Here is a 72,089-nt window from a genome sequence, read left to right on the forward strand (position 1 = left end):
CATTTTTAGTGACAGTTTAAAACTCTTTAGTTGGAACAACTTGTATGTAATTTTTTTTTACAGTCTAAAAAGCATAAAAAGGCGTTAAAATTAGCACACACATATTTACCATTCACATTTTTATAAGAATACTTTGCGATTAAATTAAATTGGTTATATGTGATTCTAGTTCAAATTCTAGTTGAAATTTGTTTTTTTAGGAATTCGGTAATTCTAATTCTAATCTAATTTGAAAAACTTAAAACAATCTAATTCTAATTCTAATCTAATTTAGAAAAACCAAAATGCTCTAATTTTAATTCTACTCTAGTTTTAAAAAGCTAAAATAAATCTAATTTTCCAAGTCTGTGCTGGTCTAAATAAAGAAAATGAAAAGAGAAAAACGTTCATAAACGGTACTCTTGGTAGCCTTGACAATTTTTGGGGAATTTTACGATTCTACTAGAAGAGCCACAAAAAATATGCCGGCAAGCCGCAGTTTGCCCACCCCTGATATATAGTTTACGTAATTATCACATTTCAGATAATTTGCTTATAATTTTATGTTTAAATTGATATTACGCCTTTTAAAACAACAAAGTTAAGCAGCAAGAAATTACCTGAAGGTTTCGCAGTCCTTGTCGCAATAGCAGTTAAAGTGTCCAAGGGTGACGTTTGAAAAGGATACTGGTGCATAAACGTCGTTAATACAACGGTTGACGCACGAATCATCAGGAGTACACGGTTGAGTCACTATAGACTGAAAGTTATTACGGCTTAAATCAGCCATAGACTTATTGGATGTTTTTCCATGTTTCTTGGCCCAAATAATGCCTAACATAATAATAAGCACTATATTCCGTAGTGATAAAACATGGCCAAACTTTAGTCCTAACATATTTTTGCATGAACACATAAAATGTTACTTGGTATCGAAAAACAAAATGAGTTATAACTGGTGATATCATAATTATCATGGCTACAAGGCGCGTGCATGTTTTCTTTCTGACGCTTTATATTTACCAGTAAATAGAGGAGAAAAACCAATATTGTCTAAAAAAGGTAACAGTGTTGAAAGGTTGATCTAGGAAAAAACCGAGGCTCAAGGAAAAACATACAAATACACTGTTGCGCTTCGTCCAATATTTTTAAGTCATTATAATATGAACGTGTAGAATCGAGACCACTTCTACTTATACCCCAAAAACCAGTTTTGTAAACGAGTTATTTTGAAATGTCAAGTCTTTTTAAATAATAACCAGTCAAGTCCTAGTCAAGTCATAATTAGACCAAATTAATTCCACGTAAGGTCCTTGTCATAAAAATGACGTGTTGTCCCTAAACTAAAAAAACAACGAAAACGCAATATACAGCAAGCAAAGTATTTATCCAAGAAAATGGATAATAAAAACACTTCATTTCATTTGTGCAAAACACTTAAGTCAAGTCAAGTAATTTGGCCAAAAGATCTAAGTCAAGTCAAGTAATTTTGCACAAAAAGACTTAAGTTTAAAAAATTACATTTCTGTTAAACTATGCAAAACATTTAATTTATCCCACTTTCTGTAAATATTTTAATAGACGTTTTTTATGTGTTTGTTTAAAATAAAACATCACTTACCGAAATAACCCAGTTGCATTTTAACAATAAAAAAGTTAGGGCTGGTAGGGCAATTTGTTGGAAAACCTTTTCTAAACCAGCAATTCAGCATGTTTCTTGGCTTCAGTATTTTTTTTGGAAATAAATACAACGTTTAGCCCAAAAGTCTTGTTGAAAGTATAAGCAACTTACTCGAAATGCGAAAAAAAAGACGACAATTGGGCATTTTTGAGCGTCCCGGAGGACCATTCAATTTTCTTAAAAAAGGACAAATCCTCCTAAAAGAGGACATATGGTAGGCCTACATTATCTGTGGCCTACGGAAGATGTTTTAATTTATTGACCCCTAATTTTTGTTCTGTTCCTATTCGAGTATTCGTGTACCATTGGGCGGTTTTGTTTAGTGTTTGGATTATCATTAATATGAAGGAGGGGTAATACATCCATCTGACGCACGTCAGGTCACATTTAGTTTTTAAGGCATCAGCGTGATGTCAAAACTATTTTGACATATGTAAATGACTGTGTTTATAATTGCTTTAGGGGCGTGTTCTACATATTTACTTGGGAAAATTTATTTTTGGGTAAGGGTCGTCACACTCTTAAAGTACCTTTTTTTGACTAAACTTTTATAGCCAACAACAAATAAACTTGAGCTCAAGATAAAACCGATTACCAGATTTTCGAACAACTTTGTGTGTCAATTTTATTTAAACAGTTATGTTGTAATAACAAAATAAACGTCAAAGAGAAATGTTTATTCGTCCTGCAATTCACCTGGAATAATTTAGTTTTCTTTAAGTGTATAGCAATTTATTATTATTTTGTTGTGTCCTGTAACAAGACAACAGTGGATTAAACAAATACACTCTTATCAGCCGTAGTGTCGGTGTTTGATCGTTCCAAACGTCACTCTACTTAGCGTCTAGCAAATGTCGGAATTGTGAGAAAATGTGCACGTGTGTTGTCTTTATCGTCACCACTGGTTCTTATCGCAAAACGAATTGCGACGAATTGTTTTCTACGCTTTGAGAAAAAGACTTGTCATGTGCAACTGCGTGACGAAGGCTTATAGGTTTCTCTAAAAATATTTGAAAAAAAAAATGCTAACATCACAATTAAAATCTACCAACAAATGGTAAGTAGTCCTACTAAATCAATATGTCGCACTAATAAAATGAATGTCATCACCATATAGGTTTATAATTATAATAGGGGGAAATTATATATTTTTTTAAGTTAAAGTTGAAACCTGGCCCACAAGAATGGATACACCATGTAATGTCATAATAAAATCTTCTTTAACTTCCAATAGTTAGACGAAAGCACAACGGTAACACAGCTTTTACCAAATTGCCAACGGAATGTATTATTCCTAAACAGTATGGCGTTAGTTCATATTAGTTTATTTCAACGTTCCGTTATGGGTAGGAGAAGAGGTACACCAACCCATGTCTTTATGGAAAGCTGAACTAACAAAATATCAGATGTTTTAAATGACAAAAGTACGTTTACAAAATGTGGTACCGATACCAGCGTAAAACATCTTTTAAAATTGCAAATTGCGTACGAAGATTGTATTTAGATTTATACGACAAATATGTGGATTACCGAAAAGTAGAAGCCAATTATAAACGGACGCGATCTTCGCTATAATATGTAACCTTCTTACAGTGATTTAAATGGTCCTATGTTTTCTCGCCAAGTCTACTTTTATGCTATTTAATGCTTTACATAAAAATATACTTGTGTAGTAAAGGAACTAAAAGACGTGGTACATGATTTTGCGATAAACAAGTTTTGGGGCTACTGATGTTTAAAAGTCTTTCGGTCTTTGGTCTAGTTTTTACGGCCAACTTGAGGTATGTTAGGTCGTAACAATTTGATACAGTTGACGTTGTCCACAGAGGTTTGGTCACCAAGCCTTATACCCTGTCCCCAACTATATATTTTTTCAATAATGCAATTTTTTATTGGCTACCGTATTTATCTTCTTGTCTCTTTTGTGTATTGGACTGTTTTTATTTTGATTTAGGAATAGGCTGATATTGACTGACTCGCTAATTAAATATGGATATTCTAGTTTTAGAGATTCAACTTTATTTTCAATTTCCAACTTATATTCTTTAGGTATAGGCTACATATATAATTGCTGTTGCAAACAATCTACACAATTGATACAGGTCAGTCTACATCATTTTATAAAATATTAAAAGTTAACACAGCCGTCATAAAAACCGTAACCCAGTCGCATTATGTTCTAACACAGGGGTTCTTAAACTGTTTTTACCACGGAACCCTAACATTTTTTTGGGCCTTGCATGGACCACAATAGAAAAAAAAAATTTACAAATAAACTTAATAAATCTGCTGATTTCGGTCCAAAAATGTGAAAGTGAAAGAGTCTAAATACATAGAGTGCAAATTCGTTTTATTATTAATTAAACTGTTTTCTTTGAAAAAATGAAAACTTCTTAAATATACACTAATATTTCAATTAGGCCTTCACGGACCCCCTAAAACTAGTTCACGGACCCCCAAGGGGTTCATGGACCCCAGTTTAAGAACCCCTGTTCTAACATAATACACAAAATCGGGCACATTTTTTAATTAAAGCGAATGAACAAGCAGACTTAGATAAGAAGCCAGACACATGTTTGTTGATTTGCCGCATTATAAAGCTAGAACATAAAACAAATAACAACGAAGCGTACAGTATATGCACTTTGAATATCCGTTGCACTTCCTGTAGCAGACTTGGACAACTAGATAATTCTAGTTTTCTAATTTATTGAATTGGAGCAAAATGCGGCTAATTCTAATTCTAATCTAATTTATGAATTGTCTGTGTGCTCTAATTCTAGTTCTAATCTAATTCGGATTTTTCCGAAAATGCTACTTTGTCCAACGGCATTTTTAGTGACTCAGTTAAAACACAGAATTTCAATTAAAACTCTTTGGTTGGAACGACTTGTATGTAATTTTTACAGCATAAAAAGGCCTAAAAATTAGCACACACATATTTACCATTCACATTCTTATAAGAATACTTTGCGATTAAATCAAATTGGTTGTAAATAATTAAATGGGATTCTAGTTGAAATTTGTTTTTTTAGGAATTCGGTAATTCTAATTCTAATCTAATTTGAAAAAACTTAAAAGAATCTAATTCTAATTCTAATCTAATTTAGAAAAACTAAAATGCTCTAATTTTAAAAAGCTAAAATAAATCTAGTTGTCCAAGTCTGTCCTGTAGCACATTGTTTCACGATAGGGGGGCCATAGCTTAGTATAAATAAAAATTTGAACAAATGAGAGACTTACTTGGTTTGATTGCCTGCAAACCTAATAGTGAAAAGGCTACAAACAAGCTTCAAATGTGACGCAATAAAAGTGAATGTTCTCACAAGCTCTTGAATCCTTAGTGCTGCGGAGTCGGTTAAAAAAAAAACGAGTCCGACTCCCGAGTCCGACTCCGGCCAAAAAAATAAACCCGAGTCCGACTCCCGAGTCCCGAGTCCGACTCCGGTTAAATGTGCGATTTTGTCGAGTCCCGAGTCCGGCCCGGACTCTACAGCCTGTGTTTCACCCATTTACGTAACTAAAATAACGTGGATATTTAGCAATCTATCTATAGGGGTATAATTTATTCACTCACAGTACATGGTTGGAAAATATTCCACCATATAATATTCCACCTTTACAATTTCAATTTGGCGTATCGGTTTTAAAATTTGGTATTGCGCATGCGCATGTCCGACTCGGGACTCGGGTAGTTTTAGAAGGTCTTACTCGAGTCCCGAGTCCCGAGTCCGACTCCAGCAAAATTAAACCGACTCCTCGAGTCCCGAGTCCCGAGTCCGACTCCGACTCCGCAGCCCTGCTCAGTACCATTGCAAACAGTGGTTCGTCAGGGCATGAGTCCGCAAATAGCTTTTTTTGCGATCCCAAAAATAGTAGTCCTAAAGTCGCGCGACCCAAACATTTCGCGATTTGTTTTATGCAACTTTTCTTGCAAATTTCGGGTTTTGCTTTTTTGCTACTAAAACAGTAGTTGAACATGTTTCTTTTATTATAAAGAAATCGGGTTTCGGGTTTCTTTGTTTCGACAGGCAACTGTAAATATCATTTTTTTAAAAAGACAAGCTTATAAGTAGGGCGATTAATTTTTGACCTAAAAAATTGAAATTTTGACAAATCTTGACCTGCAAAAATATGTTTTTGACAAAATTTTGACCTATTAGATATACATTGATTTAAACAACATATTGTTGTTTAAAGTACTGCATTAGTGTCTTGCCGTCGTCAACCACACGTTTTTGATGTTTTACTGACTACCGGTCGAACACTAGTCAGTTTTCGGGTTTATGCAAAACTCATGAAAAAGCTTAGTTACTAATTTTTGACATTTCAAAACGATAAACCACTACAAAGAAAAACAAGACGCTGGTTATAAAAAATGCCGCGCAAATAGTTTAAATACAATGTTAAAATAATTAATAACAAAAACCTGGTATACAATTGGAAAAGGAAATGGAATAAATAATTGCATCACAAGCGAAAAAATACAGCAACTATTTGTCAATACATTGCTCAAAATCAGAGACACTCAACTGCAAAAGCAAAAACGAAGTTCGAGCTGAACTTGATGCGATAAACCAGGCCTTCGTGGTTAATTCTGCTGGCTCGCGTATATCGTATATTACTTTAGTGAAAATTTAATACTCTTAAAATGTCATTGAATTTAATTCAAAACTTTTTTTTTCTGATGGACAATTTCAAAAAGTTCAAAATATTTTTTTTAATTTTATAAGCGATTTATATCTATTTTTAATTAATATTTATTTCAAATAATTTTGACAAATTTTGACCTAACGTGCAAATTTTGACAAAATTTTGACTTTTTTCCAAAATGTTAAGTCCAAAAATAAACGCCCTACTTATAAGCGAACAGAAGCATGTCGAGTTTATATGACTTGTAGTTAGGGTTGTGTAATAGGCTACATTTTAGCGCGACCAACAAATATCATGACGCGACTTAGAAAAAACACGAGAACTCAAAATACAGCACGATGTGTGTGTTCTGGTTTTTGTTTTGGAGACCACAGAGTGTTGAAGACACGATATGCCATGCAATCACGTCAAAACGCGATGCCATAACACAAATAACTTGAAAAAACCTGCTTCCCTCAGGCTAAGTAAAAACTCAAAAATATACAATACGTCGCTATATATAAATTTTCAAATTTTCGCGACCCAAAGTTAATTTGGTTCCGCTATCAGCGGACCCTGCGTTAGGAAACATGCAACAATATTAACCAAATACAAAGAAACAATATCTAAATCAGAATAATTTTTAATACCATAGCATTACGACCAACGACATAATAACGTCAAATATGCCGTAATAACCACAATATGGGACGGTTGGGGGACATGTAACGCGAAATTTGGTCTGGGGCCAAAACTGATCCGGTCGGATGAAATCTGGCGTTGGAACAGCCGCTGAAACAGGTCCGGCCTAACCGTAACCCTAACCCTAGCCAGACCTGTTTTAGCGGCTGTTCCAACGGCAAAATCGATCCGACCGGACCAGTTTTGGCACTTGATTACGACCAAAATCGATCCGGCCGGACCAATTTTGGCGTGACAGACACCTATCTGGCATCTGCCGTTTAGGCGCCCTAGTTTCAACGGCGCCTTTAGGGCGAATATTTAATGATACAGGATTGTTTGCCCTTTTTGAGTGTTAAGGGCGAGTAATGGGTGGGGCTAGAAATTAGGTTAGGGTTGAAATTATTAGGACAGTTAGGGTTGGGTTTAAGTAAAAGGTTGCAAAGGCCTTATTCTGGCCATTTATGTCTTATTCCGACGGGTTTAGGTCTTGTTCCGATTTACATGTTGCTGCGAGTACGACTATTTGGTATTAGTCCTATTTTGGTCTTATTCCGAATGTGTTATTCCGACGTTGATGTTGTTCTAATTTCGGTCGTATGTTTGAGCCCGTTCGTTAGTTTAAGTGCAGTTTACTTTGAAGCTAGTTTAGTTCAGCCATGGACACTGAATATTTTTAAACTGAAAGCTGTTCCTAAGCAATCCGCATATTTTTAGTATTGATTGTTTTGTAAGAGTGCAAAAGAATAGAAATATTTAAATAACTTGCGCTTTGTAGTAAACGTAAGCCAAGGCGTCAACAAACTATCGCCTGCAGTTCAGATCTAGCCTTTGGGGTTAATTCTTTCGGGCCGCAACATATTTTCAAAACCACTATAATGAATTGTTCATCAAAACAAAAATATGAGAATTTTATAAAGCTTACAACAGAACATACCGTATTTTTAGTTTTTCATTTCCTTTGTTTTATCAATAAAGAAAGTTCAATACAAAGTTCTGTATAACCAGCCAGCAATCTTTATTTCTCACATTTTTTTGGCCCACAATCGCCAAACCATTATAGGGTCCTTAAAAACATATAGATTGCTACAAGAAATAAATGGAAGGAAGCGAGAGTGCATTAAAGTTTAAGAACAACTGCTGTAGCTACTAGCACTTGAAATTCGGTTAAATTACATAATTTGTGTATCATCCTGGCATAAACTTTTTAGACCCTAAAAAGTTAAATGTGAAAACCGCAGCTCAACATCGACACCTCCTCGGCTATATATCCTAGTTCAATAGTTTTTTCTTCAATTTATTTTTACAATGATGTCAGCATTAGCTATTGCAAAAAAATCTTAAAACAGAAATATATCGATTGTATCGAATGTCATGGTTTTTTCATATTATTGAAATTACAACGAAAACCCGTTTATTGCATTCCAAAGTATTTTAATTTTACACAAAAAAGACGATAAAACAAAACAACATCATATAAGACTTCAGTTAAGAAATCACAGACATAAATGTAACAACGCTTGTTGTGTTAATAATGTGCTCAATATAATCTGATCAAGATAAATTCTGAAATCGTTTTTCCGGTTCGAATTAAATGCTAAGTCTAATCGAAAAAGTTCTTCCAAGTAAATCGGCTATTTTACAAGAAAATATTGGACGTTGATTTTGTGAACCTATACATACTTTAAATCAGCGAAACTGACAAATTGATACAACGTTTGGTAAACTAATCAAAATATCCAATATTATGTTATTTAAGTGAGTATTTACTGGGGTGCCAAGACTTAAATTGCGATAAGCGTTTTCGAAAATAACCCAAACCAGAGGTTGTAAACTGTGCGTCGCGACCCCCTATGGTGTGTCGTTTCACTTTTTCAAAGGCGCCGAAGAATAATTCCGTTTCGTATATAAACTTAATTGCGGTAACAAAATGCTTATAGATATTAATATTCCTTGGCATATGTATTCAAATTTATTGATACTAATAAAACTCCGGCGATTGGTCATGATTTTCCGAAACAAAAAATAAATATATTGGCTTTGCTGTAAAATTTATTGAAGTTCATATGGTGGGTCGCAAGTCCACCAAACTTTTGCAAAGGAGTCGCAAGAAAAAAAGTGGAAAAACCACTGATCTAAACAACACATAGTTTACATCCATAAAGTAAATTCAATGTCATTTTATCCTGATAAAAGCGGTCCATGACAAGGTTGACAATACGGTCGACATACTTTGCAAAACGACCTCAAAAGTTCTGTAATAAAAACAAAAGGTCATTTGTTGCAGAAAAGATAAGGTGTAAAACTAATTTCTCGCCAACTTATTTTTTTCACATCTTTTGTAACCTATAAGTTCTTAAGAATGAATTAACAGAAGACGATTTAAAGAAGCACCCATCCTGTACAATGCCATTCGTATAGTTTTATTTGCAGCCGTATAGTATACTGTTTTGTTAATGAAATTATTTATGACTCGGCTCCCTTTTACCCTTAACCGTAGTTAACATAGGAGTCTATACAGAAAGTACGGTACGATAAGTCAGTTGGTTCACTGTTTCAGTTATGTTTGACCAACAGATAATTCGTTTGACCAACAGATAATTTTAAACGCAACATAGTGTTTAACACAGTGACGATAAGCGTACGATGTAGCCTACATTATCTCCAAACAATAACAATATAGGCCAGTAACCAGGGTAAAAAAACAAACAAATTGCACAGCCAACAGAACGTTATGTTTGTTGATTCATGACTGGACTCTAAAAAAGGTCCCCTAAAAATAATATACCTAATACATCATATCGACTATACAATACATACATATTTATTAAAGGCTACAATTCGCAGAATGCTGAGATACACTTGATTAGTCCCATTTTACAGAATATACTACAAGAAATAAAAATGTTAGTTTGGACCAAATCGTTCAAGGTATGACGTACTCCGGTCAATAATAAAAATGACTATAACTCGCCAAAAAATTGTAATTTAGCGTAAAACATCCCGAGTGGCATGTTATGTTAGCTAAAATGGCTAAAGCACGAAACATTAATTTGTAATTTCTTAAGGCTGGTTCACACTAGACGCGTTTGACGTTAACGGAAAACGTTTTTTAAAAAACGCTTAAGGTTGCGGAAAGTTGAATTATTTTTAAGTTGAAAGTTTGAAATATTTTCGGTTAGCATTGAGAAAATTTGCCGTAAACGCTGGCAACGCGTTATGTGTGAACTGGACGACGCTAGCGTTGAACGCCAGACGCTTACGCTAGACGTTAACGCGTCTAGTGTGAACCAGCCTTTAATGCAAGATAACATGTCATTATGACGTCACAATTTTCACTATGTAAACTAAACTAATTGAAACCTTGAATTGCCGTCAATTTAAAAAATTAAAAGTAAATATTACGGGAACACTTTAATCAATAAATATGTTTGACTTAATTTAAGCAATGTGCGCTCTAACGCGACGCGATTTTCCTTGGTTGTGGCGTATTTTACAACTTATTTTTACGCTACATGACATATTAACTAAATTAATATTAATTGGAAAGAGTCTGTTTTTATACGTCACAAAACGAGTTTCCTACGTCTGTTTGCCAACGTCGTAAGTGTCCTGTATAAATACTTGGCGCCGACTACACAAAACTAGGCACCCTAGGAAAATAGCCCTTCGTCTGAAAACGCTACGGAACTCTACTTAGATCTTATATGCAGTGTGTGTTACAATTTCGCATTTGTGAAGTGTCAGTTGACTTTGTTTCCCATCGCTAATATACTATTTAATTTTGCAAATTGATCATATACTTAAAGATTATACAGAATTTTCGCTAAGCAGAACATCTAACGTTAGAATCGTGTTAATCTAATAAATATTAATAACGACAAAAGTAATAAAATAAAACGTTATATTGGTATTATGATTCAGAAGCGCGTTAAGCCTGCCCAATGGTCAAATAAAAACGGTGGTTTACTGCATTGGAGGCCGTTGAAGACGCGTCTTAAGCAAACCTACTATTCGATGGTACAACATAATAGGGGACTCCAGCCATAAGACCGAGATAAGAACAACACCAACGTCAGAATAATACACAATTCGGAATAAGGCCAAAGTCCTAAATCCGTCGGAATAAGACCTATAAAGCCAAACTCCACCCCTAAGTACATCACTAACTCCCCCAATAATTTCAACACTAACCCATTTTCTAACCCCACCCATTACCCACCAATAACCCCAAACAGGACCAAAAATCCGGTGCCAAAACAGCGGCGCCCTGACGGTGCCGGTCAGACTAGGGCGTACAAACGTAGTCACCAAAACGGCCGATGCCAGACTGCCCTCCAATCGTCCCATAACCTCTACCCATAGGTTCGAGCGTTATTTTGGCCATTTAGGATTTATACTGATGAAATAAGGCCTTATTTCGATGAATTTAGGACTAATTCCGATTAATTTAAGCTTTATTCCGACAGATTTAGGTCTTATTCAGACGATTTTATGCTGTACTGGATATTACTGCGTATTTGGCTGTATTATGTCGTTGGTCTTAATGCTATGATTTTATAGAAATTTTGCTTTAGGTATTGTTGCTTTTTAGGTTTTATTATGTGTTCCCCATAATAGGAAAGAGTGATTCAGGCAAAACCTAATGGCTTTTTACACTTAAAGTATATGTTAACCAAGAAAATTTACGTGGAGTTCGCAAAATATTGTGCCTTTTGAAAAAACAATGTTCCCTTTTTAAAGTTAATGGTAGGAAACATTCATCGTTAACCCATTTCAGACACAATGGAAGCAAACGTCATCGGGACGACCATGTCCATTTGCTGTTCTACAATGTTGGCTACATGTTTTCCGATCGACGCGAAGTGACGCACATCACATGATACGCAATTTCTATTTTCTGGACGTGAGGCAAAACGTAGTGCAGTGGTTGGCAAACTGTGAGCCGCGGCCAAGATGTGGGCCGCAGAGCCATTTTTGGTGGGCCGCGAGTACTTATTAGTATTTTACATTCATTGCACTGTATTTTAAAAGTTGGAATTTTTTTATTGTTTCAGCGTGGTTTTCGCCCGCGTGCCAAATCTGGCCATGAGAGTGCCTGTCAAACTATATTTTTTTCGAACTTGTAAACGCAAATTTTTTCGCGCTTCGCGCGTATATTCTTCGTTTTTGGGTATGTTTTACATTATGGCATGTTTTCGGCATCTTGGCGCCGTGTCATATTTCACCATTTCTTGGCGTCAAGAGCCTAACGCTGTGGGGACTTAAACACCATAAAAAAAATCGAAAACAGCAAAGATTTCACGTAATATATGCATTTGCGTTTCGTGCGAACATTTTATGTGATTGCTGGATGCTATAGTGTTAATCTTTTTAACATTATAGTCTAAGGTAAACGCTTTGCTAACTGAAAACAAATAGACGCAATTTTTTTTGTGTTTTGCGCGATAAACTTGGTTTAGTAATTAGTTGCATAAAACCACTTCGTGAACAATACGTTTCCTAAATTACTTAAACTATGGCGTTACTTGTGACGTCAAAAGTAAGCATTTTTATGTACTTTTATCAGGTTTTCTATTGAGCCCAAAGGCGATATTCTGTGGTTTCTTGCGTCGTGTGACTCACAAATTTACAGTCAAATTTGTGTCAAATTATACTATAAATGCCGTTATTTTCAAAATTTGAATCATTTTACGTGCTATATGCGCCATGTATTCTTTTAATTGAAGCTTCATCAATTTAAATCAAATAAATTGCGATATGCACTATTAAACTGCATTTCGGGTTCATATGTGCGTACGAGTTAATTCGTGAACTGTTTTATTACGTAACTTTGTGACGTCATTTCAATGCCAACTTAAAACCAATATACTGTAGCCGCCCCATTTTTACGTAGGGGGCCGTTAATATCTTTGAAAAGAATACTTTGGGCCGCCACAAAAAAGTTTGCCGACCACTGACGTATTGCAACGTTTAGGCATAAGTAAAACCGTTATGCCATTTGAAAAACATTTTCACGTTATTTAGCCCTCTGTAGATGTTATGGTATCCGTAACATTCCTTTTTGGTTACGTTAATTGTTAATTTTTTTATAATCAACGGCTATTACACGATGATAGCAAATTTACAGGGACATTTTACAACGCAATATGCAATAGTGATAAATATATAGCATTATGGTTCTTACGTTTCGTTTATCAACGCAAAACTCAGACTTCACAAATTATCGCCCTTATTGCAGCGGAAATTACCTTACATCCCGGTACAACACCATTAGTACTTTTTATCAGTGATAATTAAACGGGTAAATACTTTATTTGACCAGTGTAACGTTAGGCTAAAATTAAACTGGTAAAAACTCTTTTAACCTGGGCAACTTTGGGTTTCAATTAGACTCTAAATAATCTACTTAACCTGCGGGCAACGCAGGATATTTGGTCTATTTTATGAATATGTATTTGTGCAATTTAAATTATCGTCCAACGCAGAGGTTCTTAACGCAGAGGTGCGTCGCGATGACCCGGTAATTTTCAAAAGATGACTCACAATTGAAATTTTTGATTTTCTTTATACGCCCCTGTGTAAATAGTAAATTGGCAAAACTTTTTTCGAGGTATGGTATTGTACAAATCCTCTTTAACAACACTATACAGTGTGTATAGTTAGTATTCTGCCATACTTAGGTCACTAGAACTGAATACAAGAAATGAAAAATTGTCTATGAGGGGGATAGATTAAGTGATTGGAATAAAATAATGTATGTTCGTCGCGACTAAAAAGTATAGTTAAAAAGAGATACTCGTGTTAGCAAACCTTAATATTAAATAAATGAAAACATAGCGCTCCTGCCTTGTAAACACATTTAGGGGGCGTGTCCCCCCAATTTAAGAACCACTGAGTTAGACGATTCAATAAAAAACAAAGCCTTAAATAATTTCTTAAAATAAAAACAAATAGCACGTGACAATAATAAACTTTAGAACTTAACATATCCGGCTGGTATGTTGAAAAAAGATAAAATTTGTACTAGCGAGTATAGGCTATACAATTACGATCAAACCATATTTAAAAATACTGTATCGGAAACGATATTTGGGAAATTGTTGCCGATATATTAAACATCTCTGTCTTTTAAACACATTTTAGCACCTGACATCGAGGGAAAATCCGACCTATGGCAAAACTGTCTAGGTTGATATATACAATGTTCTAAAGTACCACTTTACTCTAAACTGAAATTTCTTATTATTAACAGTAAATGTCAATTGGTTCATTGAGTCTATCAGAAACTGAGACGCTATATATTTAATGGTGAAACTATGTTTCAATTTGACTAATCTAACTTTGTGCAACATTTTTCAGTTGACATACTGGTACACAGTGGATAAGTCATTTTGGGAGTCTCAACTAATTTTATGTCATGACCAGTGGTTTTTAAAAGTGGACCGAAACTGTCTTTTAAAAATTGTGAACCGGAAGAGTCTCTCAAATTTATCGCAGGTCTCTAGAAATATAGCCTACTTTGAGATTCGACTTCTGCGCTTTATTTGACGTGTTCGACTAGGCATAGTTCTGTAGATTGATTTAAGTTAGGCCTACTTGTTTTAAAATGACTTGTAATTACACAATTTTAAGAAATCATGCCCAAAATTTTTTGATGTTCCACCCTTAACCAAATATATTCGTCCAAAAAAACTTGGACTTTTTGTCAGGTTATTTAATAATTTGCAGCACAAGAAATCCCTGGGAAATATGTGCCAATATTTTTCCATGACAGACAGCAAGATACTTACTAAAAATTGCAATCAGCCATTCGCAGCATTTTAAAAATTTTGCAAAAAACCTATTAAACCTAATTGATTTCAGTACGTAACGTTTTTGTAAAGGCCCGATATTAAGCGCAAAACAAATCAACTAACACAAGTAATACAAAGAGTTAATTTGTAATTCATTAGAGGTTTAGCTTGATAACTAGAAAAGCTGAGTATTTGGGAAAACGCTAGGTTATAAAAATATAGAGTAAAACGCTTGGTTTAGGTCAGGAGTCACCACACAAAGGCCCACGATGAGCCAGATCCGCCAGCAGAGTTAGTTCTACCGGCCTGAGGCATATTTCTTTATTCAAGATAAAGTACAGTTGAAATGCTGTCAAATATAATTACATACTAAGTTTGATGAAATTTCAAAACAAACAGCAATTTATAAACTTAAAAGTTTTTGTTGCATGGATATAACTATTTTCTTTGGGTTTGTTGACCCTGGTGTACAGGAATGCGAAGTCGGAGTCCGACTCGGGACTCGAGAAGTTGTTTCGTAGTCGGACTCTGGACTCGGGTCTCGAGTAAGTCCACGTAATACTACTCGAGTCCCGAGTCCGACATGCGCAGTACCACATTTTAAAACTGATATAGCCGCCAACCGGAAGTTGTAAAGGTGTAATAGAATATGGTGGAATATTTTTCAACTATGGATTATGAGTGAATGAATTATACGACATCCCTATATTTAGATTGCTGAATATCCACGTTATTTTAGTTCTGTAAATTGGCGGAATAATACAGGCTGCAGAGTCAGGGCCGGGCTCGGGACTTGACGAAATCGCATATTTGACCGGAGTCGGAGTCGGGTTATTTTTTTGGCCAGAGTCGGACTCGAGTTATTTTTAACCGACTCCGCAGCCCTGCTGGTATAGATTAAGAATACGAAAGTGAACGAAAAAAAAATGCTTTGTTGTAAATCTTACGTTTTCCCCATTGACGACATAAAGGCTTTTGGCAGCAAAGCGCTTTTAGCATTCGGGGTTCACTTCTGCAAACACATTTTGTAACACCTCTTGGTTGAATCATGTCATTTTCAACATCAAAGTCGTCTTTGAAGCCATATTTTTTTTCAAAAAACAATGTCATACATTTTGTTACCTCTGGTCCACTTGGAATTGTTATATCTGTCTAAATAGAATGTATTGAATGACTTTTTTATATATTTTATTTTATAAATTATATAAAACCTAGATCAAATATCAGCTACACAAAACATTTAAAAGTCCAGTAAACGTAAATCCAAACTATACTCATATACAACATTCTTTATAAAACTATACATCAGGGATGGATCCATGTTGTGAAGGAGAGGGGTTTAAGAAAATTTGCAACACGTAGAAAGCGATGTTATAGCGTAGGGGTGGCCAACACGCGGCTCTTCACGCAGTTATGTGCGGCTCTTACTTCTCATGAAAGTTTCGATTTCGTTTTGTTCAGTTATGGATTATTGCCGGTTCCGACTCAGACTGTTTGCCTTAAGGCCAATGTATTTTTAGTAATACTTTTGAAATAAGATAAACGCAAAATATATGCCTAAATGATATTGATAAATGACATTATATCGAGAAATGTGTATTTTTTCATCCAACGCGTCGCGTCTCCATCTAAATTAAAATTTTGTCTATATTTAACGAAATAAAGGCATTTTTTTTCATGCTTCGTGCGATCGCTTTGATGGAGTGAGTAAGAAATGGAGATACGCTATTTTCGTTCCATGTATGTTAGATGTGGCTCTTAGCGGTTAACCAAGTAACAAATGCGGCTCTTGGTATCTGCTTGATTGGCCACCCCTGTTATAGCGTAACGTCATAACTGAAGTATCTTACAACGTGTCATTTTCTCGAACGAGCTCGTGTGCAAATACGCAACTGACTCAAAGATTGCCGCGAAGCGAAAATATTTGCGTTCATTTGGTTTCAGTTGACAATCATAGAAGAAGACTCGCATTTGGGCATCTAAAATTAAAACAGCACACATTGATTTTATTTTGGATTTTTGTTGGGAAGTACATCGGCAAGGCTAAACCAGATGGATTTTATTGCTAAGTTGCTTGATGTGAGCTGTTGATTCCCTAACATTAGGTTGTACGACCGGAGAGGATTTAGCGAGCAATGGTGCTATGGTTGTTTGTCGATCAGGTAACGATAAGTCTACGGCTACGTCCTACGTACTAGCTCAGTCGGTAGAACGACGGTCCCAGAGTGGAGGAAGATCCTAACTTCACCGCAGGCTAGATTTTTCTTGGCTTGCATTTCTTGCACTGATTAGGCCAACTAATTACAGTTATAGCCTTTCCGAAAGCACCCCATATACTATAGCCGCAATCGTTGGCCAGTACTAAGTAGCCCGCAGCGTAACTATTTGAATCTCATCACGTTGAGATTTTTTTGCTTTAAAAGTCTCCCCCCCTAGATCTCACCCAGCCATACACATTGACTACCAGATTACGCAATGACAACTTACAATAATCGAACAGCAACGCTTAATTTGAGGAGAAGCCTTTTCTTTCGATATCTCAGAGCAAATTGTTTGCTCTTCTGTAATCTTTGATTGCTGAAAGGTTTGTGAATTGGTATAATACATAGTGTGTTTAGAGTCTTCCTGATTGTAAACCACAGATTCAGGTAGGTTGTAGTTTTGTTCGTCGTAGTAAGGGACATCGTATTGCAGAGGAGAAATGGAATCTATAAATACAAATATATATATATTGCTTCGAAAAGTCAAATACATCTAACACAGTCATGTACACATCTCGAGAGGCTGCGCGCAGGAACAATAAAAAAACTAACTGAAGCGAAACAAAAGTACCTATTCGTTTACTGTCGATATTTATTTGTTTTGCTTTTGATTGTGATTCTTTAAAATTAAGTATGTATTTTGCAGTGATTTTAATATGGGAACGTTAGTCTTTTTTGTAAGATATGCTCATGCGCCAAATTGCTATTCCAAATAACATGCTAATAGCCCTACTAATTTACTAATAGCCCTAACAACAATGGTCAACAAAGTTTGTATTTTTACACGGAAATGTGAGTAATTTATTTCAGATGTACAATTCCCGCTGATTCCGCATTTAAAACAATATATATATTTTTCCTCTCCAAAGTCCTTCAATCAATTTTTCACATCTCCTTTTAAAATAGTGATTCTCAAACTGAGGGGCACGACCCCTAAGGGGCGTGAAGGACGAGAAAAAACTTTATTTTTATATATTTAATATAAAGTTCGGTAACACAAATATAACTCTTTTAATTACTTTTTAGTTCCTAATTGTTTATGTTAATTACTTAATCTATTCCTCTCGTGCAGTGATTTATTCATTTTTTTATTTCATGTATTTAGGCCCAGTGACCTGAATATGCCAGAAACTGTATACTAGTTTTGTCAAGGAGGACTGCAGGCTATTATTTAAAACTTTGGGGAGGGGGGCAAAAAACAAAAGTGGCGCTTTATTGGCGTCGTTAACGAGTCTTTTTTAAAGAAGAAAAATGCATTATGAGGTGACGCCATAAACACAATTAATACACCGAAGGAAATGCCCTAAACAACTTTTAGACATCTTGCTTTTTTACTGCTGAATGTTTAGTTATATTTTTTTTTTCATTTTTTCTTTTACGAATAATAATACACGGCGAACCCCCAGGCGAGCCTTAGCGAACTCCAGGTTGAGAATCATTGCTAAAGGAAGCATTGCTTCCGTATTAATTACGCCAGGCTGAAGCGGGTTTCCAATCATAGAAAACGTTGGCAGTCCCATTTTGTTTTTTTACGATTGCTACTTCGACTTTTAAAATTAGTTGAACAACATGTTAAAAGTGAGATTTTACTTTTAAAGCACAGTTAGAGCACGTGGCGCTTTTTGCAGAATGTGTGACTAAATCTACACTTTACAATGTTCTACTAAATGTGCGCACATTTTACTGATGCGTGCCCGACGTCTGACTTGAGTCGGTTGAAACACCGCCAATGTAACCATGGTGCGTCGCATCCAGATCCCATTGCCTTGGCCATGACTTCCGTGCCATGCAAATTGCGCCTAAGTTGCATCCGTATTACTCCAGTGGATCGACTAGACCATGAAAATTTTACGGGATTTTAATCTGCTACGTGATGGCCTTTTGCCAAATAGGGAGTGCCTTTTGACGCTTGTCGAAGCCTTTTTCGTCTTCCTGTAACTGATCTCCATATTTACTATTTAATCCAGTCATCAACTAGAAGCCCAGGCAAGTTTAACCGTCTAGAATTAAAGAAACCATAACTTCTGACGAACGAAATATTACATCTTTGTACTTTCTGCTAAATCCTAAATCTTGTGCTTTTTGTTATTTGTTAAGGCAGGGGTCGGCAACCTTTTTCGTACTGCGGACCGGTTTAAAACTAAAATTTTGTCGCGGACCGGCCTTAAAAAAACAACAAATGTTCAGGAAAGGAAATTTATTACAACTTTCAATGTGAACTTTATGCTTGTTTTGCCGCAAAGAGATGCTCTCATCTAAGAATTATTGAACTTACTGAAACCCGCGAACGGCATCCGGCCAGCCAAACAATTCAGTTTAACCCATCCCGCGGCTCATTTCAATAAAACTTTTAGGCCTTTACGTTTTTTTCTTAATTTACACTGGTATAACATAATTACCAATTCCTATATTCTTACTAGCTTCTCAAAATAAGGATATTTAAGTTCGTTTTTCAACAAAATTTTAATCTTACAACCCTGCTACGGACCGGTAACCAACTCCTCGCGGACCGGTGGTTGCCGACCACTGTGTGAAGGCATTACTGGCAGACCCAGGCAAAATCATTTGTTAAGGTAAGTTGTTTGTTACTTTCTTTTCTCCATCTTTAAAACCACGACAATGTAGCACCAATGATTATACATATTATGTGGTAGCTAGAAAACCTCCACACCAGTGTCCAATTTCAGAAAACTCTATCGCATTACAACTTGTCAGGAATGGAATGTCCAATGGCGACCGCAAGTCTGCCTGACTTGTCGCGAAAGAAGTGTCCGACCTCTGGAAGTTAAATGAGGTAGACTGCGGGAGCACGTCTGGTCCCCCCCGCTCTCGGGCGTTTGAAATCCGGAAAGGCGCCAGGTCCCGATTCAATTTTTGCAGAGATGGTACATCACGCCGGGACCGCTATGAAAACATGGCTGCGCAATTTTCTGTCATCGTGTCTACGCCGCCTCAGAATACCAAAAATCTTGAGAAGGTCCCTAGTGGTTGCGATTCCTAAACCACCAGAAAACCCCAAAAGCTACCGTCCCATTTCCTTGCTTTGCATTCCCTTTAAGATCCTCGAAAGGCCTATATACGCGCGTATTGAACCAACTATTGACCCAATTCTTCCACGGGGGCAAGCGGGTTTCCGGCGCACAGGACATCGAGGACAGTTTTGCAGATAAAAAGAAAGCCGGGGCTTTCTTTACTGACCTCATAGCCGCCCTTCTTCGTCTAATCCCGACAGACACATGGTCCGCATGATTTTGGAGCTTATCCAGAACCGGAGTTACACCCTGACAACAAGAAACGGCAAGCTGAGTAGACTGTGGCGCCTCACGAACGGCGTACCACAAGGCTCAGTCCTGGCACCTCTGTATCCACACTTACGACTTGTCCAAAATGACTTCCAAAAAGTATGCTTATGCTGATGACTTAGCCATTTTGAATTACTCTGGGGATTGGCAATCGTTGGAGGCTCTCACGCAAGATATGACAGCCTTCGTCGACTACCTTAAAAAATGGAGACTGACTCTCAGCCAAAGTAAAACTGTTACGGCAGCCTTCTACCTAAACAACAAGGAAGAACATTTCTCGCTACAGTTAATCGGAACTTTACCTCTATTTTAGGCCAACCTTATGATTATGAGCGAATAGATAGTTTTGTGCAAGTCAATATGTTCACTTCTTCTAGCCCGTTGACTATTCGTTAATCATTTTTCCCATGTCTTTTCCAGAAGTTTGTGTTTATTTATACTATTTGGCTTCAGTTTGCTTTAACATGTTCAGGAAAGGAAATTTATTACAACTTTCAATGTGAACTTTATGCTTGTTTTGCCGCAAAGAGATGCTCTCATCTAAGAATTATTGAACTTACTGAAACCCGCGAACGGCATCCGGCCAGCCAAACAATTCAGTTTAACCCATCCCGCGGCTCATTTCAATAAAACTTTTAGGCCTTTACGTTTTTTTCTTAATTTACACTGGTATAACATAATTACCAATTCCTATATTCTTACTAGCTTCTCAAAATAAGGATATTTAAGTTCGTTTTTCAACAAAATTTTAATCTTACAACCCTGCTACGGACCGGTAACCAACTCCTCGCGGACCGGTGGTTGCCGACCACTGTGTGAAGGCATTACTGGCAGACCCAGGCAAAATTCATTTGTTAAAGTAAGTTGTTTGTTACTTTCTTTTCTCCATCTTTAAAACCACGACAATGTAGCACCAATGATTATACATATTATGTGGTAGCTAGAAAACCTCCACACCAGTGTCCAATTTCAGAAAACTCTATCGCATTACAACTTGTCAGGAATGGAATGTCCAATGGCGACCGCAAGTCTGCCTGACTTGTCGCGAAAGAAGTGTCCGACCTCTGGAAGTTAAATGAGGTAGACTGCGGGAGCACGTCTGGTCCCCCCCGCTCTCGGGCGTTTGAAATCCGGAAAGGCGCCAGGTCCCGATTCAATTTTTGCAGAGATGGTACATCACGCCGGGACCGCTATGAAAACATGGCTGCGCAATTTTCTGTCATCGTGTCTACGCCGCCTCAGAATACCAAAAATCTTAAGAAGGTCCCTAGTGGTTGCGATTCCTAAACCACCAGAAAACCCCAAAAGCTACCGTCCCATTTCCTTGCTTTGCATTCCCTTTAAGATCCTCGAAAGGCCTATATACGCGCGTATTGAACCAACTATTGACCCACTTCTTCCACGGGGGCAAGCGGGTTTCCGGCGCACAGGACATCGAGGACAGTTTTGCAGATAAAAAGAAAGCCGGGGCTTTCTTTACTGACCTCATAGCCGCCCTTCTTCGTCTAATCCCGACAGACACATGGTCCGCATGATTTTGGAGCTTATCCAGAACCGGAGTTACACCCTGACAACAAGAAACGGCAAGCTGAGTAGACTGTGGCGCCTCACGAACGGCGTACCACAAGGCTCAGTCCTGGCACCTCTGTATCCATACTTACGACTTGTCCAAAATGACTTCCAAAAAGTATGCTTATGCTGATGACTTAGCCATTTTGAATTACTCTGGGGATTGGCAATCGTTGGAGGCTCTCACGCAAGATATGACAGCCTTCGTCGACTACCTTAAAAAATGGAGACTGACTCTCAGCGAAAGTAAAACTGTTACGGCAGCCTTCTACCTAAACAACAAGGAAGAACATTTCTCGCTACAGTTAATCGGAACTTTACCTCTATTTTAGGCCAACCTTATGATTATGAGCGAATAGATAGTTTTGTGCAAGTCAATATGCTCACTTCTTCTAGCCCGTTGACTATTCGTTAATCATTTTTCCCATGTCTTTTCCAGAAGTTTGTGTTTATTTATACTATTTGGCTTCAGTTTGCTTTAACACTGCAGTGAATAATACTATTTTTAACCTGAATATGCACAAACAACTGAAAATCAGAAATCAGCAACTGGAACAAACGAGGTCGTGAGCTGGAAACTCACCGCATCTACTCTATGATGACAGGTTGGTTCGGTTCACACAAGGAAACCTGGTGTTCAATAATTAATATTATTCATATTATTATTAGTTAACAAAAAATAAACTTAACCTTTGTCAACAACATAACCAAAAAAACTAAACTTACCTCCTGAACCAGATTTAGAACTTTTTGCATTTTTTTCCACGAAATTCTTCTCCATCTTGTATTCGGGTAATTTCAATAGGTGTGTTTCATTTTCAAACGACATGTTTGTCTTAAAAAAGTTTTTTTTTTCGTTGAATATATTTTTTGGATCTTCCTTTGTACGAACTTTGTTGGGATCAAGGTAAAAGGCAACATCGTTGTATATAACTTCATCGCTTCCTGAATTCGAAGTGTCGAACATTAAGTATATATGATCTTGCGCGACCGCTTTTGTGGTTTCTGCTACACTTTCATGTTCTTTCGTGATTATAGGATTTATCGATTGCAAATTTTTTTCTTGTATCGCTTTGATAGCCGTCGGGATTTGTTTCGTTTGATTGTAACGAGAAACAGCAGGCAAATGTTCATTCAAATTCTTAACAACATTATACTTGCTGTAGCTTTTTTGCTTTCTTGCAAGTTCTTTGTTTTTTGTCGATTTCTTTTTGTTAATTGAGTTAAATTCTTCTTCTAAAACTATAACGCTTGACTTTAATGTGTCAGATCGAGGCTTTAAAGAATTAAAAATTGTGTTTCGGTTTAATATTTGTGTAGGCACAGTTGTAATTGCGTTTTTATCATTTTGGTTTTGTTCATAAAAAGTTTTTACATCGCTAAATGGCAAATTTGCAATTTGGTGTTCATTATTCATAGTTCCCGAACTAATAGTTTGATTCCTTACTTCATGACTTGAATACGTTGATTTGTTTGGAATAAAAGTTTTATGACTAGCTTTTAAACTATGCTGATGCGGAGTATTTGTCATTGCAGGCTCGTTAAGACATAATTTAATTGTCTTTGTCGATTCGTCTTTGGCAAAGTAAACTTCTGGAAACGTTTCACTGTATTGAACATTGTCTCCCTTTACTAATAAACTGAAATTAGTAAGCATATTAGACCCTTTAATACGACCAGGGTAACCGTGCGAAATATCCAATACAGTTTGGTCGGTTGATACTGGTATGGCGTAGGTTTGGATAGTGACCTGAGTTAAATAAACCATTTTATGCTTACTTGTCATTGCACTTAAATTTGTGGTTTTCTTTTGTCCCAAAACGCTTGGTGAAAAATCGTTCAGTATACTTTGCGTTTTCGTACCTTCCAGAATTTTTTCAGCAGTAGATGGTAACGTCGGTTTTGCGAAAGGGACTTCTGAAAGTATGTGACTCTTTTTATCGTTACGAGTTATACTTTGTGGAGCATGGTTGGTATCCGACACCCGAAGATACGACTTACTACGAAAAAGCTGATTGACAGATGTTTTACTATTACTTACGTTTACTTTCACGCGTCTTGTAAATCCGTGACTATTTTTGTTTTCTTTTGTCGTTTCATCTGGCACAGTTTGGGTTTTAAAAGAAGACGATAAAATGTCTATTTTTTTCATTGGTAATATTGTCGTTATTAGACGTTCTTCAGAATGGCTTTCTGCATTATATGGTGTCGATAACTGGCTAGTAACAGTCGTCCATTTGTTTGTTGGGTCGTACTTTGTATGATGAACAAAACCGTTTTTAATTGCACTAGATGAACCATTTGTTTCTAAACTGCTTTTTTCACTCAATAATGTTACATCAGTAATACTCCGTTTTGTTGACAAAAGTTTGTCCTTGTGTTTTTCTTTTTTTTGCAGAGGCATAATTGAAGTAACCGATATTGGCGGGACAACAACAGTTTTAAACTGACTTGTAAGACTCTGTATAACATATCTGTCAGACTGTGAAAAATGTCGAACTTTATAAGATTCTTTAGTATTGTATGGTATTGTGGAGCTGATATTAGTGAAGTAGATATTTCTTTTGTTTAACAGAAAATTCTGATCATTTTGACTGGAAGTAGAAGTACGGTTCAAATCAGTTACGTTAGCGTTTTGAGGTAGTTGAGTTTGACGCACATTTGTAGCTTGCGTATAGTTATATTTTTTAGCCCAGGAATAATTAAAAAAGAATGGAGATTTTGAAAAATAGAGATCCACTGAAATATTCTTGGACGCAATTCCAGTGAAGTCCTCTGAGTTGTTTCGTTTAATTTTTGATGAAGAGGTTAACATTACTGTGGGACGTAAATTTACTTTGCTATTAGTATCCTGCTTTTCCAGTAACTTGAGTGACAAATTTCTAAAACCTGGTTTTCTATCACCCATAAGCCGAAAAACATTTTTAGAAGTATTTATGCTAACGTTTTGAAGAATTTGAAACTTCGTGATAATGTGGGTACCGGCAGTGGTTTGCGTTTCTTTTTGTTGTGCGCCTGTACTAAAACGAATATAGGGCAAATCAGTCGATCTTTGCATTGGTTTGCCTTTTGTTGTTGTTGGAACTGTGTTTTTAAGAGCACTAGGGGGTGCGATTTGAGTTCTGCCTTTGCGCTCGAAATAATAATAAACGTCAGAGACCGATTTTGTACTGGGATCACTTGTTTTTTCGTTTAATTGTAACAGCAGAATATTTTTGGGTGTACGTGTTCTCTGGATTTCGTGAGATGAAGAAACATGAATACCACTGGCGTTATTTGAATAATCAAGTCTTTGGAAACCGGTATTGTTTTTTTTACATGTTTCGTTCCCTTTAACACAAAGTGATAAGTAACATGAAATATTTTCTTTCAAGGTTTGTTCGTTGCAAATTATTTTTGCTTCTCCAAGAATTATCTAAAATAACAAAAAGCTAAAGTTATAACTTATTGGTATGGTTTCTTTATAAATAAAACATCGTTTTGTCCAAAAGAAAAAAGCAAACAAAAATACATTATCAATTTGCGCAAAAATGCATTTACTACATTTATTAACAAAAAAGTAAGTTTTGAAAAGGTAGGGCCGTTATTCTCTTGGTGATTTTTGTTTATACTTCGAGCGATAAAACACATTTATATCAATTAGGTTGGCAAAACAGTCATTTTAGAACATGGACACGATGTGACTTTAACTTAAGAGCTCTTTCAAAACAGGCTTAAATACTTTTTGTTTAGTAGACTAAATTTCTAACTAATCGATAAAAAATAAATTTTGTAGTTAAATTATGTAGAGAAAGTGTTGTAAACAGGTCATTTTAAAACAGTAAGTCAAACCGAACCAGAAGGAATAAAATCGATCTAGTAAATTATAAGCTCTTTCTTACATCCACGTTCCCATCTGTGAGATTTTGGAATGGCGTGTGACAAGATCGCGTCCTTGTTTTAAATCCACATACTCCACAAGTTTTAGAGCAGCTAGACCAGCTGTTCCAGGCACCAATAACACCTTCAACTGTGGTTAATAGTATTTTTATCGTAGCTTAAAATCAGTAACAAGTTAAGTTTAGCATACCAGGACAGCCATGCATTTTCAGGCAATGGCGTCGTTGATAAAACGTTCCTATGCAATGTTGGCGACTTTGTGTGGGAGATTGATTGCAAAGACGCATTCTGGTTTGCGAACCCTTTTCACTTGAGCAAAGTTGTGCCGTACAAGGACTCCATGACATCCAGTTGCCCCAAACGCTTTCAACTTGACACTTCTCTGTCAATATGATAAGTTTTGTTCAGCTTAACTATTTTCTATTTTGCCGAAAAAAAAGTTTGAAAATATTTCTTTCCTCCCGAAAAATGAACAGACCAAGCGTGGTTATACTGTTGATTTTTGTTAAATTAGAGCGGGTAAAGTTAACTTTAAAACACAGCGCAGCGAACTGTGGAGCGGTGCCCCTACATTACAACGTTCTACCTTCTAAATTTTCTTTTTACGGTTATTTTAAAATCTTGTTTAACTTGACTCGGTTCCCTTAACGACAGCGAATAAGAGGACCTTACGGGCTTCTAAATATGTTTCAGAAACTAAAGCTCGAAAATTGTATTTTGTGATTATGCTTGAATTGGCTTTTGGAAGGCCAACCAAGACAAATTTGTACAGTGTAAATAGGTTATAAAACAAGGACAACAATGCCCATATTTTTATAATTGTGTTGCATTGATATCGAGCAAATTGGTAATGCCATCACAAGCAAAAAAATACAGAAAATACTGTTATAAACATTTGTCCAGTTTAGAGATTGAGGCAAGCGGATTTAATTACAAGTCTCATTAAACTAATTAGCCTCGGCGAAATAATAAAGGGGCGCATGTTTTTGTTATTCGTTAATTACTTAAAACGATTAATTAAACATGTAAAAATGGCCACTGCCACCACAAGATAAACAACTATATAATGCAAAAACAAAGTTCGAGCTGAACCAAATTCCATAAACTAGGCCTAGTTGGTTAATTCTGCCGGCTCGCGTACAATGCGTATAATATAAAGCAGTGCTTGTCAACCTTTTTCGGAATGTTACACCCTTTTTACGTTTACTCAAAACTTGTACACCCCAGTCCACGCAATACAACGAATCTGTAGTAATCCTAATCGGATAAGGATAAGCAGGGCTGCAAGTATAAAAAATCCGTAGTATATCTTTATACAAATACAAAATTTCATCAGTCATTTAATGCGAGCGTTGCTGTTGTCATTTGTGCGAACCGAGGCAGTAGCCGTGTTTCGAGTGCTCCTATCATAAGCAGATATCCTTGATAAAATTTCTTTTTTGGTTTTAATTTCAACAAGAGCAGAAAATCTTTGTTCGCAAAGGTATGTCGTTGACATGCTAACAAGGATGGAAATCGCTTTTTTACTGAGATTTCGGTATTTAGGAATGTTGAGAATTCCACCCGAACCCGATCAGTTAGAAATTAGTGCAGTTCTAAGCAAAAGAGTCTACGACAATTTGGGCATCAAAGGGCAGAAAAGTCCGACGTTTAGACCTTAAGGTCGTGGCAATGTACTAATTGAATCTTTATGTAAACTCCCGGCATAGATAAATTAAAAATATTCATTGAAAGTTCACAAAAGATAAGAATAACGCTAGCCCGAATCCTAACCGAAATAATGTGTGTTAATTAAATAATTATTTAAACGCTGGGGAAAAAGCCCAAACTCTGGTGGGCATAAGATAATTTCTCGTCCATGTTATATATATATAGGATTGTTACGTAACACATTGATGTATTGGAAGTGTTTATGTAATAATTAAATAAACGCACAATATTTGAGTTAGGGTGCTGGTTATCGTTTGGGTTCGAGTGGGTCAAGTATTATTAAACTTGATCTTCTTATGCAGATTCGTTAAGTCAAATTAGTGCATTGTTTAAGACCTTAAAGCCTAAAAGTCAGACTTTTTGATCCCTTGGATACCCGAATTGTCCTAGACCTTTTTGCTTAGAACTGCGCTAATTTCACGGATCGGGTGAAAATTAAGTATAGTTTTTAAACTGTTTAAACTCTGCCTTTTAAACCAAATATGATCGTATACAATAAGTTCACTGGTTAAGTAGCCCAAGTTACTCTTCTAAATTTTACGCGCAGAACCAAAATATGTGGCCCGCGGTGCTTTGGTGTTTGACCCGCACCACAAACATTCAGTTGTAGGTTTTTGAAATTGCCTCAGGGCATCGTTGCAACCATATTTTGCTCTAACTAGTGTGTCACAAACTTTTAATTCAGATATTCTTAAGTTACTATTTTGTGCTGACAAACCTTAAACGTGTACAGCAAAAACTGCAGATGCTTACTTCAACATCGTTTACGTCGTTTATGTCGAATAGCCACAAAGACATTTCAAAACACAAGTTACTACAGGTACAAAGTTACTACAGAAGTGGTTGCACTATAATATAAGATAATAGGAACAATATCTCACAATGGCCAGTGAGAGGCGGCAAAGTAACGCAACTCCTATCAGATAGCTAGTCATCGACCTATTGTCATGCGTTATATTACACCCCTGTACACCCCATCAAAGAGGTACACCCTTAGAAAATTATGGTACACCCTAGGGTGTATGATACACTCGGTTGAAAAGCACTGCTATAAAGATATAGTTAAATGTCGTTAAATATAGCTCATAACTACATTTATTGACAGAATTTTAACTGACAGACAATTTCAAAAAGCTTATTGGATTTTTTTTTTAATTTTGTAAACAATTTATGTGAATTTTTAATGGATTATGACTTAAATAAATTTTGAGCTATGTAAAAATAGTTTGTTTTTTTTTATATATTTTTTTTTTTAATTTTGACTTTTTTGACAAAGTCAAAAATAATAACCCTAATCATGACCTATTCCTATTCTACCAGCTTGTTAAAAATAAGGATATTTGAAGCATTCTTTTAAAAGAAGTCACACTATGTATTATACATAATAATATATTTCAGATCCCCTTTGACCAGGTCCGTCACGACACTTTCCATAGTTACGTAATACAAAAACTTTTAAAAAAGCATATGATTGCAATATAAAAAATTAGGACTACGAACCACCGACCGACACCTGAAAAGTATAGAATAAACACGCCTACAAGGCTTGCCAGATAAAGCAAAAAAATAAAAAACTATAGAGACTAAAACTTGCTAAAACTAAGTAAAATGTATACGTTTTTTTCAAAACCTTTCCTGCTCAAATATCAAAATTATATATCATGTTTTTATGGGACATTGTTTATAAACATTGTTTGCATGATTTATTCCATTGCACTTTATAGGGTTAGCACGCTTGAACGTCGTGATATTTTATCCCATTTTTTTGATAGATTGTAAGTTCTAGGAGTTAGATTTTGCAATGGAAATATGTATTTGTGAACGTGCTACACAATGTTGTGAACGTGCTATACACTGTAACTCATATGGCGAGAGCACACTAGTTGTTTTAAACCTCACGAGAGCTTAATAGTATAGCTGGGATTTTTTGTCATACCAATCAACCATGGAGTATATTTAAACGTCAGTTAATGTGTTTTGAAAATAAAATTACTTAAATTGTGACTCTTTTCCAGGTTTTTTACGTACAGTTCGGGTTTAAATCAAAAATTTATTCTTGAAACTTTGCTACAGACCTACAGGTAACAAACCCCTGGCGTACAGTACGTACGGCTTAGATCTAAAAGTTTTGCTCACTTTTAAGTTTTTTTTCCCATGGTGCGGACCCTAATAATAAAGTAGACGAACAATATGAAATTGGATTATTTTGGTTTTTTTTTCGTAGAAAAAATTAGCAGGAATTCGAAAGGTTTGAATTTTGAGATTCTGAAAACGTTCGTAGGTTTTCTTTCGTGACCTAGGGGGCTTGCGCAATGCTCTGTATCGTTATGAGGGCGAATATTTTTTGACCTGAAGAAAAGAAATTTTGACCTGAAAAATTAATATTTGGACCTATAAATATAATACTTTTGGACAAAATTTTGACCTATGAAGAATAGATTAATTTAAATCAGTGGTTCCCAAAGTGGGCGGCAGCGCAACACGACGCAATCCAAAACGAAATCGCACACAAAGATACCACGCAGAGCTAAGAAAACAGAGCTTCACACAATGAAATTCACACAATGTCCTATTCCCTTCGGAAAACCAAGTCGGGGGGTAGCCGATCTTAACCATCAGGGTTGGTAGCCGATGTCGCATATACGGGCGTTCGCATAATGTCGCATATACAGGCGAATTTCTCTACCGAACATACTTTGTGGTGTAAAGCGTCGGAATGGCGTTCTATCAGATTTCAGTTGGCCATTATGAAGTGTTTGTGTTGCCTGATAATTATGACGTCATATCATGTCTTCATCATGACGTCACACTTATCAAGTGCTGTAGTAAATAGCTCATATTTGGCTAGGTCGCATATACGGGCGTTCGCATAATGTCGCATATACGGGCGAATTTCTCTACCGAACATACTGTGTGGTGTAAGGCGTCGGAATGGCGTTCTATCAGATTTCAGTTGGCCATTATGAAGTGTTTGTGTTGCCTGATAGTTATGACGTCACATCATGTCTTCATCATGACGTCACACCCATCAAGTGCTGTAGTAAATAGCTCATATTTGGCTAGGTCGCATATACGGGCGAATTTCTCTACCGAACATACTGTGTGGTGTAAGGCGTCGCAAAGACCCCTGGCGTACCAGGACCAGCGGTTGCTGACCACTGGTGTACAGTACGGCTTAGATCTAAAATTTTTGTTCACTTTTAAGTTTTTTTTCCCATGGTGCGGACCCTAATAATAAAGTAGACGAACAATATGAAATTGGATTATTTTGTTTTTTTTTCGTAGAAAAAATTAGCAGGAATTCGAAAGGTTTGATTTTTGAGATTCTGAAAACGTTCGTAAGTTTTCTTTCGTGACCTAGGGGGCTTGCGCAATGCTCTGTATCGTTATGAGGGCGAATATTTTTTGACCTGAAGAAAATAAATTTTGACCTGAAAAATTAATATTTGGACCAATTTGGACCTACAAATATAATACTTTTGGACAAAATTTTGACCTATGAGGAATAGATTAATTTAAATCAGTGGTTCCCAAAGTGGGCGCCAGCGCAACACGGCGCAATCCAAAACGAAATCGCACACAAAGATACCACACAGAGCTGAGAAAACAGAGCTTCACACAATGAAATTCACACAATGTCCTATTCCCTTCGGGAAACCAAGTCGGCGGGTAGCCGATCTTAACCATTAGGTTTGGTTGCCGATGTCGCATATACGGGCGTTTATGTCGCATATACGGGCGGCTGTAGGTCGCATATACAGGCGGTGATGTCGCATATACGGGCGTTCGCATAATGTCGCATATACGGGCGAAATTCTCTACCGAACATACTTTGTGGTGTAAGGCGTCGGAATGGCGTTCTATCAGATTTCAGTTGGCCATTATGAAGTGTTTGTGTTGCCTGATAGTTATGACGTCATATCATGTCTTCATCATGACGTCACACTCATCAAGTGCTGTAGTAAATAGCTCATATTTGGCTAGGTCGCATATACTGGCGTTCGCATAATGTCGCATATACGGGCGAATTTTTCTACCGAACATGCGTCGGAAAGACGTTCGAACAGATTTTAGTTGGCCATTATGAAGTGTTTGTGTTGCCTGATATTTATGACGTCATATCATGTCTTCATGGTGACGACACACTAATCAAGCGGTGTATCAAATTACTCATATTTGGATAGGTCGCGTAATAATTTGTGTTAGCAAAAACTTAAAATTAAATAATTTTTTTTCCTAATCCTTCATGTCACTTCAGTCTCGGTCCTCAATTTAAGAACCACTGTGTTTAATCAATAAATCCAGTTTGATATATAAGCATGACATTTATATTTCATTTACTTATCTGTTGTTTCAATAGCCTACTGCAAGGGTCTCAAACTCAAATTGCTCTGAGGGCCAAATGAGTGCGTGTAAAATGCCCAAGGGCCGCAATTCATAATGAAATGTCAACCAACAATAACGCATAATAAGAACACAATTAAAGATAAACACAAGGCGGCTGATGATCTAGGCCGGTCATGTTCAAATGGCGGATCGCGATCCGGTTCCGGATCTTTTCAGCGTTTTGTGCGGATCTTTTAATGTAGTCTTAAAAATAATGTTTTCATGTAAATACAAATTGTCAGTGTTAATGAATTTTGTAAAAAATCAATCATAGAACGAGACTCCCAAATGCTAATTTTTGTGAGCGTTTGAGGATATCAGTCAGCGACAGAAAGCCCCAATTCGATGGTATTGTAAGACCTAAAGTCTAAAACAGGGGTCGGCAACCTACGGCCCGCGGGCCGGATGCGCCCAGCCAATGTAATTTATTCGGCCCGCTGCCTCTTTGACAAACTAGATACGAGTCCATTTCAAATACTTTTTGACTATTTTAACTCGTAAGTGCGAAAAATTTTCCCGCTTCGAGGGAATCATCTTTCTGCGTCCGGCTTGTTTACGTTTTGATGCGGTCGTTTGAACTAGATCAGCGCTTCGTTACCGTTAATGGAAAACGCATTCAAAAATATTAAAGCCCATACAGAAGTAGGTATCATTTTGAACGTTTCGAATAGCTCTTTATTCATTTTCAACATGTCTCTATGTTGAAAATAAATAAAGAGTTATTCGAAACGTTCAAAATGATACCTACTTCTGTATGGGGTTTGATATTCTTATTACGTCTTACTACAACCTCCAACCATTATGCTCCAAAGCATTCAAAAATGTTGGATATATATTTTTTAACATTGTGTAATTTCGGTAATGTAATAAAAAACTTGCAAGAAATTTAAAAGAAATGCCGGTATACCTAAAAAAATCGCGCTCGCTTCGCTCGCTACGTGCGCCCTGACTTACAAAGGTTAACAAACACTAAACAAGATTAACTATTAAACTTATCGCGTTTACATAAATAAAGCACCATGAAAATTAAAGCGTGTCCAATATGTTTACTATTCGTATTTGGTGGATCATCATGTTGTCAGGTTTGGCTGTGGTGGATCATGGCAGAAATCATTTGAACACCCCTGATCTAGGCTATAGTTGTTTTTTCTTCTGGCTACGTAACCAGCAGCGTTTTTCATGGACAATGAACTCCTCGATGTTGGCTTTAACTTGTCAGCAGAAACCAATCTCAGAATTGCCCACAGATATGGGCTGCTTAATGTTGTCAAAAAAATTCTTGGTTTGCAAAATGCGGGTTTTAGTTCTTTTGCCCTGGTAAGCATCATATTTATCGCGGTGCATTGTTTCAAAGTACCGATACGCATGCTATCCTATATTCCTTTTTAACAGCTATTATTTGCTGGCAAATAAGGCAATGACTTGTATCTCTGGTCGCGGTGACAAAAATAACCCAACGTTATTGTGACAACTGTACAGAAGTGAATAGGCAATGTGACGTAATAGCAGATCTGTCACCGCGTAAATGGTAGCGTTTGATATGTGATAGTGAAGTTTAGGGCTACTTTATTTTTAGCACCCAAAAAGAGGACATTTTCTTGCCTGCAAGTAAAAAGGAAGATAGAATTGTTACGTTTGAGAAATACGTGCCATATCCACAAATTTTCCTCTGCCTTGCACACCCCCTACGAAAAGCAATTCGAAATTTTTAACTTACTGTTAACTGCTGCAATAAAGCTTTTTTCGCGAACTCTCCTGTATTGCGTGGGTATAAAACTTAAGTCTTTACTTGGAACGTTGCACACGTTTGTTAAAATAGTTTATAACAGTGGTTCTCAACCGGGGGTCCACAAAAACTTCTAAATATACCTATATTAAATTAACTAACGCTGGGGCTTGGGATACCTGCTTAAACACAATCTTGGTAACATTGTACCATGTTGTAAATCGCATTGAGTGTGACGTAACATTTCCATTGTGATGTAACACAAACATATTGTAAAACGACTGGGCGAACATCTTGCCACACACACACACACACACACATCTCACAAACTTTCTCTTTTATTATGTAGATATGGATAAAAAATTTATAAAATTATGGATAAAAAATTCAAACGGTGGATTACTTTTATCGTTTATCTATAAGTTAGCAAAATTATAATTAAATAGGGCCGTTATACCTTCGATGATATAAAAACATGCAATGGCACTCAAAGCGACTTTGTGCTCTTTTTTATTATTCCAATATAAATGTATTTTGTGTGTGTTAATTGGCAGCTGCTGTATTTTTTTAGCAAGAATCACTAAAAGCGTCAGCATAATAAAACATCTATTCACGACCCTGTATCATCCGATGTGCAAAAGGGTGCTCAAAAGTACAAAGGAGCCTGTGCTACAATCGGCCCAAACAATTGAACACGTAGGATATATCCATGCATTGCTGTTCGCCTTCAGGAAAGTCCCTCAAGATCCTACGGGATTTTCGCCTTGAATTGCACTTAATGTTGCTTTCAACGGAAACCAACAAGCTACTTCTACAATTGAAACGGCCATTCCGGGTGAATGACCAGATTGACATAAACTACTACGTTTTCGGACGATAGAATCAAACATTCCATGCCAACATGTTAAATAAATAGCGTCTCTGGTCGTTGAAGCCTCGGCGGGATACGATGAGTCGACAGAGGGTATGGGACGATCGGAGGCCATCAGTCTGGCATCGGCCGTTTTGGTGACTACGTTTGGACGCCCTAGTCTGGCCGGTGCCCTGACGGCACCAGATTTTTAGTCCTGTTCGAAGTTATTGGTGGGTAATGGGTGGAGTTAAAAAAATGGGTTAGTGTTGTACTTTGGGATGGGGTTGCTTAGTTAAAGTGTTGTTTAGACCTGATTCTGACCTTTTAGGTTTTACTCCGACGGATTTATGACTTATTCCGATTTACACGGTACTGATACCATTAGGTATTGGTCCTATTTTGGCCTTATTTCGAATTGCATTTTATTCTGACGTTGGTGCTGTTCTTATCTCGATCTTAAGGCTGGAGTCCGCCATACACCTCTTCGTGTACTAGTTACACAAATTCTCCCGTATATGCAGCATCATGCGACTGCAACGTATATGCGACCTTTAGTGGTTAACAAGTCAGTCCAATAAGTGTAATTTACTACAGCACTTGATTAGTGTGACGTCACGATGAAGACATGATATGACGTCATAACTACCAGGCAACACAAACATTTATAATGGCCACCTAAGATATGATAGAACACCATTTCGACGCCTTGCACCACATAGTATGCTCGGTAGATAAATTCGCCCGTATATTCGACATTATGCGAACGCCCGTATATGCGACCTAGCCAAATATGAGCTATTTACTACAGCACTTGAGTAGTGTGACGTCGCCATGGAGACATGATATGACGCCATAACTCTCAGGGAACACAAACACTTCATAATGGCCAACTAAAATATGACAGAACGCCATTCCGACGACTTACACCACACAGTATGTTCGGTAGAGAAATTCGCCCGTATATGCGACATTATGCGAACGCCCGTATATGCGATCTAGCCAAATATAAGCTATTTACTACAGCACTTGAGTAGTGTGACGTCATGAAGAAAACATGATATGACGTCATAACTGTCAGGTAACACAACCACTTCATAATGGCCAACTAAAATCTGTTCGAACGTCTTTCCGACGCCTTACACCACACAGTATTTTCGGTAGAGAAATTCGTCCGTATATGCGACATTATGCCAACGCCCGTATATGCGACCTAGCCAAATATGAGCTATTTACTACAGCACTTTGATTAGCGTGACGTCACGATGAAGACATGACATGACGTCATAACTATCAGGCAACACAAACACTTCATAATGGCCTACTAAAATCTGATAGAACGCCATTCCGACGCCTTACACCACATAGTATGTTCGGTAGAGAATTTCGCCCGTATATGCGACATCACCGCCCGTATATGCGACCTACAGCCGCCCGTATATGCGACATCGGCTACCAACCCCTCTCATCTTAACGGCGATTCCCGCGACCGATCGCATTAGTTCGGCAAAAAAGGTCTAAAATAATTAAATTTGTGACACGCTTTAACACCGGGGTGAGACAATATTTCAAAAAGTTTAAACATATTTAAAAAAAAAAATTCCACTTACCAATTTCATAGCGTGTGCAACTGACAATGCCCCATCTATGATGGGCCGTTAACCGTGGCTTAATAGCATTTCTAAAAGCAGCGAATCCAAACGTGCTTACAATTATATAGACTGAAAATTTATTTTCGGTACATATCTTGTTTTTGCCCTCAAATGTTTCAGACCAATTTTTGTCCGAAGCTTTATAGAAGAAGAATACATTGTAGAATTCTCAAATTTTCAGACAAGGCATATAGTGCTATGTAGATGTGCAACAAGTTTATGAGTCTATTCCCCTAGGTACCTTCGATTGGGGGACAAACAACCTAAGATATTGTGACGTCATCGTTTTAGCTCTCTGTAGCTATCAATTCCCATCTAGCGGTAGAAAAACTCAATACAGAATTCGGTTATAGTGGCTTGCTTTGTTTAGCTCGCGAAGCGACGAAGTGACTGAACGCCTGCTGCGCTTTATTGTCCCGCAGTGCGTCGTTAATTGTGCGCAGTGGCTCGTCTTAGTAATTCATTGGCAAGTATGATTATATTAAGAGAATGATTATATTTTCTTTTTAAACATGTCAGCTGTCCAAAATTTAATAGTATGGCCGTACGCATTACCTACAAAAGTCTATTTATCAAATATATTTTTCGAATATCCCCCAATACCTCGTCGAATTTGAATTTATTTGTCGTAGTATATATTGAAGAGATGAGGCCATGTATTAATGTTTTACCCATCGTAGAACACAGGGAAGCATTACGAGAAGCTACATTTATATGGCGTTCGTGAACTGTGTCGCCAGATTGAACCATAAGGAAAAAACTCGAAAGTTTTCACAAAGGTAAAGTTTTGACGCGGAAAGTGCCTATTTGTCACTGTCTCTGGGAATGGGATTTTTGTTTTGAAGTGGCAAAATGAAATTAAATATAAAGTTAATATTTTGATAAAGTAAAATTTGCATATAGTCTTTGCCAAACTTACGTAAATGAAACTATCCCTTTCGCATATAAGTCATAAGTTAAGGCGGGATTTTTTTTCGTGCGCTTTGCCTTTCAGAAAGAGGCTTTTCTTAGTAAATCATATTTAAAAGTTACTCTGGTAAATAACGCTATTTATAACAACCCATAAAATAAAATAAAGTAAACACTAGGCCAAGGGTCTCAAACTCAAAAAGCTCTGAGGGCCAAATGGGAACGTGTAAAATGCCCAAGGGCCGCAATTCACGATGAAATGTCACAATAAAACGATAACACAAATATAAACACAATAAAAGATAAACACAAGTAGGTTGATGAGTTAGGCTAGTTGTTTTTTGTTCTGGCTACTTAACTGGCAGCGTTTTTCATGAACAAGGACCTCGATATTGGGCTTCAACTTGTCAGCAGAAACCAATCGCAGAGTTGCTTGCAGGTGTTCATCAGTGATACGTGACCTTAGCACAGTCTTGTTGATCTTCATCGATGAAAAAAATTGCTCACATACATATGTGCCTCCAAACATTGCAATAATTCTTGCTGCAGCAGAGAGTAACTTCGGAAACCTTTCTCGTGAAAGAAATCTATAAGAATCGTAAATTTCTACCTCTGCATATTTTTGCTTCAGGATAGTATCACATTGAAGTTCCACCAACTCCATTTGCAACTCCTCGGCTACATTGTCAATTTCTATAGCAAATGGCGTTCAAAAAAGTCGAAACTGCGGCTCTAATACTTCAAATTCTGCAAAGCGCACGTCAAATTGCTGAATTAAATTAGACAACAAATCTGTATATTTTCTCATGCATTCAGCCTTAACTTTTCCTAAAGACTTCAGAGTTGAGAAATGAGCCAAATTCTCCTCACCCAACTGCTTCAACCATAAACGTAGTTTGACTTTGAACGATTTCACATGGTCATACATCTGTGCAATAATTTGTTTTTTACCTTGAAGCTTCAAGTTTAATTCATTCAAATGATGTGTAATCTGTTAGGAAAGCAAGATTGCATTGAAAAGTAGCATCAGCCAACAAAGGAACTGCCCTGTTTTTCATTTTCATAAATTTCTGAGTGCAAAGAAACGCTTCAAAACATTTCCACGACTCAGCCACCTGATTTAAACTGCCTGTGGTTCAACCCCCGAGATCGTATAAAGTTGACTGTTTTAACAACAACATCCATGACCTCCTTCATTTGTAGACTTTTACTACAAAGGGCTTATTGGTGTAAAATGCAGTGTACACTAGCGAAGCTGATTCTTTCGGTTTCAAGACTGTTTAGTTTGTTTTTCACAAATCCAACTACACCCACATTGCTAGAACGCATTGCCGGTGCACCGTCTGTGGCCAAACATACAAGCCTATCCCATGGCAAGCCATGTTTCTCGAAGCACTTTTCCAAGGCTTGAAATATATCTCGTCCAGTTGTAGTACCCTTCAATGGTATTAATTCCAGAAACTCTTCCATCAGATTTAGAATGCAGTCTACACCCCTGATAAACACAGCACATTGTGCGGTGTCTGACACATCTGTGCTCTCATCAAGGGCAATCGAAAATGCTTCGAAGTCCTTTGCGGTCGCAACTAATTGTTTCTCCACATTTGCAGCTAAATCTGTGACCCTACTTGCAACTGTATTTGGGGATAAGCATATACCTTCAAACAGTTTTTTTTTACCAGGACATAAAATGTCACTTGTTTTCACAAGGCATTCTTTTATGAACAAACCCTCCGTAAAGGGCCGTGATGACTTTGCTATCATTTCACTGATAACAAAACTCGCTTTTACAGAGTCTTCGTTGGACTGATTAATATTTGCAAAGAAACTTCTTTGTTTGCAAAATGCTGACTTCAGATCGTGTCCAAAACTGCCTTTACTGATGACAAGATCAATTCTTGTCCTATCGTATGCGACATGCCTTTTCTCGCAATTATCAAAGACAAATTGTAAGACGCACATAATCCATCATTACTTGTATGGGAAAGGTTAAAATATCGTGCCAACAGTTTTCCGTCTTTTTAAATTGTCCCAGAACATTTGAAAAAATGTTGCACTCCTGCCTACTTTATCTGGGTGAATTTTGCTAAATGCTCAGCAATTCTGGACGGCTTCATCGTTTCATTAGAAAACACTATAGAGCGCAGCAAACACATCGGCTGTGATTCGGAATTTGGGGCTAGAATAAATCCATACTGGAGATAACTTGAATTGTATTGCCTGCATTTTCGTTTGGTTGAACTCATTATTTAGCACTTTAAGGACGGAATAAAATAACTATACCAGGTACCGGCTCACTAAGTAAAATCTAAAAATATTGCTATTAACAATCACAGTAACTTCCTCGAGGCTTAAATACCCTTGAAAAAGAATATTTTGACACAATAGTGTTCTAATGGTCTACTAACGTAACCATAAGAATAGTAAGTCAAACAAATGTATTTAATTTTGAGTTTAATCGAAATTTCTTAGACTATGCAACCGAAAACAGGATAGGCCTAGTAAAATAAGTAAATCGAAACATAAAACTATTATACAAACAGTGCGAATGTGTACTTTGGCACTGTTCTCTTACTGCCCAATTTATTATGAGCGCCCCCCAATCGCCCATTTATTTGCCAGCGCCCCCTTGAGAGGCGCCAACGACCCAAAGGGGGCGCTGGCGCCCTCTTTGGGAACAACTGCTTTAAATTAATCTATTCCTCATAGGTCAAAATTTTTATCCAAAAGTATGATATTTAGGTTCAAATTGGTCAAAATATTAATTTTTCAGGTGAAAATTTATTTTCTTCAGGTCAAAAAATATTCTCCCTCATAATGATACAGTGCATTGCGCAAGCAAATGCTAAAGCATTAAATTGAAGTTTTGAAAACCACTTTTTCAAAATGCCGTCGGGAAGCTAAACCGAGGTAAGTCCAGACTTCTAGGGGCGTTTCAGGATGACCGTAAAACTAACAATTTAAAAGATAAATGATTGAAAAGCAATTTTTCTCGAGACATTCGGAATTCGACAATGTAGCGTTTCATCACTTTGTAGGTGTGGCGCCGTATTGATTTCAATTTGTTAGTGCAACATACTTATTATGTGGAGCAATTGTTATGGCTATGGCCATTTAGCACCAAACTCCCAAACCATTATTTTGGAATACTAACCAATATTATTGAATGCAAAAATGCTGACTACAATTAAATGAGTTAAATTAGGAATTTAAAATCTGATATATCTATAGAGCTTTTACCCTGATATTGATAGAAATTAGCTATTGGGACATACAATAATTTGCCGCAAAACAAATATACGGCTATATTAATAATAATGGGAAGTTGTACTTGTCGTGTAACAAGGAGCAGATTCTTGCGCCTTTCCTTGACACAAGTGAGTTGGTGAGGACGTTGGCGGACATGCACACAAACGAGTTCGTTTCCTTGATCCAAAACTACGTCCACATGTTTTGCTACAGTTGGTCCATTGACTCCAAGGACACCACATCACTTAATCCGAAGCAAAAAAAGCTTATTAATTAATTACACGGTGCTGCAAAAATGTTAAATAAGGTCTATTTAAATGGAATTTTAAATTTTAAGTTTGCAATATGTGGTATTATTAAAACCATTTACAATTGAATTAACATGAAAATAGAGCGAATTTGTGAACAAGAAATATGGTACTAATCTCTTAATTCTTTTCGATACCACAATACCCGATTTTTTTGGCAAAAACTCAACCGGTCGAACTGATAACAATCCATGACTTCGTTAGTATGATAGAATATTCAAAGGACTCATTACGACAGGTATATGTCTTGTGGGCCTTTTAGTTGGTCACCAGCTATTTTTTAATAGTTCATTGTACTGCATTTTAAATTTTTTTCACAAATTCATTGTACTGCATTTTAAATTTGGTTTAGCTAAGAGATTAATCTTGGCTCATCGTTGCATCATAGGGCCTCTAAGCCATGCCCCCACTAAACTATACTTCTAGCTTTTGAGAAGGTAAATGCATTTTTTTTGAGCTTCGTGTCAACTTTTATCCGTCTTTTATTTACCCAAAACTATTAAGCCCAAAGGCGATATGCATTCTATGGAATCTTGCGTAGTATGGCCCATAAGCTCTACAAAGTACAATTTCTCTTTTCTGTTAAAACAGCTCCTCTGGTTATTATATTTGTTCTCCAACGTATAGGGTACCAATTCAAGTCGCCTTCTTCAGGGTAAAAGACGTCGAATCTTCGTAGTACAATGGTAAACAACAAAGAAAAAAAGGAAAGAAAAAACGTAAGCAGCAACACCATAAAAAAACAATTTGCAAAAACGAATGACTGTATAGCTCCTAGTCCTTGAGGAGGTGTCAGTATAGCACGCTTTGAGCATAACGTCTGTTCTAATGTTCATAGTGGTTCCATTCTGGTGAATATTTCACGATATCAAAGATAATATTTTCCTTTGGTCAAACTCTCGCGGTACCTAAATCAATTTGGTGGTCCGGGATACTGCATAGTTTAGACCCTCTTGTGTCGTTGTTGGTGACATCCCTTTGGCGGTGTTTTCGGCCAGTCTTAAATGATCTTCCAGTCTCCAACTGACAATTCGCAAATACATAACGCCTCGTTGGTCAAATAAACTGATAGGATCAAATAAACTAATCTTTAGGGTGACTCAGAAGGTTGTGCAGAGTTGGCAGGTTGCACACCAACCCAATATCGAGGACATAGTTTAAAAAATCCAGGGTGTTTTTTGAATCAGTACAAAATGCTTACTCGTCAGTAATCACCAACACTAGGTGACAGTACTTGGGAAACTGATTTAGCGCTTCTGTATTTTATCATAGAAACAATGCTTGTGTCTCTCGTCTCTCGTACAAAGGAATGATTTAAGCTGATCTCTGTCAGTGAACAATACAATACGTCCACGACACACGTTAATTTATTCACAATACTGAATGGAAAAGCATTAACTTATACTTGCTGACAAAGTCGTAACATACCAAGTTTAAAATACGCCTTGATAAGATTTACATTTTACGCGTTAATTCGACTGATTGTTAAAAAGAATCCGTAAAAAAGTAACACACCTCCGGGAATTTCGCGGCCCACCTGGCATGGTCTCGCGGCACACTGAGGAACATTGCTCTAAAGCAGTGGTCGGCAATTTTTAGTTGTCGCGGCCCAAAATACTCGTTTAAAAGCTATAAAAAGTCCACTACGTAAATCAACAGAAAAACAGGGGAGGATCTAGGTATTTTGTTACGGGTATGGGCATGCAATATTTATGAATGACGTCACAAAGTCACGATTTTGTACAATAATTAAAAAAAATATTATTCTCGGGTGAACTAGTGCAAATATGCAGCTAATAATCAAGTCTATATTCGGGCGTCGTGCGAAAAAAATGTTTTTTTAAACAAAACTGTAAAATTGGATACAGAACGTATGAAGCACACAAAAAACATTCGAATATTGTTCCAAATAACGGCATTTACAGTCTAACTTATAAGAAGTTCACACGACACAAGATGCAATAGAATAAATGCATATTGCCGTTGGGCTGAATAGTTTGAAGGGAAATAAAAAACAGAGGAAAGTTCACACGAAGCTCGAAAAAAATTGCATTTACATATAGTCAAACTTGTCTAAAAGTATAGTTTAGTAGGGGCATGTCCTACAGGCTCTGTGGTGAAACAATGAGCCAAAATAAATCTCTTAGTCACACCAAATTAAAAATACAGTCCAATTAATGCACGGCTATCGCGGCCCACAACTACCGGATAAAACTAAACTATAAAAAATAGCTGGTCGCCCACTTAAAATGGCTTAGAGGCCCACATATGGGCCGCGACCCACAGTTTGCCGACCACTGCTCTGAAGTAACAATATTTAGCGAAATTATCTATAAAACCATAGTATTAGGACCAACGACATAATAAAACCTAAACACGCAGTATTTAGTACGACAGAATGGGACATGACAGCTTTAGAACAAGACCTAAACGTGTCGTAATGCACATCTGGAAAAGGTCTAGACTAGATGGCTTAAATTAAATGACAATTAACGCAACAAAAATGAAGGTATGGGACAAAAGAGAGTCGCAGTCGGTCGTTCCGGGATCGACGTGTTGACGTCATTATTCGAATGGACGTTTGAGCGCCGCTGTTTGTGCATCGGTCAGTTTGTCCTTATTTTGGGTTAGGAGTGGGCAAAGTGCCCGAGCAATGATTGGCGTTAAAGGTGATTTCGTTACACTGGTGAAAATCGAATGGCATCATGTCACGTCCTTGCTCTGTTAACTACATCGAAGCAAATAAATGGAACAGCATAGGGGCTTTTCTTTATAGAAACGTTCAACATTTCGTCGAGAAAAAAAAACAGCCATTATGTCCAGTTTCACAATAAAGAGTTTGTAAAAAAAACTTTGATGGCCGCTATTGGTCGTTGTTTAGTTAATACTCGGAATGGACTCCAGCAATAAGAGTCGAATTGGAATATCACCAACGCAAAAGACCAAAATTACGACAAATTAAAATAACAACTAAAAGTCGGAATAAAACCTACACAACCACTATTCTTTCTCTTTCTGTAACTATTCTGTAATTCTTCTTCCACCTCTTGTTCCAACTGTTTTATCAACCTTTTTTAACTTCTCCTCCAACTCTTCCTTTAACTCTTCCTTCAACAATTTTTTTTTAATCTTCATCCAACTCTTCATCCCACTCTTTGACAACTCTTCCTATACTTCTTCTTTAACCTCTTTCTACTTCCAAAATCTTTTTCTCGCTCCTTCTCCGACTCTCGATTGAAATATTTCTAACTTTTCCTAACAATAATCAGTAAAAATGTGCACATTCTGAAAGACTAGTGCGCGCATGTTTAAAGGCACTTTAAAATATGCGCATATTCTAAAAAAATGTGCGCACTTTCCGCGTGCACACTCTTGCGCACGTTGTGCGAAATAAACGCCATGTCCGCTGTTTCCCAATTTCGTCACAAACTCTTCATATAGTTCACCCTTATTTCTACAGTATCAATTAGGAATAATCACACAAAGTATACATTTAGACATGAATTATAGACTTACTGCTACATGGTTTGTTTTTACATGGAATGTAATCTTGAGATGGTCCTGAGCAAAAGTCGCCGTGAGGTCGTTGACATTCCCTATATCGCAAAATTTTTCCTTCACCACATGTTGTGCTACATAGCCCCTGCTCAAACCACTCTCCCCACTGGGCTTCTATAATAAAAGTAGGAATATTTCTGTGTGAAGGATCGTAACATTACGATTGCAATGTAATAGCAAAAATACAATGACATAGTTTCACAGAGTTCATACAGTACGTTCGGAAATGCAACATAGGCTACTTTACGACTAAAACATAAATTACTTTAAAAGTAAGCATATGAAATATGGGAAATTTGACTTCCATATATAAGTCAGTATTAGTGTATACCACCACTGTGACAAATTACTTTTTTTTTTTTCTAACATATGTGGCATTTTTTAAGCTAATGAACTTGGTGAATTTGCTTAATTTTTGAGTCCAGGCAGCAAAAACAATCAGTTTACTAAACAACTATAGTGTTTTTACTTCTTGTACAATCCGGGTAACTGGGGCACGTGGCCATTTCCGGCAAACTTCTCTGCTTCTTCAGCAATAAGGTAAATTTTAGTTTTAACAAATCTTTGTGCAATAAAACATGCAGCGGCGTATCGAATTAAGATCGAAACTCGATAGAGCGGATTTTAAGCTGCTGTGTGATATAAGTTTTTATTATAATCGACAACACAATCCTATTTATGTTTAAGCGCGTCTTAAACAAAACGAAAAAGAAAACAAAAAAACAGGGTAGTGGACCCTTTTCATACTCTTGCATGTTCAAGTCGCGCAGCTGACCCAGCCAGAATGTCTTTAACATGACTAAATGCCAATTCATGGTCTTGCGAAGAATATTCATTTCGTTGGGATTGCAAAAACATCGGATTGGTATCTATGCAAGTATTACAACAAACTCTTCATTGTGATGTTTCTACCTCACTTTGAAGTTCATACAGCCGAAAATGGCACTTGCCTCTCGACAGCCAGTGGACTTCGGTATAAAAAAAGCCTCTTATGTTGTCCCATTTTTTTCTCAACATGCGGTTATTTTTTACTCTCAAACGAACGAACGAACGAGTTAATCATCTTGGCCGCAACGTCTGTAACTTCCAATAAAAATCGAAGTAGAGTCTTTAGAGGAAGACTGCATCGGTGTAGTTAACAGTTCGAGGACGAAGAAGACGTGACATGATGCCGGTCGATTTTCACCAGTGTAACGAAACCCTATTTAACGCCAAACATTGCTCGGGCACCATCCATATAAATATTCTTGAAATTCTGCCAGCTTAATTGGTTGACAATAAAAAGGAATCCACAATATCTTTCACATCAGCAGTAGTCTGTACATCGTTCTCGTATCAGGCAAAGGCGACCAAGTGACTTTGAAGAGCGTTATCGTTTGACTCGTCTAGTTGGGTGCTGGCCTGAAGCGTGCTTTGTCTAAATTCCGAGCAAACTTGCTGGCACACATAAATTCTTAGCCTTGTAGTCGGCGAAAAGTGTCATTAGAGATAAAAGTTTGTCTACTTGGATTCCACGTATTAAAAATAACTAGACGCAAAGGAATTAATTTATTGCAAACTATACGTTTTTACTTACTGATACATTTGGTTCCAACACAATCCTTGTACTGCCTATGATCTCCTTGACAATTTGTTCCACCACAACTTGGCGGTGGAGAATTACAGAGTCGCGACCGAAACTCAAATCCCATTCCGCAACTTACTGTACATCCAGTGGTTTCAGACCAGTTCGACCAATGGCCATTAACTGCATGAATAAATACATTTTAATGTACCTCTCCGCGCTAAGATAAACAACCGTATACCAATTTAACTAATTAGGTGTATATTGTTTATATAAAACTTGACTATGTTCTCGTTCAAACAATAAGTTATTATTAGCGATGTCCCACAAAGTCGGATCTAAGCCGAATGCAAATAATACTATCGCACCTTTTCTACAGTAGCATCGGTCCGATACAAAATTGATAAAGGAATTTCAGCCCTAATTTGCGATCCAACGGGAAGTTCTTCTCAAAAAAGTAAATCTATTAAAAAGGCCGATTAACAACTGACAACCTGAAAAAAAAACCTAAGAATTTCAATTTTATCTATGTTGCTTATTCAAGCAAAGTAATGGCGTTATGAGGATAATTGCTCCAAAGAAACGACTGAAACTTGAAGTATAAAAGCAGATAAGCGAATTCAAAAGAATAAAAACTATTCACAATCTTGAATGTGGGAACAACTTCACAAGAAAAGGAAGCATAAAAATTTGGTCGCACCGGGACGATTTAAACCCGCCGCAAAACCTGTTTTTCATCTCAACGCTGCGTGCCAACATCTTGGCATTTTTACTACCCTTTCGTCCCCTTTAAGGAATTCATTTACCTTAAAGGCCTTAAATTCTGCAAATGCAAATTCCGTTAAACCACTAGACGATATTTTATACAATATGCGAATCCCTGTTAACTGCGCCAAAAGTCAGTGGAGTAATGTCATTGAACTTAAAAACTTAAGTAAGTTTCGTTTCGTAACTACGCTTCTTTGCGAAGCTGGGTTTTCTGATCTGGCGTGCATCTTTATATATATGAAAGAGAAGATTTGTGAGATGTAGCAACATGTTCGCCCGGTCGGTCGGTGGCAGAGCAACGTCGTCTTCGACTAACAAAAGGACCGGCGACTCCCCGTCGTGTGCTCGCCTCTCCCCGGGCGCGGGCGCGACATTTCGTAAAACCTCTTAACTAACCGCGCAAAACCTTTTTTTCAAGCGCAATTACCTGCGTTGACATAAAAAATCAAATTCGGCATATTGCCCTAATAAAAAATAAATTTTAATGTTTTCAACGTAAAGATGTTTGACGTGCTTAGCCGATGGTTATTTAGTCCTTGCAGCGGTTTTATAACAACCGGCTAATTCGGAAAACTATTTATTTACCTATATTCGGAAAACTATTTATTACCGATACACGTCTTCGGTAATAACGGGACCGCTACTTCACCAATTGGACCAAGTTGAGAATCAGTAATTTAAAGCTATTAACTGTTCGACTGGCTAAATATGTTTAATTTAAACGACAAAAATGTACCTGGACAACATGCGCTCCACGAACACCTCCGTTGTTCCAAATCATGTTTTCCACGTATGACACCAGCACAAACAGAGGTGCTGCATGAACGTCTGCGCATTTGATTGCCCAATCCGCAGGTTCGTGTGCACTCACTCCACTGCGTCCATGGTGAGACACGGCCACGAAGTGAGGAACAAGACTACATGTAAAGAAATAAGTGCATAATACACACGATATGTAAAGCTCATCGGTTAATGTTCGTTGTTTAGCATGCTATATTGATTTATATAGTTTTGGGTAAAAAACAAACAGCCTTAACGGATTAGCTACTTTATTTAAGTGAAGCAATCACGAACAGTTTTAATACAGTGACCGTCAGTGACGTGCGGTGAGGTTCCTAGATGGTGAGGCACAAATTTTTTCGAGTTACGTTTTTCTTTAACAACCACAAAAACGGTATCGTGACAATAAAATAATAAATAAACTCAAAAACCATTCAGAGATCAAAAACAAAACGACTAAAAAGTAGTAAAACTCATAGTTGCCATTTTTTTCCTTACGGTAAACATCTAGAATTACAAAAAATTAATCTAGAAACATCTAGATTTTTTGTAGAGAAATCTAAAAAATAATCTAAAAGGGATTTTTTTAAATATTCAATACTTTTGGACAAAAACATCAACATTTAAAGCTTAATGTCGTATAAAGTGCATGAAGGGTCTTGCACGAAGCTTTAGAACTAAGATTTTCTGTTTTATAAAACAGTTTACTGAACATGACCAGTTACTGAAATTTTTGATTTTATACCTCATTATTTATTTTTCAATCGCAAAAATTTTAAACTTTTAAAATTACTGAAATATTTATCGTCGATAGCGAATCTGTCACTAATTTAGATTACAGAATATTTTTTTTATAATAATCTAAAAAAACATCTAACATCTAGATTGCATTATCCTACATCTAGATTCAAATCAAAACATCTAAATCTAGATTAAAATAATCTAGAATGGCAACTATGGTCAAACTACATTAATATAGAAAACGTATTAATGACTACATCGTTTATGACGTAACAGTGCATGACAATTGAAGGTGTGGCATGCCTGTGATCGACTGTTGTGGTAGGTTACTGCTCATAAAAGCTACAAAACAAATTATTATTAAGAGTACAATATTTATAAATTTTTGGGTGGCCATGGCCCTCCTGGCTACGCCTATGTCAGCTACACATATACTCCTTTTTAACCGCTCTCTTTGAAAGTTGCGTGTTATTTTTTTGTCCAGTCGTCTGATGCAAAAGTTTTAAATTTGCAACAGGTCTGCCTTTATTTATGACTTCAACTTTAGAGCTTTACACTACAAGAAGTACAAGTACTATGCGGGTATTCAAGCTGGACGAAAAAAGGTTTCATAGCTGGAACGTCACAATTGAGGCATGTCTCAAATCTTAGCTAAATCGTTCATCATGTTTTCCGAGAGAATTAGCCAAAGAAAAGGGCACGCATAATACAGTGCATAGCACTTCTGTGATCTGAAGAGAGGCACGGCTTGGCGCTGCCTCACTTTGCGTAATTCAATGATTTTGACCGCGTAAACGCTTGATATGAATAACACAACAGAAATAGAAGAACAAATAAAGCACGCTTTAGGTATAGAAACGTAAAATTTGCGGTAGAGATATAACTGATATAACTTTTGCTTGATAGTGAGGCAGTGCCTCCCCTGACTGCACGTCCCTGGTGACCGTGCATCCCACAGTGGCAGCGCAGAAAGCGGTGAAAACATAATTCTCGTAACACAACGCAAATCACTATGACGTCACAATACACAATTCAAATCACCAAAAAGTGGAAGAAATGTAAGGTTACGAAACAATAGTAACTGTCTGTTCAACAATAGTTCAGGCTGTAAATAAATCACGAATTCAGTTTAACTAAGTCACCTAAATGGTAGCCAAGAATTAATATAAAAGCAACATATCTTACTGAGTGAGCGACCGCTTTCAGGCACCAACAGTTCAATGCATTTACAATTACAACCTCGAATTACATACCGTACATGTGCAATATACAATAAGGGTGTTATAATAAACGGTATCTTGATGGTTTAATTTTGCTTAAGCATGTATTAGTTCACCAGTCACGACGAACAAATTAACTTAACGAATTTAACTGTAACAGCTTACAAAATTATGGAACAAATTGATTTAAGGTTATAATTACGATGCGCAGACATGCGTCAAATATAATAATTTATCAATATGGTAGCGGTGGAAAAATTTTTACACTAAATTGACAAGGCGCTCGGGTCAACTTTTAATTTTCAACCGCCAAATTTTTGCTTGCTCATCAAATACGCCTATCAACGCGTTTGCTCGTTTGCCTGCGGTGCAAATGCTACTGGGCCATCAGTCGTCCCGGTGTCAGCGGGAACGACGAGACACAACTTATGAATTGGCCTCCGTAATTCGTTCCCCTTCGATCGAACTATAGGACGTTTCGTACAACTCCATGCTCGTCAGGATGGACGGCGACGACTCTTCCAAGCGACCACGACCATAGCGGATTCAGGGGGACGGGGGCCTGAGGGGCCATGGCCCCCCCAAAAATGTATAAATATTTTACTCTTAATAATAGTTTTTTTAGCATTTGTTAGCAGTATCACAAAAGTCGATCACAGGCATGCCACACCTTCAATTGTCATGCACTGTTACGTCACAAACGATGTAGTTAATATTACGTTTGCTATGCAGTAATGTAATTTTACTACTTTTAGACAGGTTTTGCTCTTTCCATATTTTTTTAGTATTGCGTTAACATTCAGTCAGCTGCTGCTCGGTTTGTTAACATTGTTATAGTGTTCGTTACGGCGGTTAATGACAAAGGCTAAACAAAAAAGTTTAAACTTTTTGGCCCCCAAAAAAATTTTCGGTTGGCTACGCCACTGACCACGACGATCTCGGAGTAGTGTTGTCGACCAAGAGGACGATATCGTCAACTCTTATGTTGTTCTATCCAAGATGGCATGTTTGACGGAAAATAATGGTGCGCAAATATTCGAGCGTCCAACGCTTCAAGACCTGATCGGAAAGGTATTGGACGACTCGACGAGAATAGCAGTAAAGGACTTTATGGCGGTGGGTGGTAAGCCATCATGCGAGCTCACCCTCAGTGTAACGCGGCCTGTTATGGAATTGGCCAGCTTCCTAGCCACGTCACACGCTGCCTCTGCTTTAAAGGTGTGACACCGATAGTGGTCGAAGTATCCACAGAAAATCTAAAACCTCTAACGAATTACTTTATTTTGATTGAAGCAATCACGAACAATTTTAAAACCGTGACCGTATAGCCCACACTGGCAGCGCGGCAAGCTGTGAAAACATAATTCTCATTAGCACAACGCAACACTAAGAAGTCACAATGTACAATTCAACTCACCAAAAACGTAGAAGAAAAACAACGAAACAGTGCAAAGGGTTTGGTCAACAATACTTCAAACTGGAAATAAATCACGAGTTCAGTTTAACTAAGTTACTTATGTGGTAACCAAGCATTAGTAAAAATGCAACGTATCTTACCGAGTTATCGACACTTTCAGGCATTAACAGTTCACTGCATTTACAGCCACAATTTACATACTGTACATCTGCAGTATACAAATACAGTTACTTTAATAAACTTATCTTGATGGTTTAATATTACCTAAACACCTTTAAGTACATTCACCAGTCAACAACAAGCAAAATAACTTTTAACGAATTTAACTGAAACAACTTACAAAATGACAGAACAAAATGATAAAGATTATCACGATGCACCTCCATGCATCAAATGTAATATTTTAACAGCGTGGACAAATTATAACACTCCCCCAAAATTTACAAGTCACTTTAAATACACAAATTTTGACGCGCTCGCCAAATGCGCCGGTCGACGCGAAGTTCAGTTTTGCTCGTTTGCCACTGGGTCATCAGGCGCCCCGGTGTCAGCGGGAACGACGAGTCACAATTTAAGAATTGACCTCCGTAATTCATTCCCCTTCGATCGAACTAGGACGTTTCGTACAACTCCATGCTCATCAGGATGCAACTTCGACGACATCGGAGTTGTCTGTTCGACCAAGAGGACGATATCGTCAACACTTATGTTCCTCTTCTTATGATGCCCTTTTTGAATGATGGTGCGCAAATATTCAACGCTTCCAGAACTGATCTGAAAGGTATTGGACGTGTCGCCAACCTCGACGTGCATAGCAGTCACGGTCGTTTGTGGCGGTGGGTGGCAAACCAGCATCCAGGCTCACTCTCAGCAAATGATTCGGAGTTAGTCATCGACATCCAGTCATCACCGACATCCAGTGTGACTGGCGTAGATGGACAAGAATTCAAAAGCGACTCCACTTCCACAAGCATCGTCTAAAGTTGATTATCGGTAAGGATCCGTTCATTAGTCAGGGAGGAGAGAATGCACCTGGCAGAACTGATTCCACTCGCAAATGCCTTGTCGGAGTTATCGCTCAGCTCCCACCAAGTTGGTTCCGTTGTCCGTGTACATGTGCAACACAGCACCTCGCCGAGCAACGAAGCGGCGAAACACATTTATAAAGGCGTTAGTACTCAAATCAAATGCAACCTCGAGGCGAACGCTTGAGGTTAGGCATGTAAACAAGCATACCTTTTTACTTCGCTGTGTCTTCTTTTTACAAGCAGCGGTCCAAAATAGTTCACTAGAATGTATGCGAAAGGGTGTAAATTCATCTGTAGACGAGCAGGAGGCAAGTTAGACATCAACTGCCTTGCAGGCTTAGCATGACGGCGCCGACACTTCAAACATTTATTTAGGACGCGACGAATCGCGACAGTGCCCTTCACAATCCAGAAACGCTGATTTAGCAAGTTGAGCGTGTGATTCAATCCGGAGTGACCTGATCTCTCGTGGAAGTGAACGATGATCATATCAGTCAGTAACGAATTATGAGGTAGTATGGCCGGATGACGTGCTTCATATGCAATTGGTGCCTTCTCTAGACGGCCCCCGACTCGGAGAACCCCATCCGCCATAAATGGATCCAGTCGTAACATTGGTGACGACTTTGGTATCCTTCCAATCATCCATTAGGCGAAATGACTCCGTTGCTCATACGTAAACAACTTCATTTCCGCATTTTTTAAGTCCGTCAATGCGTTACAAGCAATTTTGGGGAACTTTGCCAGTAGATACGACTTGTAACGTAGCATCCACCACCCTTCACAACTTATACAGGGACGAAAATCTTTCCAACAGCAGATTTGTTAGTCCACCACGACAGTAAATACTCCAGTAGGTTTCTTTTACGACTACGTCGACACTTGTAAGGCTGGTATCAAACAATTTCGGCCATTTATCGGGCCCTTCTTTTAGAAATGCTGGTGCAGGGAACCACAAATCAGAATGAGCGAGTACGTCGGCGGTTGCGCTTCGCGACGCCAACTCAGCGGGATTTAGTTTGGTTGGTACATGCTTCCAATTGTTTTTCGATGAAGGGGCGACACAAATAGTGGAAATCGGCGCTTGTCGTTTTGTATACTTTGTAAAATCACAGATGAATCGGTCCAAAATATTGATGGACCAGATCTAAAGGCAAGTTCCTTTCTTACGGTCTGGTCCAATTTTACCACTGCTACGGCAGCCATCAGTTACAATCTGGGTATAGAAATCTCTTCCTTTTGGACCAATCTCGATTTGCTCATCTCCAGGCTGCACGTTACTTGGTTATCCTCACTGACCGAACGCAAGTGACACACAGCACGGTTGCGTCCTTTGATGCGACGAACACGTGAAAGCTGGCTCCTCTGTATGTTGTCGTAAGCATTCAAGTGAAAAGAACGAGGAATGGAAACGTCAGGTAAGTTTATCCGACCAACTAACCACTTTTCCCATTTCCGTAGATCCTTTGCGGGCATCTCCTCGTCCCATTCAACTTCTTGCCGACACAGATTTCTGTAAATCAAGCGTGCTTCCAACTCAACTGGACTAACAAATCCGAGTGGGTCGAACAGTGAGTTCATCGTCGAGAGCATTCCGCTGCGTGTGCGTGGTTTCATCGGTAGAGAGACCGTGAACTTAAACTCGTCAGTGTTTACGTTCCAATGTACTCCTAAAATCCGCTCTTGCATTTTATCAAGAGTGTGTGTTTCTTTTTAAAAAATTACGCCACGGTTCCCTTAAAATATATGCTTATAAACACAAAATAACACGTTGTTTTTAATGGTGTCAATAGGCTTGGTAATACCGTATTTAGTATTGCAACGCTCACTAAATCACTTTATTTAAGAAGCATAGTCACGAACAGTTTTAAAACCGTGGCACAGTGGCAGCACAGCAAGCTGTAAAAACGTAATTCTCATTAGCACAACGCAATACTATGACGTCACAATGCACAAACTCAAAGCATGTAATCACATGAATGAACAACTATTCGGAGCTAGTGATGACGAGCGCAAACACGTTGGAATTACGTTATTCATATTGTAATGTCATTTTGCACGTATAGGTCGAACCTGAGTTTGCTTTCCTTATTTTGTCCCACATTTAGGCCTATGCACGGCATAGCTATTATTATTGTGTGGCTTGGTTTAGATTTTAGAAAAAGAAGTTGCCTGAAAATTTTATTGCACAAAATTTGTTTGGTGCTTCGCGGGCCAGAAAATTGTCTCGCGGACCCCGAAAGGACCGCAGACCCTAGTTTGAGAACCACTGTCTTAGAGGCTTGGACAGTTCAACCTCTGGCAGACTGTCAAATATTTCCTTGTTATTGGATAACCATTTAGTTAAACGAAATCCGGCTTTAGCTAGCAAGGACCGCAATCCTGCCACAAGAGACATTCCGGCGCCAACATCAGAAACGGATGTAAGGCAATCATCCACGTAAAAAAAATTTTCAACAGTTGATGTAACGATTGTCTCGAATTCGCCACCAAAGTCACTAGCAACTTCCTCTAAACAAAACGCAGCACAACCGGGAGAAGAAGTTGCACCAAAGAGGTGTACCTTCATTCGGCGTTGGTTCAAGGGGCGATTCCCCTTCGGGTCACCATAAAAAACGTAAGCAGTTGCGATCGCGCGGAGCAACAACAACTTAGTAAAACATAGCCTTAACATCAGCCACTAGGGCAATTGGTTCCTTACGAAAGCGGAACAACACGTCGATTAGGCTATTCACTAGATCGCGACCCTGCATCAACGATTGATTAGCGACACACCGCGATACTGAGAAGCTTAATCAAAAACGATACGAAATTTACCCTAACTTGACCGGATTCTGCCAAGATGCAGAATGTGCCTGGAGCGACCCTTTGTAGGCGATTCTTCATATGGTACCTCTTCAGCATAACTTTTCGAGTTGATGTTGCTTTTCATTCGCGTTTCGACAAGCTTTTTATTGGCGTTTTTGTTCTGCAGCCCATTGAGATTTCGCAGATGATTCTTCTGCCGCGCTGTAAAATTTTCTTTAAAATGTCGTGTTTTTTCAAGCTGAATCACGACGCAACCATCACTTTTTTCTTAGTTTGGCGCAAATTTGCTGTCTCTTTAGCTGTGATTATTACCAACCTTGCACTCGACTATACGACGTATTTCACATTTCAACGAGCTCGACGTGGACATTCGATTGGAGTAAACAGAGATCTGATCTTTGGGAACAGTAAATATTTTACCCAATCACGTCAAGTCCTATGTCCGGCACCGACTTCATAGCGTTTTATTCGCACCAAGGTAACAAAAATAAGATGGATATAAAGCAATTTACTTAGAAAAAAGTGCCATTTTAAATCACCACCTAGTTAAAGTGAGTGTAAAACATTCCACCCTAGGATATTCCCCCTTACTATTTACAGTGTGCGGCCTGGTCGGCTTTGAACTTGAGTAGTCTAACCCGAGTCCGAGTCCAACCAAATTTATGGAGTCTGGCTTTGACTCCACAGCCCTGGTATAGTGGTCTTAATGGTAACTTCACAACACAGAAATAAATAGGTTGCATTTACAATACCAAGTTGATGATTGAAAGAAACACTTCCAGACAAATTATTTAAATAGTTTAAGCGAGATTAAAAATAAAAATATCATGTTATACCTTAAACGTGGGTTTATACTATTTTAAGTTAAATTAATTTTTGTACAATCAAAGCTATGAAAACAAGAAATGAGTAAATTGACAAATAAAACACCTGCGGTTTGAGCTACTTCTTATGCCAGGGGTCGGGAACCTATGGCTCGCGAGCCATGTATGGCTCTTTTTGGGACGCCATATGGCTCTTTTGATAAAAGAATCTTACTTGCAGATAAATCTAAGCTATCATTTCTTTTCCCCATGATTTAAATGAAACTGCAGGCGGTCACGGCTACTTTCCTAACTTTATTTTTCCTATTTAACACACATAAAAAAGTACATTTTTCGGCGATTCGCGCGAATCCTACTTGTATTTTCGGGACTGTTATCCCGTTTGATGAAATCTCTTTATATCCAAAAGGCCCTACTCTTCCGACGGAGCTTCGTAATGAAAGTACGAATATTTTTTCCAACCTATAACTAGATGTTAGAAAGTATTATATGGCTCTCATGGAAATTCAACCAAGACTATTTTATGGCTCCCTTAGCTATAAATGTTCCCGACCCCTGTCTTATGCGATAGCCAAATTAGACTTGAAGAGATCTATTATGCCAGATTATTCCCTTTACGATGCGCAATTTGTCGCCTAACCGGTTTGGTATATTGCACACCAGGGATGTCCGATAATAACACAGTATCGTATTGGAGCCATATCCGATGCAAGTGGTAGTGCTATCTGCGCCGATCCGATTCGATAACAAATTATTATGGAAATATTTCTACCTTGAAAGTTAAATTTTATAAAAAATATTTCGTTAATAGTTGTGATTAAACTTCTGGATAACAAAAGCAAAGGTTTGCCTAATTAACTCCCAAAAAAACTACAAAAGTTTATATTTCACCTATTTTGTTTTCTTTAAGCAATAATGACGTTATTTAGTATCGGAAAGGGTCGCGATACTTTTTTTGCAACTTTCGGGTATCGCTATCGGAAAATACGTATCAGACATCCCTGCTGCGCACGCACACATGAGACTCTGGTAGTCTTACCAAGTCAAACTCGAGTCCGGTGTCCGACTCCAAGCAAAAAACAACTCCAATTTTCTCACTGTGACCTTCGATTCATCGTCGTTCTTACCCAACAACAATGAGTTTGGTCCCGATTTTAATTATCAGCGACGGCAATGGATTACGTAGTGTTGTTTTTTTGTTGGGGAGTTTATTGTTTAATGGAATTGTATCTAAGTAAGTCACTTACCCTACAGGAGTTTGGAAGACCCCATCCTTGAGCAAATATTCTTCGACAGCATGACCGAAAGGATTTTACAAGCACCCCCCTTTCGTGCCGCTGACCCCCGATTGGATATGCACAATAACCTTGAAATACACCTCCATGTGAATTCCGTCGAAAAACTCCAAAGCAGACATTTCCGTCTGAACAATTATAAGTTTAATCCATCAATTTTAGCAAGTTCTGATCTAAACTACAGTTGCGAATATATATATTGATTATACAAGTAGCCTACCTATTTATGGCACTTATGATAGTGGTTTTATCACAGTTAAAAGATAACAGCTGTATAGTAGCCTACCTAGGATTTTTCGTTTACTGTTGAATATGTTTAGTTATGAGGACGTTAAAAAGATAATAGCTTTAATATCAAATTAGTATATTTATAGAAGATACATTTTACTAAATGTGTTCAATAGGATATTGATAAATTCAACCTTCGCAAAATCATTTTGCACCAATTACTTACAATAATACAGCCATATTGTAAAGGCGCGAGGATGGCACGCAAAATTGTGAAGCGTTCCAAACTAAAAGTAAAAATTGCGCAGGAAAAACAAATGAACTTGATCATAGGCTTACTTAACGGCCTGCTTTAGCCAGGACAGTTGCGTAATTTAGGTTTTGTCACGGCGCCTCGACTCTCGACCACACAAACAAAGGGCCAGTTTAGGTATTTAGTCAGCTAACGTATGCTTAACAAGTGTTGTGGCTGTTTTCATTGAAAGTGCAACCCGACTGAAATGCAAACTGTCCCGGTGAACCAGTATAACAATAACCCCTAGAATAGGGTTGCCACACGTCAGGATTTCCCCTGACATTCCAGTGAATTAAGTGTTGAAATCTGTCTCAGGGAAAAATAACAAGATCTGCTCATATGTCCGGGATTAACCGTTCTGTGTAAAACATATATCGCCAATACATTTACAATGTTGAAACTGATAATTGTATTTGTAATTAAAGTTGGTTTAAAATCTTTTTCTGTTTAGTGAACAGCCTTATTCACAGGAAGTAACTTGTGCGTATAATGCTATTCGTTATTACGTCACATACGACGAAATTTAAAACCTTTTAACTATTTTGTTTTACTTTATAAAAAAGGGTTTTGTGTATTGCGATCTATTTCAGTGAATTTTAGTTTACCCAGTAGTATGTTTATTTATTTTTATGCTGCAAGCAAAACCGAAACAAGCAAGATTATATTGTGTTTTTACCAAATATGAAACTGCAGATAAAACCGATTGGACTGAAACCTACTTGCTTTGAGTAAGATATCTGTCTGAAACTAAATATTTTGGCAAAACACACAATTTTTTACCTGGCCAAAGCGATGTTTATTAGACTAATTGCTATTTGCTAAAATAAACATTATATCTTTTAAAGGTTTAAGTAGAGTTTGTTAATATCTAAATCTAAAATTTATGTTATTGTTTTACTGCAGAAAATGGCAAAGAAAAATCGTAAATTCACGAGTGAAATGCGAGCAAATTATTCGTGCTATAAAAATGGTAGAAAAGAATTCTAGAAATCGTAAATTCACGAGTTAAATGGTAGAAATGAATTGTCATCTTAGCTGAAGAAACATTTCCCGATTCTGTGTAGCCATGGTCCCCACTAACTAAAATTTCGGCCAATTTTACAATCGAAATGCAATTCTTTTTCACGCCTCGCGTAAATCTAATTTATGTTTTTTATTATTTCTTAGCCTGTTTTATTGAAATCGATTAGCCAAATTGCGCCGTGTGTCTCATCGCACTCTCGAAAATTAAATTTTGGCCAACTATACAAAGCCACTTTTGCACGCTAGACGCGAGTGTTTTTCGTCTTTTTAATATAAAATACGTCACGTTTTGTAACTTTATGACATAACTTGTCACGTCCCCTGATTTGGAGATGGTCAATACAACCGTAGTAAATATTCTAGGGACTTCGCGTTTTAAATTGCGACAACCCTACCCTAGAAACCATAAGCTGTTTTCTCCTTTAAAAGCATTAGTAATACAGGGATATAGTCCGTCGATAGATTAAACATCTTTGAATTCGTGGTTATACTATAAAGCTTTGAGTTTAGCCATATTTAAATTAAATTTTTAACAATAATAAAAACGATTACCTGCTCGTGAAGACCAACTTAGCAGTAAAACTACTATAAACTGTGGTAAGTCCATGCCTCCCCGTCTTGCAGTTGACTGATTTACGTCTGAGAAAGGTCTTGAATTGTATGCAACTTTTGCGGTTTCTGAATTGATTAATAGCTTCCGATTGGGAATGGTTCCTGAATTGAATCTTTGTCAGTGACGTCAATTTTGAAAGCATATTTGTATCGTTACCCACCAGTCAAATCAAAATACACGTATAACAAGCATCTAAGACAGGTTTGCAAACCACATTCATTTATAAAACTTGGCGGCGGATTTTCATCAAAATTACATATTTTTCTTGCTTTAAAAACTTTAATGTATATTCTGATTTTTTATTAAACAATTATTTTTTTGTTAACCAATACCCTACGGTGGATCAAAGAGGGAAAACAGACACAAAATACATTTTTTAAACAGATTTGGGTTCAAAACATCCCGCATGTGACGCCACATATCAAAAGATGGTCCAGTTTGCCTTTGTTTATACCCTATACCAGTGATTCCTAAACTGTGTGCCGCGGCACACTAGTGTGCCTCGAGAGATTGTCAAGTGTGCCGCGAAACTTTTTTTGTAATTTTGGAAAAGAGAGTGTTTGTATTCTCAATAGGCATACATTCATTACGAATTTTCGATTTAGAGACATTCAAATATAGTTTGTCGGGTGTTAAGGGCGACTGTAAAATTTCTCTATTGTTGTTCTGTTAAAAGTGTGCCGCGAAAAGTTAAAATTTTTTTAGCGTGCCGCGCGACCAAAAAGTTTGGGAACCACTGCCCTATACTGTGCACAATTTACAAAGAGAAACTCCTTGTACTTATCCGATCCGTCAGAAATAATTGCAGTTCGAAGTAAAATGGTCTACGACAATTAGGGCTTCCAAAGGATCAAAAAGTCTGACTTTTAGACTTTAAAGTCTTGGACAATGCACTAATTTGACCTAACAAATCCGCATAAGAAGATTAAGTTTAGCAATACTTGACCCACCCGCACCCTAACACTAACTATAGCACTTTAACTCAAATATTGTGCGTTGAATTACATAAACCAGTGGTTCTTAAACTTTTTGAGACACGCCCCCCTTTTACAATTTTAACCAAATTCGCGCCCCACCTTGTTTCAAAAAACAAAAACAGAAGCATAACAGCAATAGATTTCCAGGTAAATTGCATCAATGCGAAGGACGTAACTGTTTTTAACCTAGCCTAACCTAGGGTTGACATATTTTGAAACGCGGAATTTATGACAAATTTACCGCGGTTGCAGTGGCCAACTCCAGATCAGGTACCTTAAAAAAACTCGGAAACCACGTTGAAAAGATTTGTCAAAACAGGACGTATATTTTATATTAAAAGATTGGAAACGATGGTGTGCTGCGTGAAAAATGCCTTTGTATATAGTTTAAGTTGCCCCAATTTTTATTTTCGATGTTGCGATGAGACGCACGGCGCACTCTGGCTGATCTGATTTCAACAAAATGGGCTGGACATAGAATCGCGCTTTTCATTTACATAATTTTACAAAGTTTATCAGAACTGATGTGCGATTTCAAATTCGCGCTGCCTTTGTATGAAACTGAGATATATGTGGCTGGGTTGTAAACTAAACATTCTGCTTCCCATTCAAATTCTACCATTTCTGAAGCATGGATATTTGGATATTCGGCTTGTATTTCACTCGTGGATTTACATTTTCTCGAAGTAAACTTAAGATCTTAACAAACTCAGCTCGAATTTTTAAAAGAGATTATGTTTTTTATAGCAATTCGGCTAATAAACAGCAGTTTGGCCAGATAAAAATGTTGTGTGTAGCTAAAATTAGACTTTGAACAACTCTAAACAAGTGAGTTTCCACAGTAGGTTTAGCGGTAGGCAAATGATGTTTACCTGCAACTCCATATTTACTCAAAAGAAAAATATATAATCTTGTTGTTAGGCTTGTTTGTTTTGCCAACATATTTAACTTGCAGCACAAACATAAAAAAACATGCTAGGTAAAAGTTTCTAACTGAGCCTAATAAAACAGAACGCAATACGTAAAAATTCTTCAAAAGCGAAAACAGAATGATTAGATAGCCATAAGCTTGGTAGAGTGACGTAACAATCAACAGTATTTTTAAACAATGAGCAGTATTAACACTTCTAAAGTTACCCTCTGTGAATATATGAGCTATTTATTAAACACTACAAAAAATTAAAAAAGTCTTGGTATTAACAAATATCGTTTTTAATTGTACAATAGGGTGTATCTTTATAGAATCCAAAACCATCGGTGCAGGTTATAGCCACTCGATCACTGCTCCGCTGACGCGTATATTAACAAGTAAAACTCATAGTTAAAAACATGAGTAAAAACAGGATCAGACGTTTTGTTTTAAAGGAAAATATATTTCGCCAAGTGGCATCAGTTCCTGTAAGAGTACAAATAAATAAAATCAGAGTGCAGCCATCAACAAACCAATAAAAGTAAACAATAAAATATTAAAACATGATAATAGACTAAAAACGCAATGAAAAGTACTACAGCCTCGCAGGCAACACGGCTAGGACAAATGAGTAGGCGACGCAAATAAGTGAAGGAAGGGGAAAAAATACATATGCGCAGTGCGAGATGCTAGACGGTAAAATGCGGCTGGAATGGGTAGCGATAAGATAGCGGTTTATCTTATTCGCGGTAGAACCATTTTTTGGATGTTAATTGTTGCGTTGACTACCTTTAGCCACTTAGCTTCACATATGTCCAACTTTTTCAAAGGTGTTTTTTATAAAAATGTTATGCTGAAACACTCTGCAATGGTAGGCCTCTGCCTCAGCATGGACATGTGTTTGTCAGCGTAGTGGCGCAGAAGTGCTGCTTTGTCGTTATTTTCTTTGTACTTGAAAGTTTTCCATACTGCTCTATGGCCTCTCCACCTTGTTGCAAATGAATTTTTTGTTTGCCCGACCTACCGTTCGCCACATTGCCGACAGGAGGCCATGTAAATACCGCGGTCGGTGCAGCAAAGTGATTGTTTCAGGGCTATGTTCCCATTGCGAGTGGGAACTGTGAAAACCTTCGAGACCATGCTCTCCGCCTGTTTATAATGACCGCATAAACAGCAGTTGACGCACGGTGTTGACTTTCCAGTGAAAGGGATGGTACTTGCCGGTTGACTAATTGCGCGGTAGTTGGTAAGTACGCTTCAGCCTTGTTTCGTCTGAGGTAATTTTAAGCAGCTTTGGAAAGGCTGTGGGCCAAACTACAAGGTCCTTTCTGTTTTTCTCTATCTGCCTTTGGCGCACTTTAGCTTCAAACTGTGCTGCAGTTTTTAACGTGGCTTTAACCATCCTTGGAGGAAACTGCGACCGCAGACATTTCTTGCCTAGGTTTTGAAGGCTCAGTGAGTAGTCTTCCTCCATCTCGTTTAGTCGTCTAAGGCGTGTCGCCTCTCCAGTTATGATTGATTTAAAAACGGAAATGGGGTGGTGGGAAGTTCCGTGTAAGAACTGCCGATGTTTTGCAGTTTCTTTTTTGAAATCCTTTAGTTTGAAGCCAAAGGGTTTCTGCACATGGGACATGGAGTACGTCAAGAAACTCGACCTGTCCACATACGTCGGTTGTACATAAGGAACGAAATAGGAGACGGAGTCCTGTAGGCAATGTGGCAAACGATACGTCGGGCAAACAAAAAAATCATTTGCAACAAGGTGGAGAGGCCATAGAGCAGTATGGAAAACTTTCAAGTACAAAGAAAATAACGACAAAGCAGCACTTCTGCGCCACTACGCTGACAAACACATGTCCATGCTGAGGCAGAGGCCTACCATTGCAGAGTGTTTCAGCATAACATTTTTATAAAAACCACCTTTGAAAAAGTTGGACATATGTGAAGCTAAGTGGCTAAAGGTAGTCAACGCAACAATTAACATCCAAAAAATGGTTCTACCGCGAATAAGATAAACCGCTATCATATCGCTACCCATTCCAGCCGCATTTTACCGTCTAGCATCTCGCACTGCGCATTTGTATTTTTCCCCCTTCCTTCACTTATTTGCGTCGCCTACTCATTTGTCCTAGCCGTGTTGCCTGCGAGGCTGTAGTACTTTTCATTGCGTTTTTAGTCTATTATCATGTTTTAATATTTTATTGTTTACTTTTATTGGTTTGTTGATGGCTGCACTCTGATTTTATTTATTTGTACTCTTACAGGAACTGATGATGCCACTTGGCGAAATATATTTTCCTTTAAAACAAAACGTCTGATCCTGTTTTTACTCGTTTTTAATTGCATGCGTGCGTGCGGCACACACCAAGTTTTCCTCGAATGGCCGATCCGAGCGGGTAACTTAATCACGTTTTTATTGAGTTATCATTAGGGCGAATATTTTTTGACTAGTCAAAAAAAGTCAAACTTTTGTCAAAATTTACACGTTAGGTCAAAATTTGTCAAAAATTTGTAAAGTTAAAATCAAATAAAAATTCACATAAATCGTTTACAAAATTAAAAAAATATATAGTCAGCTTTTTTAAATTCGTCGTTCAGTGGTTTTGAAATTTATCGTTCAATTTTATCAAAAAAAATTAGTTTTGATTTGTGTTAAAAGTCATTTTAACCGTATTATACCTTTATTAGAGCAATATACGGTATAAAAAAACGCGTGATTAATGTCACCTAGCTCATTTAAATCAATGAATTTCTAACAGATCAAAATTTTGTCAAAATAAATTATAGGTTAAAATTTGTCAAAATTTTAATTTTTCAGGTCAAAATTTCCTATTTTTTAGGTCAAAAAATATTTGCCCTAGTTATCATAAAGTTTTTGTGGAATCATCTTCTCACAAAACGAAAATACTAACCTTAAAATCAACAGGAATATTCTACATAACAGAAAAAAACTAATGTGTGATAACTCGATGTTGTCCATTCTAATATCATTTCACCTTAAAGTTTAGTCATAATTCATACAGAGTTTGTTAATTTTTCGCGCCCCCCTTGCGAACCTTACACGCCCCCCAAGGGGGGCGCGCCCCCCAGTTTAAGAACCACTGACATAAACGCTTTAGGCCCCAAATACATCAATGAGTGACGTAACAATCCTATAAACGCTGGACTAGAATGATCTTATGACCACCCGAGTCTGGGCTTTTTTTCCAGCGTCGAAATAAATGTTAAATTAACGCACATTATTTGAGTGCGGGTTAGCGTTTGGGTTCACGTGGGCCAAGTATTATTGATTCTATCTTGTAGTGACGACACGCCTACGTTTGTGAAAAACGCCTTTTTAAAATTAAAAAAAAAATGTTTTTTTTATGCCATCACTTATAGATTCCAATATAATTTTTCACCAGGATTTATTGAATAGAAACGGCGAGTATCTACAATATGACACATTAGTAAATAAATTTAACTTTACACCTAACAACACAGATTTTGTCCAATTCATAAAATTAATATCGAGTCTCCCAGAAGAATGGGATTCGGGTAGCGCAACAACGTCCCATTCGTATAGAACCCCAACATTAAAATTATTTATCCAGCAGTATAACTCCACCAAATCGGTTTACGAAAAAATACAAACAACAATTCTCTTTCCTCCAAAAGCTCAATTAAAATGGCACTGGACCTTAAATTGCGGGAGTGCACGTCTGCCATGGGAGAAAATTTACCGCAACCTCTACAATTCAACAATCGAAAACAAACTGAGCAGCTTTCAGATAAAGTTTAACTTGGGCGCAGTTGTTACAAATGACTCCCTTTATTCGTTTGTGAAAACCGAATCTAACCAATGTACTTTTTGCAAAAAGGCCACGGAAACCCTGTACCACTTGTTTTATTTGTGTCCTGTTACGTGTCTATACTGGGAAAACGTGAGTGCGTGGTTAAGTACAAAACTACGAATATCGTGTGTTTTTTCCCGCGAGCAATTACTCTTTGGAGTGCACAAAAACGAACCGTGCAAAACATTTGTGAATTGTGTCCTTTTATGCGCGCGATATGTTATTTATCAATGTAAATATGCCGACACTGTCCCGACTATGTTACGCTTTTTACTGTTGCTATCTTCTGTGCGAACTTCCGAGCGATATTCGTCTTTAAAAAGAGGAAGTATGACAAAACACAAAAGTAAATGGTCGTTAGCTGCTTGAGAGCTTCACTATTTTGATTTGTTTTAGAAACGCCTTTTTTCCTGTTTTGCCTTTTTCCTTGTGTCTCGTCTACGTGTCTCGTTTTGGCGTGTCGCAGATTATTCCAACTGGACACGATGAATAAAAACAACTTCGCTACACATTGGCGACCGCCGACTACAAGATACGTTTTATCTTGCTTCAAAGATGACAACTCAATTAACTGCCCATATTTTGGGCAGAACAGCCAAGGATATGGTTTCAACAAACCGAAGCGCAATTTGCTCTAAAGAAAATTACCTGCGACCAAACCAAGTACTATTATGTGGTTGCGTTACTGGATCAACAAACAGCAAGTAGGTTAATTGACCTACTAGAAGAACCACCAGAAGAAGAAAAATACGCCACAATCAAGCAGTGTCTTTTGAGTGTTTTTAGTCTTTCCGAATACGAAAGAGCCGCAAAATTATTCCGCATAAACGATCTAGGAGATAAGAAGCCTTCGCAACTTATGGACGAGATGCTGCTTCTGATGTGTGGTCATGTAAACTGTTTTTTGTTTCGATATATATTCTTGCAAGCTCTACCAGAAGATATACGTTTGATTTTAGCCAAAGAAAACTTCGATGACCCAAAGAAACTTGCCCTGCGAGCTGATGTGCTTTGGCACGCGAAAGGGCACGAATTGCAAATATCAAAAGTCAACAAACGGGATGTGGAAGTGCCTAGAAACTACACGTTCCGGCCCCAAAAGCAGTCTGGACTATGCTTTTATCACGAGCGCTTTGGTGAAAAAGCTTTTAAATGTCAGAAACCTTGCAGCTGGCAGGGAAACTGGCCAGCCGGTCGCTTCTAACATCTTCAGCGACCAGCTAAATCAACAACTTGTTTTATGTGTGGGACAAAAACACCTGTCAACACTTTTTAGTTGACACCGGCGCTGAAATTAGTGTTTACCCTGCTGCGCAGGAATTAAAAACCGCCCCTCAGCTTAACAACATTGCCTTAAACCCAGACGCGTACACGAAACTTCTTTCTAAATTTCCGGTGATTACAGCACCTACTCTACCTTCTACGCCACCAAAGCACAACGTCAAGCATCACATCGTTACAACAGGACCACCGGTGCATTCAAGGGCTCGTCGCTTATCTCCGGAAAAACTTGCAATAGCCAAACAAGAATTTGAGAAAATGCTAAACATGGGAATAATTCGAAGGTCAGCGAGTCCCTGGGCTTCACCCCTACACATGGTTCCTAAAGATGACACAGGTTGGCGCCCTTGTGGAGATTACCGCCGATTAAATGCGATAACAGAACCAGACCGATACACACTACCACACATTCAAGATTTTTCGACGGAGCTAAACCTCTGACAAGCAAGGTAGCAGCTATTCGCCGCTTTCAACGCCCACAAACGATTAAAGGTTTGCAGCAATTTGCAGGTATGGTAAATTTCTACCATCGATTTGTTCCTTCGGCCGCAAGCATTATGCTACCTATTTATCTAATAAACCCAAGCAGTTGGTTTGGACTAAAGAACTGCAGTCTAGTTTTGATGAGGCGAAAGCTGCTTTGGCTAAAGCAGTGACACTTGTTCACCCACAACCACAAGCACCTGTATCATTAACAACGGACGCATCAGATAATGCTGTAGGCGGTGTCCTAGAACAAAGGGTTAATGGATCCTGGACACGATGAATAAAAACAACTTCGCTACAATCTCACATTTTTTTTGTGAATTTATAGCGAATATTTTCAATTTATCTAAACTGGGAGTTTACCTAAAGGTCCAATTAGTGCATTGCCACTACCTCAAGGTCTTAAAGTCAGACTGTTCTGCCAGTTTTTTCTGACTAGGTATATATTCAACAGAAAAGTCCGCTTTTCGAAAAAAGCCAGTCCAGAATTCCTTTTTTAACATCTTCAGCGTGATATTAAACACTTTTGTTTCATCCCGAGTTTTATTTAAAATGGCTGGCAAAGGGATTTTTGTTTGTGATGGTCCAGCAAGAGTATCAATTGAAACATAAAATCCCATAATGCTTATAACAGCTGTGAACGTTGCCCAATAACAGAAGAATATGATGCATATTCTCATCATGTTTGTTAAACTGGAAATGTTGGATGTTTGAGAGCCAACGAAAATGTTGTTTATCAAGTTTAAAAAATCACCACACTGGCATTTCTGTGCTGGCTGACTTAGGTGTGGATATGATACAAGGATTTGCTCTGGATTATACGCACCAATGCACCTATGTTGGTTAGGGGTAGCTATAAATTCTTATTGCCTTGGTAGAAAGGTGCGAAAAGGTATTTTTTGCTGTAGTATTGCACTATCTTTGTATTACTTTGTTGTTCATATTTCACATCTGTTTTAGATATACATATAACATGTATTTATGCCATAAAATATATATTTTGAAACAATGCAACGAAATATTTTCTATATTTTAGGCAATACACTGCCAAGCGTCATCTTCGTCTTTCTCAGTGGTGCTTAACCTTTTTTGTATGTTTTACCCTTTTAACAAAGATGTGTATCAGATTTACCCCCAATATATAAAATGGTGCTCATTTTAAAAAACGAAAGTGACAAATTACATTAGATATAATCAATGCGACGGCTGCCAAAAAAAATTATTTTGGCAACGAATTGTTGTCAAAACATTCCAGTTTGGTATAGTTTTTGTCTTTTAAGACTGGATAGTGACTCAAACAGGAACCAGTTTTCAGTGACTCAAACAGGGACCAGTTTTCGCTCATCATACTTGGATGAGCATTTGTTAGGTGTTGTTATAAAAGAGCAGGTTTCGTGGTAGCCTAGTGTTTAAAAATGTTTCCATGCACAAAACACACTGGGGAACTTAAAGACCATTCTCAATAACATATGTAAATCCAAAATTCAAATAATTTTTCTGGTACTTTCTCTTTTTTTAGGACATGCCTTTTTTAAGACTAAATTTATGGTTACTTTGACAGAATATGTTGATCAGTCAATGAGGTATTTTTACCACTAAAACACCTTAATCATTGGGCTAAAAAGATCAACAATAAACTAACTGGGCAGTTAAGCCGTCGTCAGTGCCAAAAAATAGGCAATCACATGCAGTGTTTTTTTTAAGGTGTTTTGGGGGACCGAAACGGGTAGTGAAACCAAATTAAGTATATGCTCAGAATTGCTGAAGGACTTTGTTAGTAAGTGTCCTAAAAAGTTAAATCTAAAAACATTTTATCAAAAGAGAGGTATAGACATTTTATTAGTTTATTTATAATAATTCTAGTACCGGTAGTGAAACCAAATTAAGTATATGCTCAGAATTGCTGAAGGACTTTGTTAGTAAGTGTCCTAAACTTTATGGTTTTGTTACTTACAAGTTCACAGTCTTGTACATAAATGAAACTACGGATCTCTAGAATTGGTTAGTTGTTTTCTGTTTGAAAGTTACCTTGGGCTTCTAAAAAAGTAGCCTATGAAAAATCTGGGTAAAAACCATTGCAGCAAGTTATAATTATTAGTAAAGGCCTACCATATGTCCTCTTTTAGGAGGATTTGTCCTCTTTTCTCAAGAAAAGTTAATGGTCGTCCTAAGAAGAAAATTGCAATCGAACCTCACATGTAAAAAGACCCATTAAAAAAGCGAAGGTTTGAGTTTTGTAGGCCTAGCCTATCATCAGTGTTACTGTATGGTAGGCGATGTTCTTATTTCTTACAGAAGCTTGTATAGTTGGTCTAATGTCTATAGCAGTGTTTCTTAAACTGGTGAATGGTTCACCCAATGGTGAACACAATTTTTGCAGGGGTTATGCAGTAAATCGACTACTTAACTGGTGTTTTTTGGTGTTTTTTTGCTTATTGTAATAGTGAAGTTGGTTTGCACTGAGTGTCCAAGTACAAATATTTGGTGACTGTGTTTTGTGCTTTTGTAGCTTTATATTTCTGGACTCGAGAAATTGTAGATTTTCAATGGTAAAACTTAGCTTGAGTTGATCTTAACAAAAATCGAAACAACCTAAATAATTTTTGACAAGGGTGAATGAAATCTGGAGATCGATGCTAGGGGTGAACAAAACAAAAAAAGTTTAAGCACTGGTCTATAACATACAGGTATGTCATTAGAGGCTTTCATTTTTCTTTATAATCTTTAAATTTAGACAACCATAAAACAAAATAAGCTATAAATTATAATGCCGAAGCGGAAAACTCTGTTCACTGATGGGCTACGCCAGAAGTATCCTTGTTTCAGAAAAGGACGTATTAATTTGGTAGCTGAATGCATTACTTGTGTGGATATGGCCATTTATTTCTGTGGCAAACAAAGGTAGTGTTAGCTTCGATGAACATATAAAAAACACGAAGTATCAGCAGGCTATTAGAGGTGATAATAAAGCTTCATCTAAAGCAGCGGTTCTTACTGGGGGTGCGCCCCCTAGAGGGCGCCAAGAAGATCTTGGGGGGCGCGAGCTCTACTTAAATATTTAAATTTTTTGCAGTGATTTTAATGGTTTCGTTTGGGTTGGGAACCACTGCTACAGCTGTACAAACTCTGTTTTTGCCAACTTTAACATTGAAACTGCAAAAAGTTTTGAATTTTCTACTTTGTTTGACTTTTTTTTTGCATAAAGTATCTTTAAGTGCCATTCGATGTTTTCTGTCTATTAGTAATACACATATCATCGGGACCCATGGAACATGGGGACCAATGGAACACCGGCATATTGCGCCCCCTGTTGGCAGAACTAAATAAAATTTTGGTTGTAGGAATGAGATTTTGTGTACGGAACTTTGTCCAAAAAGTTCTACAGCGTGATTTGGGAAATGATTGATTTATTCAAAATTTTCACTTTTCTAGGTGAAAAATGTACTTTTCAGCTTGATATTCGTAAGGTGTTTTGATTGCCTTTAGGTAATTGTAAAGCAGTGAATATTTTTTGTGGAGAGAGGGGATATCTATAGGTACATGTTGAAAGTAAGTTTGATTAATTGTATTCAGAGTACTGGCTAGCCATGAGTGTTTTTTTATTAAAAATAGCGATTAGAGGACCTTTGGAACAGTCTGTTTCATTGGTCTCTCGATCATTTCGTGATCATATTCTTAGGTTTTAAGGATAGTAGTAGGCCTATGCCAACTTTTAAAACAAAAACATCTAATAAGGGGTTGTTCACTGAGGACCAGAGCTGCGGAGCCGGACTCGGGACTCGAACTAGAGACTCGAGTAAGACCACGTAAAACTTTCACCGTTTTATACGCGGAAAAATGTTTGTATATTTAAAGCAGGGATCGGCGACCTACGGCCCCCCGGGCCGCATCCGCCAATGTAATTCATCCGGCCCGCCGCCTCTTTGACAAACTAGACACTATTCCATTACGAATACTTTTAGACTGCTTTAACTATACGCAAGGGCGAAAAATTTTGGCGCTTTGCGCGAATCATATTTCGACGTCCGTTTGTTTACGTTTTGATGCTTTGAAATAGATAAGCTTCTTTACCATTGCGCCGTGGAAGTGAGTCGCGGACAAACGAAAAACGTATTCAAACATAGTGGGCATACGGGCAAAATCGGGCTAGCTTCCATCGCCAGCTGCGTCCTTACTTAAAGATATTAACATTCACTGAACTACATTAACTATAAAGGGTATCGCGTTTTCTTAAAGTAGTTGTATTACCAAGACGTCTTATAATAAGATAGGTCGATAACATTAGTAAATTTCAATTGATGAAACGTACAATTTACCACATTAACGGTAAGCAACACAATGTCTATTAGTTATTTTAGCAACATGTCAACTAGCGATAGGCTACTGTTTTTTGCAGAGAAGACTACGGTACTTTAACATAGAAGCTTCCAGCAGAATGCGCGTAATAATTGCCTTTGTTATGAAGCAAACGACGTAATAAAGACTTTTTACAACGTGGTTGAAAACTGTAGTCCAGTGGATCTCAAACTGTTGTTAAAAAATTACGCAACGGTCCCCCAGCAATTTTTTAATTGCTCACGGTCCTTAAAAATATACACAAATAAACTCAAAATAACACGTTGTTTTTAATTGTATCAATGGGACGGGTGCACTTGCTTCTTTGCCATCAGTTATGTTAACCTCTAATTAACGAATCACTTTATTTGAGTATAGCAATCACGAACAGTTTTAAAACCGTGACCGTACAGCCCACAGTGGCAGCGCAGCAAGCTGTTAAAACGTAATACTCACTAGCACAACGCAACACTATGACGTCACAATGGACAATTTAACTTAAGCGGGCAATAACGTAAATGAACAACTAATCAGCTTGGTATGGAAAAGTAAATTGCCTGAAAATTTTATTGCACAAAAAATTATCTTCTTTAGGAGAGCCGTATGTATTTTTTTGTTAGGTGCTTCGCGGTCCTAATATATATATATACCTTAGATAGGGTTTAAACTTCTCAAGTTTGTAAAAGAATTGCAAACTTCGAAACCGAATTTCGAGGCCCCTGGACAGGCCCTAGGCTTCAGCCTGCCTAGCCTATTGGTAAATCCGGCCCGCCTAATCCACCTTAGATGGGTTACCTAAATAGCAGACATAACTAGACGGGGGTGCGGTTGTTGTATATTTTGTCAGGAGGTATATTTTCAGGGCTTAGTGTTTATTTTTATTTTTTTTTCAAATTGATTTTATTTATTTATTTCTATTTTTTTCAATTTTTTTTTTCATATTCATTTTTTAATTTTTATTTTTTATTTTTTATTTTATACTTTTTATTTTTTAATATTTTGTATTGTGTATTTTATATTATATATTTCATATTTTGTTTTTCATTTTCCTTAACTTGTTTCTGCAAGCAAAAACAAATATGGGCCGAAAATTTCCCCACTTTGATGCGAAAGGGGTTCAAATATGGCGTAGTATTTGGGAATGATCGAAACATATATTTGATAAATAGAATTTACGTAGATAATGTGTATGGCCATTTTATTACAATTTGGCCAGCTTACGTGTTTGAAAAGCAAATATTATCATTCTCCTAAAGACTTAAAATGGTTTAACGCCTATGGTTTGCAATACTTTTGCAAACTTTTACTCGGTAAATTTTTACCATGGCTTGGTCCGAGCAATCACTGTTAAAACAGACTTTAAATCTGTAGTTTCAAACAATATGAAACACACTATTATGTGCCTAATACGCAAACTATTAAATCGAAAGTTTTGCTAGTTGTTTAGGCCTGATATTGGTATGTTGGTTGGAGCAACATGCACAACAGCTGCTAACAGAGAGGCGTACACTGCCTTAAGATCTCGCATTTAAATT

At 37.5% G+C, this 72,089-nt stretch overlaps 1 protein-coding gene across 2 annotated transcripts; it reads right to left on the reverse strand.

Annotated features, from left to right (window-relative positions):
• Positions 1-8,483: 8,483 nt before the first annotated feature.
• Positions 8,484-58,747, reverse strand: LOC146148600 (properdin-like). Of its 2 annotated transcripts, none has more exons than XM_083387454.1 (11): positions 58,672-58,747; positions 56,526-56,701; positions 47,197-47,377; positions 45,705-45,875; positions 44,087-44,242; positions 40,345-40,506; positions 25,971-26,162; positions 25,783-25,910; positions 17,257-17,477; positions 15,717-15,917; positions 8,484-9,228 (listed from the first exon to the last, which is right to left on the reverse strand). In XM_083387454.1, the coding sequence occupies exons 1-10, from the start codon at positions 58,724-58,726 to the stop codon at positions 15,863-15,865; spliced, it is 1,497 nt and encodes a 498-aa protein (XP_083243580.1). In that variant the 5' UTR covers positions 58,727-58,747; the 3' UTR covers positions 8,484-9,228; positions 15,717-15,862. The 2 variants fall into 2 exon arrangements, with proteins under 2 accessions (XP_083243580.1, XP_083243581.1); XM_083387455.1 differs by having other exon boundaries at positions 15,717-15,921.
• Positions 58,748-72,089: the final 13,342 nt, after the last annotated feature.

Source organism: Ascidiella aspersa, chromosome 4, assembly GCF_963924565.1.
Source record: "Ascidiella aspersa chromosome 4, kaAscAspe10.2, whole genome shotgun sequence".
Lineage (NCBI taxonomy): Eukaryota > Metazoa > Chordata > Ascidiacea > Phlebobranchia > Ascidiidae > Ascidiella > Ascidiella aspersa.

Bases quoted from the DNA above. Each gene is read 5' to 3' on its own strand.
- LOC146148600 (XM_083387454.1), bottom strand. From the start codon at position 58,726: ATGGACTTACCACAGTTTATAGTAGTTTTACTGCTAAGTTGGTCTTCA. The intron at 44,243-45,704 runs GTAAGTAAAAAC...CTTTTATTATAG, and splicing joins TGTTGGAACCAAATGTATCA to AAGCCCAGTGGGGAGAGTGG. The intron at 26,163-40,344 runs GTACAACTTCCC...TCATATTGACAG, and splicing joins TGCTCCTTGTTACACGACAA to AGAAGTGTCAAGTTGAAAGC.